Here is a 69282-nt window from a genome sequence, read left to right on the forward strand (position 1 = left end):
GCAAAATATTCCTAGCCCGACGTGTCTGACCGGAGGGTTGAAGCTTTGCCCGCCGGTGCTACGGACTCTTTCACTTGGGTGAAAATCAGTGCACGCCCGAAGCCAGGCCAGAGCTCTTTGCCTTGGAGAGCGTGGGCTGACTGGTCTCCAGAAACCGATAAAAATGCGTCAGCCTGACTGGGGCCTGCTTCGCTTTTCCCCCTACAGCTCCTGAATTAAAGTCTCCTTTTGCCTTTGTTGCAGCTGGTTTATAGAGACCCAGCGGCAGAGGTGGGGCTGGACAGGGTGCCTTGGCCACAGCCTACATCCTCCGCCTTGTTTTATAGACGGGAACAAAGTTATTTAAAACGCTGTACGAGCTCTAGTCCCTAAGGCTGTGTCTCTGGTGGAAATTAGTGCAGCTTTATGGCCTAAAGCAGTGATTCCTTTTGGTATGGAAAGTTAATCTGACATACCTTGGTGGATACGTGCTTGCTTTTAGTGTGGAAAGGCTGAACGAGCCTGGACACCCAACAAGCTTAAGAAAGGCCTTAAGAAAGACTAAATAAATGATGCTCTTCCAGCGGTGGCGAGAGCATGCTTTGGTTGCTACAAGACGACAACATGACACGTTCACGGCCACGATCAAAAACAGGATGTGGGTGACAGGCGGGCTCTGCGGGGCCGCTGCCGCGGCTTCGAGATCAATGGTGCCTCAGCCTTGCGAGGGGAGGAAGGAGCTCACAGGCAAACCAAATAGCTCAGAGAGCAAAACGAGCCAGAAAGCTCTCTTAAAATGGCATTTCTCCGTGCAGAAGGCAATCTGGCAGGATCCCTGCTCTGCCTCCCAGCAGTCGGGGCAGGAGGAGGGTGTTCAGGCAACGCTGCGTGGTGACGCTGTGGTTCACAGGGTTGGGGCCCCGAGCGACGTCTGGGGAAGGTGCTCTGGACCTTCAGCAGAGGAGATGTCCTCACTGATCGCGGGGTCGTTGAAGGGTTTGCTTGATTTCCTGACAGCCAAGGGATTACCTTTTCTCTTCTTATCCCCTGTGGATAAAGGGGGCAATGCGAGTTTACTGCAGAAAGAAACGTGGCTGCTCTGAAGAATGCAATTCCTTTTTAAACTTAAAACTTTAATTAATTTGGTGAATGCTACTGGGCCTGACCTCGTAAGGGTTCTTAACTGCTTAACCGGGTCTTGCCCAGTGCCCAGATCTAGGCAGCCCCTCCCTGAACTCAAGACCCTGCATCAAATACGGGCAAGACACAGTCATGGCACTCAGCCCCCGGGGAATATTTGGTCCTAAAGCTTTTGGCTCGATTTAGCGCAGCACAGCGTGAGCTGAGGCATCGCCAGCACAAGAGCTGGCAAACCCCATTGCTTCGGCAGCGCAGCCTCACGGTGCTGGCTTCGTGGCAGCGAAGGGGCAGGAGCGGCGCGGGGACGCTCGGCCGCTCCCGGGGCGCAGGCTCGGCCCCTCTGCTAAACACGCTGGACCCTGCGGCTCCAGCCCTGGCCACGCGGCACCGCAGCAATGTTTTCCAAGGGCCGAGAAGTGCCTCTTCTGCTGCCCCGAGACCTATTCCCCTCGTTCAGGCTGGGTTGCAGCTCTCTAGCCAGCCTTGCCCTCTTTTTATGAGCCTTGCAATATCTCAGGGGTTTTTTTGCTGGGCTCTCTTGGCCTGTGATTTCTACTGCGGAAGTTTTTTTCCACAAAACCATGAAACAGGTTGTGGCTTCTGCCGGGAACATTTCAAATCCAGTGGAAAATCATTCCGGCTTCAAGGCTGTACTATGCTGCAAAAACTCTCCCCTCGCAGATTAAAGGCCCAGCCCTGGAAGCTGCTGAAATACGTGAGGAGTTCCTGTGTTTCTCTGTCTGACCCGTGTGCCTGCATGTCCTGGGTTTTGCTCCGTTGCCGTTGTGCTCGGAGCAGGCGGCTGTCCCTTCGGCGAGCACCCTTCTGCACGCTTTTCAGGGACGGCTGCGCTTCTGCCTTCCCACGTGCAGTTCTGCTCTGCTGATTTCTGCTTTCGTACCCGACGTTTCCTTTTTCATGCAGCTGTTTTAGAAGTTTTCTTGTGTAGCAGCTGGTTGCACCCCGCTTTCATAGCATTGCAAAGAAGATCACGAAACGTAGTTATCGCGGGTGACTGAGTTTGTCCTGCCTGCGCTGCAAGGCAAAAGGGAAGCCTACCTTATACATATGTAAAGCCAAGAATTTATTGCTTTACAGCACAGACCAGCTGCTTGTTACTGCTGTCTGCATAAAACTGTGGTTGTGCCACACACAGATAAGCCAAAGCAAAGCAAATTGACCACAGGCACCCGGTCAGTCACAGAATCACCGTTGCAGCGAGACCAAGCCAGCGAAGCCCAGACAGAGCCCGTCCAGCCAGCCCCAGCGCTGAGGCCTTGCGGCCTCGGTGCAAAGCCGACGGCCTGTGGCAGAGGACGGCAGTGGCACATTGCTACCACTGGCAATGCAGGGCTGCACGGCCGAGAAACGCGCCCGCGGGCAGGTGGGGACGGGAGCTTCTCCAGCGCAGATGGAGGCGTCCGGGAGAGCAGAGAGCGGGGCTCTTCTGGCCATGCTGTGCTCGGGGAAACAGCCGCAGCCTGAATTGCTTCTGTAAAGTTTGGCTCTTTCAGTACAGGCTGCTTCTTTTTCTTGAAGCTTAAAGAGGCAGAAATCACACCGCCTCAGGTTTGTGCAAACGAAATGTTTTCCTAGCCTTGAGAGGTGGTTTTGCCCAGCTCTGTTTATAAATAGCTGCCTGCGGTGGGAGCAACCCGCAGCTACTTTTTCCTTTTTCCAAGTCCAGCTATGAACTCTGCCTGCTTAAAAATATCGCTGGGGATGCTGCAACGTCCGAGCAGCTTCCAGGCTCTCGGCCACCGCGATGACCCGGGGTGACGGGTGTCCCCGCAGCTCCTGGGGACGGTCTGGGGAGAAAAACCTGTGCAGGCAAATGCCTTCAAACAGGCAGGAGCTGCTCTCCCCTCACCAGCGATCCCTCCGGGCTCCTTGTGCAGTGTTTGTCAGGAAGAAAGCAGCAGCTGCCTACTTCTAACACTGTCAAAACTTGAATCATTCTGCACGTGCCCATGGTCTGTAACTAGCATGCCCTTGCTGCATCACTCGGCATGCATTCCTGTTTGTCAGAGGAAAGACGCTGCTCCTCCCGCAGCTCCCCTCCGCAGCCAAGCGTGGCCAGCGGGAGCATCGGGGCGGCAGCAGCAGCCTGGTCCCGAGGACGTGCGAGGGCTGGCTGGTGCCTGACACAGCTCTGCCAGGGGGAACGCCCGTGTTCCGCCTTTCCTTTCATTCCTCCGCTGGGTGAAAAGTTAAAATTCTGAAATTTGCCATAGAAGAGGAATCCCAAGGTACGTTTTTTTAATAAACGTAAGGTATTGATCTTGCTGACAAAATGGGAATGCTTGATTGCAGTTTGTTGACATGATCCGCAGGAGTTTTTCTCTGGGTGTTCAGGTGGAATGTAATCCCTCCTGGCTGCACGCAGCGGTGGGAATGTCTGTCTCCAGTGCCACCATGCCTGTCATCCTGCCCGGCTTTCGGGTGGCATTGCGTCTCCCGTGGTGGCCCCGGGTTACGCGGCTCCTGCTCTAGAGCTGCTCCGGTGACCGTGCGCGGTGCATGTGCCCCCCCGGGCAGCCAGGAGCATGCACGAGCGGCTCCCGGAAACTGGGGAGCAGAGAGTGAACGACAGAGGAGCCCGCAGAGCTCTGCAAACACCCTGAAACACCCTGAAACACCCTGCCATGACAGCCTCTTCCTGCTCCTGGAATGAACTGGAATTGCTGTGGCTCTAATGATTTACTTCACCGACTTTCAAATCCCTGTTGTGCCTCAATGCCTCTGAAATCCCAGGTGCTATTTCTGAAATTTTAGCAAAGGATAGCTCAAACAGAAACTTCCTGCGTTAAAGGTCACACGGAAAATGATTTATAATAGATTCATGCAAATCGTGCTTCGATCACGAGGCGCTCATTTGGGAAAATGTGAATTGTCGAGAATTGGTTGTGTAACCAATAGATGGCACCAGGAAATATCTAACATTTTTTAAATAACTTTTTGCAATCAAGAAGTCAGGCAGGCGGGTTCCTGGGGAGATGGGGCAGGACCTGTCCCCGTCCCTGTCTCTGTCCCTGTGGGAGCTGATGTGGCTCCTGGGTCAGCCGGGATCCCCGCTTGCCAAGCCTGGTGCCATGTTTTCAGCTTCAGCTTATTTCAAATTTAAAGCCTGGCCGTGAGTTTGCCCCACGCTCGAGCCCCGGTGCAGGATTTGTGCTGGCTGCGCCGAGCGGGGCGCGGTGCCCGTCACGGGGCAGCCATGGCCCCTCGCCCCACGCGATGGCCACGTCCCCGCTCCGCCCTCGCGCCCGCTGCCAGGCCAGCGATGAGCCAGACTGGCCCGTGCGGGGCTGGTGGGGGACATCCCCACGGCTGCCCTGCCCAGGGGCGTGGGTCTGCCCAAAGCGAGGTGTGACGGCGCGGATGGGCAGCGTGGGCGTCTGCTGCGTCTCGGCTGATGCGCCCCGGGTCGGCACTGCCTGTGTCGCCCGCAGCTCATTGGTCTCACGGGTACCTTAACGGCACAGCCCCAAGCTGACGGTGCAGCAGGGATGCTTGGGTAAGTTCCGGCCGTGAAACCTTTTTCAGTGGCGTTTCCACACTGAGGCAAACCCTGGGGACAGGACTTGTCAAATGAGAAATCACCTGCAGGCCCCTTTGGGTTATCGCAGGGATATGGAAATAGCTTGATAAGAATGGAAAGTAACCTTCTCCTCGCCAGCCACCGGCCCGTGCCGGTGCCCAGCCTCTTGCCACCAGCCCGTGCCGGTGCCCAGCCTCTCCTCCTGAGGGCACCTGCTGCTGCGTGTTGTCAACTCACTTTCAAACCTCATCATCCATTTTTCTTGGACAAATTTTTCCAGCATAGGATTGATTTTGTAAATCAATTACACCAAACTCATTTCCATAACAATGATGAAAAGTTGTTGATTTAAAGATGCAAACTCACAGATGAACAAAACCAGTGGGAAGGCTTTGGGCCCATTTCTAATCAAGGTCTGAACCCGACAAGAGGATTTCCAAATCCTAAAGCCCAAAGATGTCAAAAATGTCGTATCGTACGAACACAAAAAGTCATTCACAGCAGGAGATTACACCCTTATGTAAACCTGGCCTTGGGCACCAGGGCTGAGACGAGTTCAGCTACGGTCAGAAAATGCCCGGGCGCTGCTCAGGCAGCCCTCCTGCTTCCCTCTGTAAAGGCTCCCCTCTGGCTCCCGGTAGCTTTAGGTCCGACTGATAATTACTGATGTAAGCGCCAACCTCATCCCTTGCCCCTTCTATGCCCTTTTAAAGAGAGTTTCTGCTGCTGTGGCCAGAAGCCGCTCCTGCGACGGGGGCTGTGCCGGGCTGTGGAAGGGGCCCGGCCGCGCTGACCTGCCCGGGCGCTGGGGCTCCCGCCAGGCTGTCGGCAGGCAGCAAGCACCCCGCTGCCCGGCTGGCTCGGCCTCGGGACCTGCCGCCTCGGTTCACGTCTCGTCACCAAACGGCACTTTGGCTTGCGGCTTTGTTTTTCATCTTCTGGTTCTGTCCCTGAGGGCCGAGCCCTTGAGGTGCGTCTCACTTAGCAGGTAATTGCAGATGCTCGGCGCCCGGCAGGATGCGGCCCTGCCTGTAAAGCACGCGTGGCCGGGCTAAGGCCACGCGGCAGAGGAGCGTGGCGTTGCGCCGTGTGCGGGGCATGTGCCCTTCCAAGCAGCCAGTTTGTTCCCTGACAAGTACAAAATGCGTTCATTGTCCGGCCAGCGGCACGGCGAGGTTTATCGGCACACAAACCCGATGGGGAATGTTAAGCGGGTTAGGTGGCAGCAGCGCTGTGGAAGGTGGTCACCCTCCGGGGATTAGAGGTCAGAACAATCGTAGTCCCTGTGACCAGGCGGAGGCACAAAGAGCCATTGTGCCGAGAGTACAAAATCTCTGTTTATTACCGTGGGGCTGACATGCTGAAAGACCCGCTCTCCACGCCTGCACAAAAGCTTCCTTGCTTCAGATTGTTTGTTTATGTAAATTAAAATGGTGCATTTAATTATGCAACGGGACAAGCCTCAGCAACAAGCGAGGTGCTGATTGGATCGCCCCGTGGCCAGAGCCCGCTGGCAAGCCCTCGGCACATCTGATGGTGCGACCGCGGACCCCGCTCTGCTGCAGCACCCGCAGGAGAGGAGACGCGCGTTGGCCATCTGAGCAGGGGAACAAAATCCCGGGGGAAAAGGGGTGAGGTGTAGCGCTCCTCACCCCAGGGCGCAGGAGCGGGGTGCACAGCCCCGGTCAGCCGGCACGGCACGGCCCTAAGCATGACAGAAGAATTTCCAGCAGCATCCGGCATGCCCGAGTGCAACGGGAGCGTACCCCCAGAGAAGGGCCCACTCCAGGTCATTGGTGTCATCGATGAAATAGCAAAATCTGTCGGGACGGTTCCTTACACGAATGCAGAAATGAGCCCTGATGCTCCACCTGCAAAAGAGAATCAGGAGGAAAACAGAAATTCATTGGCAGACGACACAGGACGTGGGGATTTTGATGGACAGAAGCAATGCGAAGGTAAAGTACAAGGCTGCTTTTCTTTAAGTGTTTGGAAAGAAAAGCTCTATTTTATGTATGGCCTTAGGAATAATGGGATGTACTATGTGTGTTAGTCAAAATTCCTAACCTACGGTGGCTGTAACAATGACTCAGAGTAATTCAGAGTTTGGGGACAAATTTGAGCTAGCAGCTACACAGGATGCAATGAAAAGGATGTGACTAAAGAAACGAGCAATTTTTTCATCTGCTCTGAAAATCTGCTGCCAATCTGCAACCGTTAAAACCTAATTATAGTCACTAACTGCTCCATCGGTCCATTTCTTGTGCTTTGTATTTCCTAAAGAAAAGCGAGAGGAAAGCGATGGGACGCTACAGCAGGGATCAGCTGATATCCAGGACATGGGGACTGACGGCCAGGAATCGGAGGGAGGTAATGGAAAATGCTGTGTGACATGAGGTTTTCCCAAAGCATAGCACTGAGTAGCCTCCAATGACATAGGGGTGGTTATTATTTTTTCTGAATTCGGTCAGACCCTTATATTCTGGAGAGCAGTGACTCTTTTCTCGTCAGTAGAGTTGCCGCACCTTAGAAAACACGGCTGGTGTCTCCTTCCTGAGGTTTGCGCGTATCTCCATTACCATGGGTATCGAAGCACCCTGGGTCTTCAACCAGGAGACCTCCAACAGCCCTGTGAGGCTGGGAGATGCTTTATCTTCTGCTCCATGCAGGGGAGCTCAGAGGATAACCTCGGGAGGCTGTCAGTCAAAAATGTGCGGCCTCAAAACCCAAACTCTTTTCCTGCCTGATTCACCAAGTGTCTAAATCCCTCCAGCGCCCAAGTATCTAGCAGAAAATTGTCTGCTGTCCTGAACATCTGCTCCTGGGTCTCCCTGCTCATTCCTAGGTGAAAATGGTAAAAATCAGTAGGAGCCAAGGCTGGACCTTGCACCTGCCTCCTGCAGTGCAACGGGTGCTCGCTGCCCGTCCCCAGCAACAAATTAAAATGTATTGAATGTATATAATCGTAGTTGAACATATTTAATTATTCTATGCAAAATGCAGCCCCTCCTCCAACAAGGAGGAGTATTTTATTGAGTACTATTGAAGGAGGAAAGCTATGCCTCTCTGTGGGTGGGCTTTCGGCATTGCTGCCCTTCCATGTTTCCCACCCACGGGCTCTTGCCCGGCTGGTCGGTTTTGGCAACCGCGGGACGAGGGACGGCCGGGCCATGGGCTGCTCACGACATCGCCGCACCGACCCTGCCGGTGGTCGGGGCGCAGGGCTGGCGGCTCTGCCCCAGCTCCCTGGCCGTGCTGGATCCCGCTTGCCATTTACCCATCCAGCTGGCCGCAGCAAGCTGGCATTTTCTGTGTGTCCACTGCCACATAAATATGAAACCCCTCCTCAGACAAGAGCAGCTTAACAACCCAGAGTGGCTGTCGCAGTGCTGGCAAAGCCAGCATCGTTGAATGGAGTTCTAAAAGATGTATGGGCCATGCCTTGTGAACAGAAACTTTACTTTGATTATGAAAAGGAAAAAATATGATCATTTCTCATGGGCAAAACAATATTTCATAGCAGCTGCAAAGGTTTTGAGGAGAGGAGGTGAATCATGATGGAGCTGACATCCATATTCCAGCTGTGTTGCTTTATGAGTGCACAATAAACCCCATTAAACGATCTTGCACAGCCCCCCCGCACTCCCCCCCCAGCCACAAGCACTTTATCTCTAAATTGCAGGCAGCTTTTTAGTACCTACCCAATTTAGTCTGATTAATACTCAGGACCCCACAGGCAAAATGCTGAACAGACCATTTGTTGTGACACTGAAGCATCATTTAAGGCAGAGATGTGCCAAACAGGACAAACAGGAGATAGCCATCGCAGTCTGGTCGGCCACCGCTGAAGGAGGGACGCGTCCCAGAAGGGCTGTGCTGGGGTCCCCCTGCGTCGCCGGCACAAGCCGGGCGCTGTGTGCGGAATTGCTCCCTCTCCTCTCCTCTCCTCTCCTCTCCTCTCCTCTCCTCTCCTCTCCTCTCCTCTCCTCTCCTCTCCTCTCCTCTCCTCTCCTCTCCCTCTCCCTCTCCCTCTCCCTCTCCCTCTCCCTCTCCCTCTCCTCTTCTTTCCCCTTCCCTTCCCTTCCCTTCCCTTCCCTTCCCTTCCCTTCCCTTCCCTTCCCTTCCCTTCCCTTCCCTTCCCTTCCCTTCCCTTCCCTTCCCTTCCCTTCCCTTCCTTCCCTTCCCTTCCCCTTCCCTTCCCTTCCTTCCCCTTCCCCTTCCCCTTCCTTCCCGCATGGCGGGCAGAGCCAGCACCGAGCACCAAGCCGCGGGCAGACAGGACCCTCCGGTCTGGCGGGGGTCTGCCCGCGGGGAGGGGGCAGCAGCTCCGGAACGGGAGTTTGGCTACCGGAGTCCAGCCGTGGCGGTGACCAGAGCAGGGAAGGCCGCTCGGAAAGGCACCGCGGCAGGGCCCCGCCGGGGGTGTTTGCCAGCCGGGGATCCGAGGGCAGGAGCAGACCTGGTGCCTGCAGGGAGGCCGTGCCCCTGGTCCGGGGGCGCAGGGGGACGCTGTGCTGCTCTTCCCTCCTCGAGGCTCGACCACCGGCATCCGCATCGCCTCTCCTTTTAAAGGAGGCTACAAAGGGGAGGGCTCCGTGGGAAAGGTGGTGCAAAAGTTACGGCCATTAAAAAATGCAAGGGCGGGTGGCCTCGAGCAGCGAGTCTGAGGCTGCACGAAGCCTTTCTAAGGGACACGCAAGCATCCGTGTGAGGGGGTTCAGCCTGGCGCGGTGGCAGTCTCTGGAGGGGGTGCTTTGGTGGCCGGAGCTGGTAAGTCACCAAGAGCGATGCTGCATCAAGAGCACGTACGAGGGGGCACGAAGGCGGTGCCGAGCCCGTCCTCACCCACGCTCCCGCTGTGTTGCTGCAGGGCCGGGCAGCGAGGGGATGCCTGTGGGCAGCGGGGAGCGAGAGCCCGGGACGGCGGCCGGCCCCGGCGGGGAGGCGGCAGAGACCCTCGCAGCCAGCGCCGACGGGAGAGGGAATGCAGCCGAGGAGGAGGAGGAGGAGGAGGAGGTGGAGGAGGAGGAGGAGGAGGAGGAGGACACTGAAGAGGATGAAGTTCAGGTGATCGAAATCAAGGAGAACAGCGAGGCGTCCCGTCTAAAGCAGGAAGACAGCGGCAAGGAGGCATCTCCCCCGACTAGCCCCGGCTGCAACTCCCAGGTGGAGAAACTGGGGGAGCAGCCCAGCCTGGGGAAAAAAAATGATATCTCCAGACACAGCTATTCCAGATACAACACAATCTCCTACCGGAGGATTAGAAAAGGAAACACCAAACAGCGAATCGATGAATTTGAATCCATGATGCACTTATAAACTGAGGTGGAGAATTGCTTAACGAGCTGAGCGTTCACTCTGGTTTTGTTTTTCTTTTTTGTTTCCCCCAAGACATGTCTCTTCACACAACATGAGGTCACTGCTTTTTTCCTTTTTGTATTTGATTTCATAATTCACTGTGAAAATTTAACATCTTCGCTTTGACAGAGGGCAGAGACATCCATAGCGCAGGAAAATAAATAATCAGTTTGCTAAATATAATACCATTTGATTTAAAGTTTATCCTCTTATTTTCTATCCAACTTTTGTAACCCTATTCAAACAATAGGATGTCTTGACCTGGCTGGGGCTTCTCTAGCTGCCGACACACACGTGATCCATGCCGTCAGCCGTGCTGGTAATGAGTTGGCAGCGCAGCAGCTCCAGTAACGCTGGCCAGGGCAGTGCGAATAATAAAAGAGACGACTGTTTGCGACCGCAGCGCGCTCTGTTTTGCTGTCCGTCCGTGCTGGCGTCTCACGGTGCACTGACAGCCGCCTCCTGGTAGCAACCCTCCATTTCCACCTTGTGCTGGTGGGATGGAGGGATATTTGCATTCGCGGGTGTTTGCATGCTGATGTGCAGGAATCAAAAAAGATGGGAAGGCATCAAGGCCCCTGTTCCCCGCTGCCATCCCTAACACCTCCCCGGGTAGCTGGATTCCTGACGCAGACTGTAGTCAGCACCAGACAGGGTTGGTACCATCCGCTGGCCCCCGCCCGTCACGAGAGGCGGCAGCGTGGACGCCTTTGGACACGATGTCGCCTGCCTGCTGCAGCCGGCACCGCGGGTACGGCCGGGCTCACGCAGCGCTACCTTCCAGCCAAAACCCTGGGTGCAGCCAGCCCAAACCGCTGCCGGCAACAAAGCAGCTCCTCTTCCCCGCCGCCTTCCCTCCCCCAGCCCCAGCTGGAGACCCCCGCCCGGCCCAGGGGCACCCGTCCCACGCGGCTGCAGGCAGCGCCATGGGTGCTGGCCGGCTGCGGCGCCCGACCCCCCCGGCCCGGGGCAGAGGGGCTTTGGGGGAGGTGGTGCCGGTGCCTGGCGCCGTCCAGCGCGGCACAGCGGGCTCCGGGCCAGCCTGGAGGGCAGCGGCTCACACGGCGTGCGTGCTGTTCACCTGGCAAAACCGGCCACTGCCTGTATTTTCCGAATGCCGCCAGTTTAGGCTCTCTCACATCTTCCCGATTTTCACGCTAAGTTTAGATGCAAAATTTTAAAGGTTTTTTTGTCAAAGCCACACAAGTTTTATGCATAATTTGTTTTTGTGTCACCTGAACACAACCTTTCTCCATGTTTAAAAACCTTTGTGTAACTACAGTATTGTTGATGCAGTCTTTTTAAAACTATTTTACAGACAGATTTGTCTTGAGTTGGGACTAAGCTTTGCAAATGTCACCTCAGAAAGCATCTGGGAAAGCCGAGAGCAGCTGACAAAGGGAGAGGAGGCAAGAACGAAGTTAGACTCCGACTTCAGCTGCAGCAGCCTCCTTCAGCCATAAGCGCCTTTTTAAGGATTAGTTTGACATCTCCAGCAGCACCGAGTATCATTTTGACTTCTCTTGCTCTACATAAAGGCAATTATTTATTGGCAACGTGAAAATAATAAATGGCAATTCTGTATTGTACAAACCAGACACAGCCCCCATTGTGCTATTCAGGCTTGTTTATTCGCTCTTTGGTTTGTGGAAGTTCAGAGGTTTGCTTGTATGAATTTATACTGCGGGTTTGTTTGCCCGCTGGCAGCTGCCCCCCATCGCTCCTCTCGCAGGGGTTCCCATAAGCGCAGCCCATTTCTCTTAAAGATGTGACCATTGCCTGGGCTTCCAGTGGCCTCCCGAGGTTGTGGGTGGCAAAGCGCTGCTCCAAGCTGACCAGCCTCAGCTTCAAGTACCTGCACGCCCGCCGAGGTGGGGCTGGTGACCACCACCTCCCCACCACGCCGTCCAGCCCGATTTGCACTTCAGAACGCCAATAACAAATTCGCCTTACTGCAATTAAAAAATGCAATAGAGAAGAAAACAACAAAAACCCAAAACGAAATAAAAATCAGAGCTAAAGTGCGCAACTTTGCGCATTGCCGAGAAGCTGGAGTTTTTAAGGCATTACATTGCGGTGAGGCCGGGGCTGACAGGCAGTATCTGCCCACCGGGGCCACCAGGACATGCGGGTGCTCACGCCCGGCTCTGGAAAAGCCGCTGAGGCTGGACAGGCGGGAAGCGAACGCCCGGCTCGTGCTGATGACGCGGCCAGCTTTCAGCAGCGCGAGACGCCAGGAAAAGCCATCCGCACCACGGCAAAAGGCACGGGCTGCTGCCGCAGGCAGTCCTTGAAGAGGGTGGAGGGAGCAGCACTGCGGCTGAGCGAGGGGAAGTCCAGAACAGCGCAGACACCCGACGGGATGGAAAGCCAGAGTTCAAACACTTCCCCGTGCTCTCCCGGGACGAGGAGAGCGGTAGCAGGAGCGGCAGCAGCGTTTCGTGTCCCGGCCGTTCGCCGTCACGATTCCCCTCTCCTCTGGGAATCGTCTGGCTGAGCCCTCAGCACCCGGGCGTGCGGACCAACCCTTTTGCTGGCCAGCCGGACGCCCTCCTGCTCTCTCACATGGCTGCACGGGCTGGCCGGGCCCTGTGCTCGCTGTAGCAAAAGGCAGATTTTTTTCCTCCTTTTATCATACGTCTGTCTGTAAGAGTTTTTACCATTTGGCTTATATCCTAGGTGACAGTTGAAATACAGTTTCCAGACTCTTTGGGCAAGTGCGGGGATGAGATGCTTGGTGTACTGACCGTGGGCTTGGGTTCCAGCTAAGTGTGGAGTCTTGCCGAGACTTGCGCTCTCCCACGGCGTGCCCGTCCTCTGCAGCTGCAGGCAGCTGGCAGGCAGCACCGCTGCCTGCTCCGGGCACTGCCCGGGCTGCGGAGCCACGGCCAGACATGGCGGGAGGACAGGGCAGGGTCTGCATCTGGCCAAAACCGTGGTCAGTGGGTCGGACGGGACACGCGGAGGAGCCGGGCAGAGAGCTGTCTGCTCGGTGCACAGCGGAAAGGACACCCAAAGACCTGAAAATTTGCCCCTTGGAGCAGAGGCATTTTCAGGCAGAAAAGTGGGTGGGGATGCTGATTAGGATGCACAGCTCTAGGACGTGGTAACTACAGACCCGGCCTCAGCCTGAAAATAATTTCTCTCCGTTTCCACGGTGCCAGATGAGGGCTGACGGCAGGTAAGTAAGAGGTGGAGCCTTTTGGAGGGTCGTGACGCCTTTCTGCCCTCTCCAGACAGTGCCGCATGGTGCCGGCTCACCTTTGGGAGCTGCTTCTAGCAGCGCTGTACGCTGAACTTGAATGTGAATTAAACCACTTTGGCGGAAACTTGCCAGTTGCCACAACATCTGCAGCAGCTGCGGGGCACAGCAGCCAGCTCCGCTATCGCCACTGCCTGCACTAATAGCGCACTAAATGAGAATCCAAAGCCCAGCCATAAATCAGGGGAAATTGGTGGTTTAAAGGTTCTTCCCGGGGTGATGTTTTGTGGTTCAGCCTGGCAGTAACCTGGGCAGGAGAGGCCCTAGAAAGGGTCCAAGTCAGTCAGAAACAGAGTTAACACACAGGGCTCAGAGGAAGAAGCGTCATCTATTATCATTTATCCCTTTTTTTAAAACTTTTTTTCTTTTAAACAAACCAAATGGGGACTCCAACCACGGCCACTTCAATTCAGGGTACTTACTGACGAAGCGCAGCACGACGCGCCCCGTCCCTCGCCGCCACAGCGCAGGAGGCATTTGTCCTCGTTCGGAAAAGCTGCGCCTGTTTCCCATTGCCGACACAGGGGACGACAGTGGCTCCCGTCCCCGGCCCAGGACACCCAGGGGACACCCCGTCCCCAGCCCAGCCCCAGGAGCGGCGGTCCTTCCCACCCCTGGTGCCGTCCTCCCTTTCCTTAACGCTCACAAAGCCCCAAAACCTCCTAGGGCCTGAGGTGCGATGCACGCCCAGGTGCCATCAGTGGAGATGGCAAAAGGAGCGGGCAGCTCGCCGGGGAGGAGCGAGACGCCTATCGCCACGTCTGCCGAGCGTGCCGGAAAAAGTGCTCTTGTTTCTGGCAGACTGGGCTGACTGGTACAATCTGAATGCTTCTCAATATTGTGCAACAGCAGGGCCACAGCTCACTGCCAGCAGCCCCGAAGGCACGCTCCAGTCTTAAAGCAAAAGATACCAGCGTGGAAGTGAGCATTTACACAAATAGGGAATGAGAGTGCAAGTGACAAGCCTGGCAATGGGATGTGACCGTGACATATGACCATTTGGTGCCTACTCGGTGACAAGTGATTGAATGTCAGCAAACAGAATTTGATGAAATTCACGCTCCTGATAAAAGATGACTGCACAAACAACATCTGTGTCATTTTTCTGATAGTGACTGCAGGCTAGCTGCACTAAAGGAGAGAGAACATTGGGAAGACAGTTGGAATAGGAGCCAACTGGGAAAATCTGTCGGGCCAGTCAATATTTTGGCAGACTCAGCCTGTCAGGCGCTGTCAGCATTGATCCGCCACGTGAGAGGTAAGGTTATGCCAGGGCCTTCTGAAAAATCAAAGGAGAGGTACGAGGCAGTTTGTGAACGCGGGACGGAGGAAGCTCGGCTGTGGTCAACAGCGGTGTGAGAACCAAGTGCGGTGCTCAGCCCCGCTATGCCCAACGGCTGGAGCGGGAGAAGCCCCGAGCCCCGGGCAGGGCAGCGGGGCAGGAGGAAGCGCTACCTTCCCCCAGCGACACCGCAGCTGTAGGGGGAGCAGCCTCCCGCAGCGGGAACTTCCCAACAGAAACGGGGCAAGAAATCCTGCCTGGGATGCACTGGTGTTACATATCTCGCATCTCACTCTCCTGTCACAGCTCTGTTTAGTCTCCTATCAAGTCCATCTCTTCAAAAGCTGGTGACGGCTTCTGGAGACAAAACATTTCACAGTAAGAAAGCAATGTGCCCGTGACAGTAAGTTCAGAGGGACTTCTGGTGTGCGGAGCCTGGCCATCCCGTGCAGCCCGGGCTGTGCGGCGGCTGATGCCGGGTGAGGTCTCTTCACGCTGCAGTCAGCTCTGCAGCAGTCCCTGTGAAACGTGCACACACGTGCGCACGCACACACACTTGTGCCTGTAGCCCTTTTTCAGGAAAAGCCCTTGCTGACTTCAACGGGTGATTTCATCCACCCTGACCGCCGGTGGGTAGAAGTTCTGGGTTGCGAGACGTCCTGCCGGAGGTCTCTGCCCTCCCTCTGCCCACGGCGGGGGGACGCCACGACGGGGAGAGCTGCCTGGCCCGCGCTGCCGGCAGGTAAAGCTTCCCTTGGGAAGCCACCCTGCTCGGGGCTGCACCGAGCAGCACCAGGCTCTGGCACAGGCACCAGCGCGACCCAATGCCCTGCCAGCCAGGGGCCGAGGAAAGCGGCAGTGGTCCCAGGGGAGCCCCAAAAAAGCCACGGGGATTCGGGGACACGGCTGGGGCCCTGGCAGCCCCGAGGCGGGGACAGCCCAGCCGCCCTGGGACGAGGTGCTCCCCAGCTGGCCTCTGGCGCGTGCCGCCAGCAGGAAGCGGGACAAACCCCCGGTTTGCCTCCCCGGAGGCTCCACTCACCTCCAAGCAAAGCAAGGCACGCGTGTCCTCGCTGTCCGCAGGGCGCGGGCAAGGCGTGCTCGTTGCTTCTTTCGCAGGCCCTGGTTTACCTCGTCTGCTGGGCAGCATATCAACCCGCGTTTGCTTCCCATTATTAAAGGAAGGCTTTTTCGATAAGCAGTCGATTCCTAACGGAACCCTGATACTCATATGTCAGATCCCGCAGGGCAGGATCCTGCAGCCAGACCCAGCACGGGCATGTCAGATGGATTTTTTAATGCATTGGTCCATAAACTTCCATTTTCTCAGGCTGTGGAAGAATAAGCATCCCAATTTGCTGTTTACAGACTACAGAGCCCTGGAAGTATTTCTGTAGCTTATCCTGTTGTCTCGGGGGAACTGATGAAGGTTTGCTTATGGTAGGATGGGGGACTCCAGAAAATATTTCCATTTAATAATACAGAAAACTACTTGAGTTTTTGACAAAGTCTCCCACAGAGAGGGAAAAACACGCTTATCTGTTTCAGACATTGTTAAACCAGACGTGCTGCTCTTGGTATTCTGATCTCTCAATATGCTGGTTTAAATTACGGATTTCAATTATCATCTGGAAACGAACTTCCAGTTTTGTAATTGCTGTCCTAAGTCGCACAGATGTCCTTGCTGAATTCACAATATGAAAACACAGCGTTTCTGGTTCAACTCTGTTCCCTTCAGTCTGCATAGTAATTGCCAAACTGCCACTTTTGATAAGGATTTGCGGAGTCACAGGCATTTACCCGCAGGGCTTTGTGAGAGGGATCCACTTCCAAGCACGCCAGCTGCTGGAGGTGCTCCGAGATGATGTGGTCCGTCTGCAGGGGAGAGAGAGGGGCTTTAGGTAGCGGGACTCAGGCAGCGGCTGCTGTAAGGTGCTCTCTGTTTCCACAGAGGAAGTGTGATTCTTTACGGTGTGCCCTTTTTCTGCATTTCCCTAATAGGTGAGATCTCTTTGATGACTTACAGGGACTTTTGGGTGGGATCCAAAGCCTGCACCTGGTGCTGAGCCAGGATCAGACCATACCTTCTGTGCTTCGTGGCTTTTTGTTCACTGGAAATGGAAAGATTAATTCTCTCGCTGTCCGAGTGGCAATTACCATGCAAAGTAAATCACTCCAGATGGTATTTGCAATATATGGGAACGGAGGGCAGGAGACTGATTTTTGTATTTTTGAGTTTCTCGGCTGATGAACTCAAAGCACATTCACTGCGCTGAAAAGGATGTTAGGTAATTCAGCACTGAAGTTCAAATGCTGGGGCAGTAAACTGGATTACGGAAGAATGAAGCGTCTGATCTCCATCCTTTTGCTTTTCCCATCTACTTGGCTTTATCTACTTAACCCATGTGGCCAGCAAGGCGATGCTGCAAGTGCTGCCAAAGGTAAGGGACGTTTCCGTGTCACCGCCTAGCATTGCTGCGTTTCTTATGATCGTTTGGTTAATACCTAAATGAAATACTCCCAAAATGACATGTAAAGTGTTGCCTGGGCAAAAGTTGGATCTTTGTGCATATAGTAAATGCACTTCACGTGATTAATACGACACAATGACTATGACATCAGAAGACGGTAAAGGATTGTAATTCCTTCAGTCAGCGTTCACCAGCCACTGAGCTGCTCTTCAGACTTCCTCTTGCTGGCACCAGTAAAGGCTGATGCCACCATACTGAGCGAGGCCGCCAGTCCCCCGGGAGCCTGTCGGTGCCCGTGCCTTCGGGCGGCCAGACCCCGTCCCCTGCCGCGGCTGGGAGCGGCTGCCCATGCCCAGCCCCCTGTTCCGGTGGGGACCACCAAATACATCTAACTCACGGCTCGAGGGGAGCTCAGGCTGGAACAGGTGACAAAAATTGCCCGTGCACTGATAACGCTGTCTGAACTCGTGTATTTTTCACAAAATACCCTGGCCTTTGCGAGCCCTGGCACTGCGGTGTTCTGGCTTTGCAAGTTTTATTTTTTCAGACTAAAGAGGAACGGGATATGATGAGTATATAACTTAGCTACATTTTTTCTTTCTTAAATTAAGAGTATTTCTTTCTTATATGTAAAGTATGCCATTTCATAGCATTTTGGACAACTACTTACACCAGGCTGACAGAGAGACAGTTGGGACTCTTGCTTTTTGCAGTACCATAATAAATGGAAGCATCCATTCTTTTCCTTTTCATAAATGCTTTCTGCTAAAAAACCACTGTGAGCTGAATGCCAATCAATATCAAGTAATCTCCATGTAAGTGCTATCGACAGTTTCTATGTAAAACCGGGACATTTTGTTACTGCCGTGCAGGCAGCGGGAGAGCCCTGCCGGAGCGAATGCCTCGGCCTGACCAGCGTCTCCCCAGCCCCCGGGCACGGGGTGTCGGGCTGCTCATCACTTGCGTGGATGCAGCCTAACGGCAGGGCACGCATCGCTACGCCCAGGAGGAAAGGCAGTGGTGCCAGGGGACCAACACTTCATTTCAGGTGAAAAGGCGGCTTTGGCAAAGCTGGGACCAGAGGGCTGGGGTACACCCTGCGCCTTGCAGCGGGCTGCAGCAGCTCGTCAGTTTGCACGCCGGCATGCTAACCCAAACCAGGGATCACGGGCTGCGGCGGGGGCTGCCCTCGCCAGCACCTCACTTACCAGCTCCGGCTGGAAGGCGGCCAGCGACCTGTGCAGCCACGTCAGGCTGCGGCTCCTGCCCTCGCAGCGGTGCAGGCCCAGCGCTCCCGCAGCGCCGGCCGGGGCAACGCAGAGCTCTCCGTGCTGGATCAGCCTCAGCCAGGTGTAGTTGAACTTCTGGTTCTGTGGGGAGAGACCGGGGAGAGCTGTGGCCCCGCTCGCCTTCCCCCGGCGGGGCTGGCAAGCAGCTGGCAGAGGCTCTCCTCGCCTGCCTCCTGCCCTCACCTGGGACCGGGGGGATGAGGAAAGCCATGACCCATGGATTTGCAGAGCTAAAAAGCTCCGGAGAGCCCTGGCGCAGGCTCTGGGAGCGACTCCTGCCACAGCAGTCCCGACCCCAAACGTGACTGCTGCACGCTCCTCTGCCCTGCCACCTCCCCCGGCTGCAGCCTGGCGCTGGGGTGCAAATGGAGCGACCCCCGTACACGACAGGGCCCTGGTCCGCACGCTGGCCTGTGCCGATGGTGGGCAACTACTGGGGAACTGCCTAAGAAACGCTGCCGGTCAAGGGAGGGGTTGTCCACAGCAGCTGCTTACCACCTAGCGACAGAGTGCGGCTGGATCTTTTGCACAAAACACAGGTTTGTATTTAAATGTTTCTCCCCATTTTCATGTGGAGGCTCATGGCTTTATTGAACTTTCTTATTCCAGCTGAATTTGCTGGTTCTGGGGTTGATGCTCGGCTACAGGCTTTGCAAACAGAGGCAACCCCTGCCCCTCGCTGCTCCCGGCATCGTTTGGCCGTGTCCCCCGGTGGGAAGGACTGCATGAGCTCCCGGGGAGAGGGCAGGTCACCACGGGGAGGTACAGGAGCTCTGTGCCACGCACCAAAAACAGTATTACATACTCAGTATGCAGGATATCCTTACCTTGTTGTTAACATCGCACGCCTCAAAAGCTAGAGTAGTGTTTTCCACAGTGATGCATCTTGCCATGGCTACGTTAACAAGCTAGAAAATAGCACCAAAATGCAAATTTAGACATAAATTCCCAAGAAAGAGGAGAGACTGTTACACTGCAGTTAAGCTGCTGGATTCACACGACACTGATTATTACTGTCCACTTAACTGAGCGAAGCAGAGATGATGTGTCATAGTCCTTGGAGGGGTGTGTAAATGCACTCGTGGTCCACTACAAATGTTTTTCTACTGAGAAAAGCTTGAAAATAGCCCTTTCCAGAAATGTCCAAGGCTGGATGAGACATGTTCTTTTTTGGTTTTTTTTGGACATAGCTCATGTTCCTGTTCTGCAAATCCCCAAAACAACAGCTCCCAACAATAACAACTGCAGAATCCCTTCCCGTTACTACACCGTGAAGGAGGCGAGCAGCCACCGTGCGCAGCTGACGCAAGCGCCTGGTGGTCCCATCCCGCCTCCGGCCGGTTCCCTCCCAGCTGGGGCACGGGGCCCTGGGCTCCGGCAGCCCGCCACGAACCCCGCAGCTGGCCCCAGGGAACGACTCCATCACTGTATGTGATGCGCTCGGTGCCTCACCCCGAGGTAACTCTTCCTGTTTTCCACCCAGGCTGGTTGTTCTGGTACCTGTCATCAATGGGGAAATGCAGACGTGGTCCCCCAAAGCAGGGAACCCTGGCAGGGACATCATCATTAAGCTGTTTTTAACTGAAATGCCATTACCTCGCATTGGTGGGGAGAAAGAGAGGACGAGTGAGCACTGCACCCTGGGCAGTGCAGACCAGATGTTCCTCTGAGCGTGTGTAGCCAGCCCCCAGCTTGCTGCGAGGGAGCTTCAGGCTCTGCTCCTTCGCTCCGCTTCCCTTTGCTCCTTCTCCCCGCAGCCGTCCCCCACCGGTGAGCCGGCACCCACTGCCTGGCCAGCGCCAGCGTCCACACACAGCGCGCTCTGCAAGGGACGTTTCCTTAACGCTGTTCACATGGCGTGTTCAGGGGCCGCTCAGGAGTATGGGAGATTATATGGGAAAGCTGAAAACACAGGACTGAGCTCTGCCAGCCCCCGCCGGTGCCTGGGCTGAAGCCCAGCGCGCTGCAGGGACTCACGGCCGCTGAGGGCTTGGTCGGCCACAGTCTGCAGGCACCAGCACCGGCTGCTCAGACAGCCCCAGCGGTGCTTCAGTCATGGGTGCTCACATCTCCCATTCCTGGCAAATGCCATTCCTTCTCCTTTCAAAATTTCTGAAGAACTTATGAATTAATCCCGGTGAATAAACAGGCTATTCAGAAAACAGTTCTCAAGTAACTTTGGATAGCGTTCAGCACAGCTGAAATTTGCAGAGCTAGCTGAAAAACAGATTTTCTGCTCTATTAAATTTTGAGAATGAAGATAAAAGAGCGATTTAGGTGGCCTGAATCAGGACAAAGCAAGGCAACATCTTGAAAATTTTCACAAACACCTCTGAAAAGCTGAGGTTTTGGTTCAGTTGAAACAGAGGTCTCTCCATATGGTCTAACTGCTTTGCACTGAATTTGACATTAACTTTTATTGCTCTGATTGAAACAAAAGAGCTGAAGAAGCGAATGTTTCTCAAGGAATTTTCATTTTTTGATGTTCTCAAGGCTATTACTGCTAATCCTTTTTAAAAAATGTCACTTAAGCCCATGTTTCACTGAAGCCTTCAGTCTAATCCAAACGGTGCTTTCTAGAAGGCAGTGCAGGGACACGGGCTTTCAGCCATACACCACTTGCGGAGCGACTGCCCCAGCAGACAGCCCTCAGTTCGTGTGCTTGCAGCTGCTCTGAGCAGCGAACGGCTGCTGCTGCCACGCCGAGACCAACAGACGCGTCCGAACGGATGCACAGCTCTTAATCCACTGAAGTGCCCGAACCCAGCGGTTTCCTACAGCTTTCCCACGAGTGCCGAGAGGCCACCCAGAGGACGTCCCTCCCTGTGCTCCCTGCAGAGCCACCCTTCCACACCTTCATGGCTCGATCATAAAAGTGACGCACCGGCTGCGGCTGGCAGAGAGCCTGCCTCGATCCCTAGGGATCCCTGTGACGGGGAACCGTCACGTTACGCGCTTGGCCCACAGACAAGCCTGAAACACGGCCAAATGGTTGCTGTGCTTTTTCCTGGCTCCCAGAAGGGCCAGTGCAGTAACTGGAGGCCATGTGCCTTGGCAGGGACGGAGGGGACAGGCAGTTCTTGTTCTTGTTCCCCCGGCCATGCCAGCCCTGTGGCCACCGGCTACTGGCCACCTCCTCTCGGCAAGTGCTGTTCCTGCCGCAGCACTGGGAGATGGGGATGGGTGGGGAAGGCAGCAAACCCTTTAGTTTTCATTCCTGGCATCGCTGTAATTTTTGTGACAAACCAGATATTTTACTTTTGTTATTGCAATTCTAACTAGATTGCAATCAATGTTGTATCTTTTCTGGGCGGAATATTTGAGGTTTCTGAACATTCAAAGCAGCAGCCGATATTCTGCTGAGGCTCAGGGCTGGGCCAAATTCAGAACCCACGTTTTATCACAGAATTGTATAGGTTGGAAAAGACCTTTAAGATCATCAGGTCCAACCATAAACCTAACACTACCAAGATGACCACTACACCATGTCCCTAAGCACCTCGTCCAAACGTCTTTTAGATACCTCCAGGGATGGGGACTCAACCACTTCCCTGGGCAGCCTGTTCCAATGCTGGACAACCCTTTCAGTGAAGTAAAATTTCCTAATATCCAGTCTAAACCTCCCCTGGCACAACTTGAGGCCATCTCCTCTCGTCCTATCCCTTGTTACCTGGGAGAAGAGACCGACCCCACCTCTCTACCCCCTCCTGTCAGGCAGTTGTAGAGAGCGATGAGGTCTCCCTTCAGCCTCCGCTTCTCCAGGCTGAACAACCCCAGGTCCCTCAGCCGCTCCCCATCAGCCTTGTGCTCCAGACCCTTCCCCAGCTTCGTTGCCCTTCTCTGGACACGCTCCAGCCCCTCAATGTCTCTCATGGAGTGAGGGGCCCAACACTGAACACAGCATTCGAGGTGCGGCCTCACCAGTGCCCAGTACAGGGGATGATCACTGCCCTACTCCTGCTGGCCACGCTATTCCTGATACAAGCCAGGAAGCTATTGGCCTTCTTGGCCACCTGGGCACACTGCCGGCTCATGTTCAGCCGGCTGTCGACCAACACCCCCAGGTCCTTTTCCGCCAAGCAGCTTTCCGGACGCTCTTCCCCAAGCCTGTAGCATCGCATGGGGTTGCTGTGACCCAAGTGCAGGACCCGGCACTGAGCCTTGTTGAACCTCATTCAACTGGCCCCAGCCCATCGATCCAGCCTGCCCAGGTCCCTCTGCAGAGCCCTCCTACCCTCCAGCAGACCAGCGCTCCCTGTTCAATTCACCTTTTAACGTCGGTGAAGCGGCCCCAAACACCCGCGGAGCAGCTGCCCACGGAGGGCCCGGTGCCAGAGAGCACCAGGAGCTCCCGGCGCGGGGCCGAGGGACGGCGGAGGAGAAGCGCGGCCCGGCCCGCTCACGCTCCCCGGCCGCCTCAGCGAGGGGCCTGCGGGGCAGGCGGGAGGCCGCCGTCCCGGCCGCCCGTTAGGGTGTCCCCCGCCCCGCCCCGCCCCGCCCCGCCCCGCCCGGCCGGCGGAGACGCGCTGCGGCCCGCTGCTGCGCTCTGCCGGCCGCCGGGCACCGGCACACGGCGCGGCCCGCCCCGCCGGGCCGGGCGGGCATCCCCGCCCGAGAGAGCGCACGGGTGTTCGGCCCTGGCCCTGGGACGGGCAATCGCCCCCTGGAGCTGCGGCCGCTGCCTTTAGAAAAGCGCCGGGGAATCCAGGCCACCGGGACACAGGCAGCGCTCAGAAGCGCCGCCAAGCGCCAGGGAGGCAACTCGGAGGCGAGCGCAGGGGGATGGTACCAAGCCCCCAGCCGGCTCCTGCAAACACGTTTAAATGAAGGACAGCAAGTCATCTGGGTACGTACCAGCCCGCTGGCTTTAACCAGGGGAGCTTCCAGGTCCGGGTAGACGTTCTCCAGGTACCACCTGAAGCTTTTGCACCCAAGCTTCTTTCGCAGCTGGATTTGTTGAGTCAGGTCGCCGACGTCCAGGTTTTTCAAGACTAAGTGGTAAGCGTGGCCGTAGAATAACTCCTTGTACTCGTCCAGCCAGACCTCCGCAACGCGGGCCAAGTTCCTTTCCACCGTTCTCACCCGATCTTTCGGGAAGGAATAAGGATTGTCGTTCCTGAAAATGTGCCCAACTCTGGAGCACGGAACAATCTCAATCTCTCCCCCGCACATCCAGACCTGAGAAACAGAGGTCGCTTTGATAGAAACACGAGCAAGTGTCGGGTGCTGGCTTTGTGCAAGCCAGAACAGAAGCAGAGAGGTAAACTGCCAGGAGGGACGGGGTCACCAGCACGGGGCTGCCCCGGGGGGACGCTGGCTGAGCCCCAAGCACCCGAGCCAGGCTGGCGGGGATGCAGGCGTGGGAGAGCAACATACCTTGAATGAAATCTCCATATTTTCACCTCCCCAAACATCCAGTCCTGGGTCATACATTCCCAGCTCAAAGAAATACTTCTTATCGATGGAAAACAGGCCACCCGCCATGACCGGGCACCTGGGAACAGAGAAGCCACACGGCGTGTCAGCTGGCCGGGAAGCGCCCGTCCCTTTCCCCTTGCTTTGACGAGGGAATCATGGAGAAGCTGCAGGCTACCAAATGCTCGGGGACGGTGCCTGAGCCTGCACTTACAGAGACAGCGAGGACCACCCGATTTGTCACTTCACTGCAGGCTGACAGATGCAACGTTAAAATAGACGGTATTTGGGTGGCTTCACCCAGTCTGAAAGCCGTAACGGGGCACGGAAGGGAAAAATGCAACGGTATGTTCCCCCGGCCCTGGCAGCACCAGCGAAATGCCGGCAGTGCTGCAAGAGGCGAGAAAGGCTTGCTGGGCTTTGCCCACGTCTGCTGACGTGACTGCCCGCGGTGTACCATTGCCTCTATTGTCCTTACAAGCAAAGGAACAACATTTGGCCTCGAAGGAGCCTTTGTTGCTAAATTATTAACAAAGGAACAGGTTGGTTCACAAAGCTCTCACATTTGCTGTTTTTTACCTTATTATGTCAGTTTCCTTGATTTTATTTTTCTCGATGACCTCTGGTGGAATCTGCCTCCATCCAAAATTCATCGGCCAAGTAAAAATCCCACGCTGAAAGTTGTCCACGGTCATGTAACTAAATGGAGAAAAGATCGGGATGACTAATTCTGAGTCACATTCCTGATTGAAATGTCACCCTTAATGAGTGAAGATGAATATCTGTACATAATTAAAACAGGATTTTAACAAATTTCATCAGGAATCCTCTTCATGTACTAAAAGTCATGAAAAAGGGAAAAAGTGTGTGCGATAAATGAAGGGGCCACGTCCCCTGCCAATGTTAATTTCTGGTGTACAGCAACGTTACGTGTCCCTTGTGAAACGCTGCTAAAGGCCGGTTGGGAGGTCTGGACCTGCGTCTTCCCGTAATTAGTACGTAGGTGGTCCCAGTAAGAGGTTCTGCCCAAGCCACTGGCATGGACTGTGGGTTTCCCAGGCCTTACCTCATGTCCTTGTCGCTGATGACCTCGATGACGGGGCAGGCGACCTTGGCCCGGCTCAGGTGGACCCTCTCCAGCAGCGGCTCCAGCCACCCCACGTTGCACTCCACGTGCGAGTCCAGGAACGTCAGGACGGTGCCTGCGGCAGAGGCCAGGGCAGCATCAGGCCTCAGGCCCCGGCCCCGTCCTGTGCCGGCCGGCCTCCCCAGGTGCCCCGTGGGCTCAGGGTGCTGCTGACGGTGCCGTGACGCTCCACGGCTCCCAAAACCCTGCCAGCCATAGCCCAGAGCATGTTTTCACCGCTCAGCCATCGTGGCCGGCAGAGCCAAGCGGGGCGGCTCCCAGCAGAAACGGCCATTTCGGTGCCGACAGAGCCCGGCCCGTGCAAGCCGAGAAGCCGGGCCGGCACGGCTGGAGATCCCGACTGCCACTTGCTAGGGCCGTGCTGAGGTGCCGGACGAGCAGCAGCTCGTCCCCTCGTCAGACCCTTGTGCTTTGCGGACGGAAGAGATGCCAGTAGTTTATTAAGAGGGGCCTAAAACTCAGTGCTGGAGACAGCTTATCGGCACCTCTGGGGGGTCCAGACAGGGCTGTAAATGGCTTTCGTCCTACCTTTGGCGATCTCCGCTCCCGCCAGTCTGGCCCGTATTAGACCATGCCTCTCCTTGAGATGGAGGATCTTCACTTTTGGGAACCGTGACATGTATTTGTCCAGCTTCTCCTTGAGGTACTCTGCAGGGAAGGAGAAGGAGAGGGTGAGGCTGACTTACCCATTTCGCACCCACTTCCAGGGTGAAAAGCAGCGGGCAGATTTTCCCTGGAAGCATCTCCAGACACACCGGGGTCCTCGGGTCTGGGGCGCAAACATCTGGGCACAGCTGCAGGGCTCCTGGTGCACAGCATCGTGGTCTGAGCCTGCTCTCCGGTGAAACTCCCAGCCGCGTCGGTGCCAGCAGGTTTAGGCTGAAGTTGACGAGTTTAAAAACCTCTGTTGGAGACGCGTCTCCCGGTACTCTGTGACGGGTGTGCTGCCTGGTCCTGGGGGCTCACCGCGGGCTGCCCAGCTGCCTTGCATCTGCCCTGCCAAAGGACAGGGCTGCGGGTGGTGGTATCGTCTCCTGCTCCCTGCATGGAGCGCGGCCGCTCTGCATCGGCGCAAACCCAGCGGACGCAGCAAAGGTGGACCCGTATGGCATGCTGGGCGAGCGCAGTGACTCGCTGCATGCAGGAGACGTGGGAAGTGGAGAGCAGCAAGCGCAGGGCTTTTGGTGACAGGCATGAGCAAAATCCCAGTGGTCTCACTTGGGTAGTTCACGATCCAAACCAGGTATTGAACAGTTGTTCAAAGATTCCAAAATGAGGTTTTTTTCTTCATTGTACTACAATTGCAATTAAAATCTGGTTGTAATTTTTTTTCCTTTGCCTGAAAAAATACTTTTTTGGGCTCTACAAATTTCTTGATATTAAGCACCACATTGAAAGGCTCAGCCCGGGTTTAAACTGCACGAGGGTTTGCTGTGGCACATCTCCACCTTTCGGGTTGCTTTTGTCATGGTTTCCCGTGGCTGTGGAGGCAGCTGGCAGTAAACTCTCAGGAAAAAGAGGTGTGAGAAAGGTGGTTTGGGGGCCTCGAGCGCCGGGCAGTCCTGTTTGCGGGCGGCTTCCCTCTGGCAGAGGAGCCCGGGAGCCTCTGCTGCGGTGCTGCGGCTGCTGCTGCTCCAAGCGCTTCGTTTGGAGCCAGCCACCCACTTACCTCGTTTGGTCTGCAGGGAGGACCCCCGACCTCCCTCACCGATGGGCTTCATCGGTGCTCTTTGGTTTTCTTCAGAATATATCTGTTTGCATTTCAAAAGCCAGTTAAAAGCTTTGAAAGGCTCCAAAGGTGAGACACTTGCGGACAGGTTTGCTGTAGGTTATTGCTGCTGCTACTGGGATTGCAGCAATGCAGAGCACAGCTCTCTGTAATTCACCCGCACTCGCGAGGTTTCGGTTGCAGATGTTCACTGGCTAACATGCGGATACAAAGGGAAGTCACGGGGAGAAAGTGAAGAGGAAACTTGAAAAGATGCTTCTGAGGGGAAATGGTATGAACATGTTTTAATCATTATTTTAAAAATGAGCAAACAGAGTCTTTTCCCTCTTTTTTGCCCCTATTGTCTTGTTGCATTGTAGGCGCTTTGTATGCGTGGCATGAGCTCTGAAGTTCGCCTGAGACAGCACTTTCCCTGAAGAACCAGCAGTTGGAAAATTACATCATTCCTAAATTTTTAAGGGCTGAAGTCAGCAGAGAGCCAAAGCATTACAAAGCAGAGGTTCTCTATGATCCGAAATGCCTGTGAGCAGGCATGCAAAGCCACTGTGCACGTGCAGATGCCCGGCTCACCACTGCTTTTACTGCAGCTACCCCGTTCTCTGAGCAACCGGAGAAGTGTACGCTGTTCCTCCCCTGCCGCCAGCACCGAAAGCATGGGGGCACTCATCTGGGAACTGCACAGAGAAGGGGGACAGTGTCTGTTTTATAAATGCACAAGCCCTTGAGCCAGGACACCCCGAAGATGAGTGGATCGGGTGGGACCGAGCTCCCCGGTGCTCCTGGACCGCAGCACCTCCTCCAGCCTCCAGCACCCGTGCAAAGCAGCGCACGAGTGTACACTTAGCGATGCACAGCCGTAAACGCAGCAGCTGTACAAGTGAGTGAACTGGGATGGGAGAGATGTGAATGATAACGTCTGGCAGGGTGCTGGGCAAGAGCCGCAGCTCAATCTGCCCCAGCCACCCCCCAGTGCCCATCTGGCCTCTGATCTCCCTCATCTGGAAGATAACAGCGCAGGCTGGGGATGCACGTCAATACATCAAAAGGAGAAAATGCGATTTCTTTCTACTATTCAGAATTGAATTACAGAGAACAAATTGTATTTTGGCCTCAAGTTATATTAGTTTCATAAAGGTAGAAGAAGCTTCACCTACCTTTAGTGCTGAAGTCGTCCACCAAAATGACTTCTTCAATCAGGTGCGGAGGAGATCTGCTGAGGACGCTGTGAACGGAGCGGAGGAGGGTGGACCACACTTCATCCACGAAGCACATGATGATGGTGGTGGTCGGGAGGTCATCGTGAACCCGCTGCTCGGAGCACCTGCAACGGCAACACAGGCTCACAGGCGACGGCTGGTCGCACTCCTGAAAATCTCCAGGCTTAGGGTTTGTTGGGAAAATGCGCAGGGAGTGGGGAACTGCCAAATGTGAAATATAGAGACAAACCCCTGCAATGGGATTTTGTCAGGAGAGGGAGCAGAGGGGTGACCGGAGGAACTGCCCTCTCGTGGGCAGCCCCGTGGGATAGGATGCACTCACTCCTTTCCAACAGGGACCTTTTTTCCTCCCTACCCCCGGGTGACAATATCTCCTTTCCATGACCAAACAGTGCAAAGGCCCCAGGAGCAAGGCCTGCACCACTGGCCTCAGGGACTCCTGCGGGGAAAGGATCCCCGTGCGCTGGGTGCCCGTGATGCTCCGAGCACCTGCAGGGCTTGGGATCCCAGGCTGCGGGGGATAGCCTCGCTGGAAAAAAAGAATCAGTATTACGTTCAAAACACAGGGAAATGGCCATTTCCATGAAGGGTTACTCGGCACAGCAACTTGTCAAACACACAGACAGCGAGAAAGAGTCGCCCAGTCCAACTTCTGCACCTAACTCAGGGGACCACGGAGGGTCGGAAAACATTCAAGCATACAAATTTCATGTACAACAGTACTGGCGGGTCCGCTCCCTGAGCACCCCGTATCTCACACCCTGAGCACCCATGCCTCCCCAGGGACGCCCCGGCCTGGCCAGCTGTGCCCCAAGCCCACGTGCAGGGGCTCCGAGCGGCGCCCGCTTCCCTTGCAAACAGCCAGCGATATGCATCGGCGGATCCGAGGGAGTGATACGATTTCTCCCATGTCTATGAGTTTGTCATTTTATTCTGTGACAGCCAAAAATGCAGCGGCTGGGTCAAGCCTGTGTCTTCAGTGTTTGAACAAAAAAGGTCGATGAGCAGCTTTTCTCATCTTCCATTTGCAATCCAAGCACCGCTTTGCTGCGTGCCGTGGGGAGCAGGGCTCCCTCAGCAATCCTATCTCCGAGTGGATCTCCAGGCCTGCAGAACGCCTGGCAGAGCGCTCCTCTCCCCCAGACCAGCCGGTTTATCCCAGAATACCCACGAATTGCTGGGACGTGCTTTCTCTCTCTTGTCAATAAGCTGAAGTCTGATAGCAGGTTTTTCTCTCTTGTCCTTCCAGAGCAGACCTCCTGCAGGCAGGACAGGCACCAGCCTACCTGTGGGTGCAGAAAATGAATTTCTCGGTGATGAAAACACTGTTCACTCTGCTGTCAACAACAGAAAGAAAACAGGGACAGGCATGTGGGAGCGTACGGAAAACTGACTTCTTGTTCTTCCGTCTCAACGAATGGGCCCTCGGGTTCGGCTGCTGCCGGCTCAGATGCTGACGTCAGGGCACTGCGCAGCTCAGAGAAGAAAATTCAGAGGTATCTCAGGGCTTCGCAGCTCATCAGAAGTGCTCTGGGTAAGTGAAAATAACCCCAGAATTACTCTCTGTCACAATCCTTGGGACGCGTCTTTCCTTCTCCTTCTGTAGCCTGGTTGCCCTCGGGCAGAGGCCAGGGCTGGCTCAGCCAGGAGGTGACGTGCTGTTTGATATGGTTTGGTTGGAAACCGTAACGGTGTTGGCTCGTGGAGACGGGACCTCTCTGCAGCGCAGGGGGGTGGTTTGGGCATACCGGCAGGACTCCCAGGGTAGTCGGAGAGAAGGCAGGGGCTGAACTGCCAGGGAGGTCGCTTGCGAGAAGGAGACAGAGCAAGGGACAGCAAAACTAGGAGAAAAAAGATGAATTTGTAGTTGCTCCCACAGTGAACCCAAGGAGGCAGCTCATGGAGGGAGGAGGGACAGAGGCCAGGGATAAAGCAGGAGACAGCTGCCGAGCACAACAGCTTTCATTGCACGCAGAGAGGGATGTGAGAGCAGCTGAGAAAACGCAGGCAGACCCAAGCCGTGAAGGCTGCGTGCAGCCAGGCAGTACCTGCTAAGAGGACTTTTCTCCTTAGCCCCTTCATTAGCAGCAAATGGGCTCTTGGCCAAAGCCCGCACGTACCCCGGGCAGCTGGAAAGTGTCTGCGGGAGGGCGACGGGAAACCTCAAACCGAGGAACATCTTTTTCTCACTTCTTACCTAAAAAAGTAGGATTTCTAGGCAGAGAGCAATGGGTTTGTTATTGTTGACCCCCAGCTAAAGATATTTCACAATGTCCTGTGTGAGTCTGGGCTCCATTTCTTTGCTAATGTGCTGGTTTTGGCTGGGATAGTTTTAACTTCCTTCATAGTCGCTAGTACGGGGCTGTGGTTTGGATTTGTGACCAAAGCAGTGTTGATAACCCAGGGATGGTTTCGTCCCTGCTGAGCAGTGCTCACACAGCCTCAAGGCCTGTTCTGCTCCTCACCCCACCCCACCAGCGAGCAGGCTGGGGGGCACAAGGAGCTGGGAGGGGACACGGCTGCGACAGCTGACCCCAACCGACCAAAGGGCTATTCCAGACCATATAGCATTGTGCTCAGCATATAAAGCTGGTCGAAAGGAGGAGGAAGGGGGGACGTTTGGAGTGATGGCGTTCGTCTTCTCAAGCCACCGTTCCGCGTGACGGAGCCCTGCTTTCCTGGAGATGGCTGAACAGCTGCCTGCCCATGGGAAGGAGTGAAGGAATTCCTTCTTTTGCTTTGCTTTGCTTGTGTGCGTGGCTTTTGCTTTCCCTATTAAACTGTCTTTATCTCAAGTCACGAGTTTTCTCACTTTTACTCTTCCAATTCTCTCCCCCAGATGGAGAGAAGTGAAAAAACTGGGGGGGAGTGAGCGAGTGGCTGTGGGGGGCTGAGCTGTCAGCTGGGGTTAAACCACAGCTAACTATAAACGTATATGTACATACACATATTTTTCATATATATACACATATATAATAATATATATAACTAATGTTAAGTAGAAGTCAAATCCTTTTGAAATTCCACCCCTAAACAGGCTTTTAAACAAAACCAGCCCACAGCCTTTATGTTCTGCCGACATCACCCTGAAAGTCAGCAAAATGTAGGCTCTAAAGTTGCTAAAGTTGCCTTGGGAAAACGTCACCTTAGATCTGCAGCCCCTGAGTGTGGAAGCAGCCTGGCACTGAAGACCTGAGCCGCAGGGGTGCCCAGCCCCGTCCTCTCCCAGCTGGCAGGCGCCGCTGGGGTCCCTCCCCACTGCTGCCGACACGGGTGCTAACTTACCCAGACCGTACCGTGCCATGCAGCATGCGACTTTTTTTTTGCCAGGCCAGGAAATCTGGGTCCCTGTCTAAAACCAGGTGACTTGATTGTCCCAGAGGAGCTACGACGGTAGCCTGGGGAGAGGTCAGAGGCACGCAGGGACCTTCGCTGCCGGCGCTGCAATGTTGGGCTGAAACGGGGTCCAGCGCTCCCTGCAAGCCTCCTGGCCACCCCCGGCCCTCAGCTGTGTGGCTTGTGCATCTCGCTCCTCCTTGGTGGAGCTCTTCCTGCACGCGTTTCTGCAGAGGCACGGTGCTCGGCAAGCACCAGCACGGTGAGTAAAGCTCAGAAAGCTGCAAGCATTGCATCTGGACAGACAGACTGAAGGCTGCAACAGGACAAGTTTCCTGTTGGCCCAGTTTCAGTGGTCTAGGCCAGCGCTCCAGCAAGCGTCAATAGAGGAACTGTGGTCTAAGCTGGGAGAGACTGGAAGGATCCAGCAAAAAAGTAACGCGCCATTTGATCACCAAGAGCTGCCAACAGCCCTTGCCATGAGCTGGCCCTTACAACTTGATTTCTGCCGTGCCAACAGGCTGCGAGCAGAGCCTGCACAGGCTCCTGCCAGTGCCGGGGCGCCCAGGGGAGCTCCCCGCGGCCCCGTGCCCCGGCGCAGCAGCACACATGCCCAGGCAGTGCCTCGGGGATGCGCCCCTGTTTGGCCAAGGCGTTCCCCGTGACGCCCAGACAGCAATGCTGCCTCCTCCCAGGCAGGTTTCTGATTCACCGGAGGCAGCGGGGCTGCACTTATGGGCGCTCCTGGGAAGTGGGTTTCTGCTCCACAGCTCCAGGGCTTTGCTGTCAAAGACCAAAACACAGTGTTGGCTTTGAGCCGCCATGCCTCTTTTTTCTGTGCTGGCATCTTCTGCCTGCCGGCAAGCAGTCCTAGTTGTCTCCCTCCTTCCCTGCCCCATTCCTTCCCAAGCAGGACCTCACGTCAGCTCACAGGCGAGCACCGACAGCGCCACGGGAACGTCTGTGTATTGTCCTGTGGGACGGGAGACGACTCGCAGCACAACTCCCATCCCACCGTACCCGTGGTCTGTGAGCGTGGGAAGAGGGCCGCGGGAGGGTCTCTGCACGAGGCAGGTCTCTCACCTGCCAAGGGGCTGAGAGACGTTTGCAGCAGGAAAAGCCGAGTATAAGACGAACGTGCCATTCACCTGAACTGGCACCTTCCCTGGACCCTCCCTGCCGCTGCCCAGGCACAGCAGCTCAGGAGAGGGAGCCCGCCAGCCCCTTACCCCTTCCTTCGGCAAGGCGCTGCCCACGCCTTACCCTTTACTTTTCTATGGGGACTACGGGGGCGGGGGGGAGCGTCTTTTTTGAAGTGCAATACTGAGATTTGCAGAATCAGCTGCACATTTTGTGGGACAGCCGTAACTGAACCACAGTTTTCCAGATCAGAACTCTGTGTCCCTCCCGACGTGTGCCCACAGATCCGAGTCCCCCGAGCCGCCTCCGCAGCATGGGTACTGACAGCAGTGCTCTGCAGCACAAGGGCAGCAGTGCCACTGGCCTGCAGAAAGAGGCGCTCCCGGTAGCATCCCCCGGGCCACCTCGACTGCAGGCTGGCACGTGCTGTTTAATCACATCAGCGCTCAGGGCACGGCTTTGTCTCCTGCGGAGGCTGTCGGAGCCCCAGCAGGCCCTTCGGGCAGGGGAGGCAGCTGTGGTGCCTCTGCCCTGAGGGAAGGGCAGCGGCAACTTGCAGGTGTGAGAGCACCTCTGGGGCAGGGAGGGCTTCTGCTGCCGAGACAAATCGACGGGGTGCAGGAATGGTCTAGGAGCCAAATGCATGAATATCGAAACCAAACAGTGCTCATTTCACCTGATAAACCAGGTAAAATGAGCCCCATTGCCTGCCTCGTGCGCCCCAGCCTCTTTGGACAGCAGAGCTTAGCGGGTTAAGATGATCTGCAAATTTCACCCAGCTTTATGTTTAATAACAAGCTGCTCTTACCTGGAAAGGCAAAAGCTGTCTCACGGCTAGCATGCACGAAGCGAAGGCCTCCGTGCGCCCAGCAGCCCTCCCCAGGAGCCACCGAGCAGGTTCCCAGGGGCACGGCGCAGGTATTTGTGCAGGGGAAGCAGATCTTACCCGGCAGGCCTGGTGTCCGCTATGGCTCGGTCTACGGGGATCAAATCGCTGAGGTAGACATTAAAGTTTCCTTCTTTCCATCTACTTTTTGCTTCCTCTTGTTTATCGTCAGGGACTGCGACAGGGTGCCCAAACTGGCCGGGAGCTTGGGGGTCTCTCGGGGCAAGCGTTGCGTCCACAGACAAGACCCTGTGCGTCCCCGGGCTGCTCCCGCCTGCCTCCGCCTGCCCGTCCTTGCCGGCGACAGGTGCCCCGGGAGCTGCTGCTTGCGTCGCACCCAGCGTCCGGCTCCGGCCATCCAGCGCCGCAGCCCCGGTGACGGCGTTCGCAGCATGGGCACCGTCGCCTTTTTCGTTGGCGAGCCGCCGCTCTTTGTGCTTTTCTTGGCCCTTTGTGAAGTTCCCCGCAGAGTCGGATCCAGGATGCGGGACTGCTGGGCTGCTGGGTTGTATCCCCTCTTTGCTAATAAGGACGAAGTGGCTTTCGGAGGAGGACTCTTTCTTTCCCACTTCTGTTTCCTCCTGCGCGGGCGGGGCCCCCAGCCCCGCTGCCCGGGCAGCCAGGCCGGCAGGTTGCTGCCAGCTCCCGTTGGCGGCGTGTCCGGGTCCCTCCGCCACCGCCACCCCAACCCCCGCCCGCTGCGCGGCCTCGCCGCGCCCCGGAGCCAGCGGGGCCGGGGAAGGGGGCTTGTCGGGAGCGCGCAGGGCGTCCGCCCGGGACGGCGGTGCCTCCCGCGGCCCGGCTCTCTGTCCCGCGGGGTCCGTCGCAAACTCCGCCGCCGCCTTCGCCAGGGCTTCGCTCGCTGCCGGTGCCGCTACAGCGCCGGCGCTGCCTCTCAAGCCGACAACCGCCCTCGGCGGGGCCGGCCGAGCCCCCCGGGGAGCCGCAGGGTGCTCCTCGGCGCGCCCTCCCCGCTGCCCCCGGCCCCCGCGGGCGGAGGGCGGCGGGCTGGGCGGCCGGGGGGGCTCCCGGCGGGCTGACCGGGCGGCCGGCGTCCCTCCGCCCCCGCGCCGCCCGCGGCGGAGCCCGGCGGGGTCGGGCCGGGGGCTGCCCGCCGGCGCCTCGGGGCCGCGCCACGGCCGCGCCCGCGCCCGCTCCTGCCCGCCGCCCTGCCCGCGCCCCGCCGCCTCCTTCAGCAGCCGCCCGCCGGCGTCGCCGAGGGAGAGGCGGAGCGCGGCCATGTCGAGGAGCAGCCAGACGACGGAGGCGGCGAAGACGAACGCCAGCGCTCGCCCGCTGCCGCGGAAGAGCCGCCGCAGCCCGCTCATCCCCGGAGGCCGCCGCGGGCGGGCGGAGAGCGCAGCCGGGCCGCCGCACGCCGTGCCCGCAGGGAGCGGAGAGGCGGGCGGGGGCCGCGCCGGGCCGGGCCGGGGCTCCTCTCGCCCCACCCCGCGCCGGGAGCCCGCGCTGTAACCCAACACCGGAGGAAGCGCGCCCGGCCCGGCCCGGCCCAGCGAGCCGCGGCCGGCTCTCACCTCCGCCCGGGCCTTAACCCTTCGCGCCGCGCCGCGCTCCGCGCCCGCGGCGACGCGCCCGGCCTGCCCCGGCCGTCCCTGCAGCGCCGGCGGTGCCGAGCGCGCGGCCGCACGCTGGGCTAGCCCGCGGGCGAGCACAGAAAGGCTCGAATGGGCTGTTCCCGGGTGAACGGGGTGCAGAGTGCCTATGGGCGGAGGTGCGGCAGGTCCCGGGGCGGCTGGCGGGGCAGCCGGGGCAGCGCGGGTGGGAATGCGGATGCAAACGGGGCTCTGCTTAGCAGGGACATCGCGCAGCTTTGGAGCAGTGCGCGTCTATGTGTCCTACGTGGCAGTTGTCGGAAGTCTGTCGCTTAAGCCTCTGCCGCGTACGTGGCTGCCGTTCACGTACCCGCTTCAGCTGCAGGGCACGCGAGCCGCGGGTGAGCGGCGCGGGCCGAGGGAGCGGGAGGCTGAGGCAAAGCTGCGTTAAAGAAAGAGCCGGGAGCCGCCCCTCCCGCTCGGCCCTGGCTCGCCGGCGGAGACGTGGCGGGCTGCGCCGGTGCGCTGGGTGCACTGGCTGCGCTGGCGCGCTGGTGCACTGGCTGCGCTGTCTGCGCTGGCTACGCTGGGTGCACTGGGTGCACTGGCTGCGCTGGCTGCTCTGGTGCTCTGGCTGCGCTGGGTGCACCGGCTGCGCTGGCGCGCTGGTGCACTGGCTGCGCTGTCTGTGCTGGTTGCACTGGCTACGCTGGGTGCACTGGCTGCGCTGGCTGCTCTGGCTGCGCTGGTGGGCTGGCTGCACTGGTGCACTGGCTGCGCTGGGTGCACTGGCTGCGCTGGGTGCACTGGCTGCTCTGGCTGCGCTGGCTGCACTGGTGCGCTGGCTGCTCTGGCTGCGCTGGTGCACTGGTGGGCTGGCTGCGTTGGCTGCGCTGGCTGCACTGGCTGCGCTGGCTGCGCTGAGTGCACTGGCTGCTCTGGCTGCACTGGTGCTCTGGCTGCACTGGCTGCGCTGGTGCACCGGCTGCGCTGGGTGCACTGGCTATGCTGGCTGCACTGGGTGCACGGGCTGCGCTGGCTGCGCTGGTGGGCTGGCTGCACTGGTGCACTGGCTGTGCTGGCTGCACTGGTGCGCTGGCTGCTCTGGCTGCACTGGCTGTGCTGGTGCACTGGTGGGCTGGCTGCGCTGGCTGCACTGGCTGCACTGGTGCTCTGGCTGCACTGGCTGCGCTGGTGCGCTGGCTGCGCTGGGTGCACTGGCTGCGCTGGCTGCACTGGGTGCACGGGCTGCGCTGGCTGCGCTGGTGGGCTGGCTGCACTGGTGGTCTGGCTGCACTGGTGCACTGGCTGTGCTGGCTGCGCTGGTGCGCTGGCTGCTCTGTCTGCGCTGGTGCACTGGTGGGCTGGCTGCGCTGGCTGCGTTGGCTGCACTGGCTGCACTGGTGCTCTGGCTGCACTGGCTGCGCTGGCTGCGCTGAGCGCACTGGCTACGCTGGTGGGCTGGCTGCACTGGTGCACTGGGTGCACGGGCTGCGCTGGCTGCTCTGGCTGCGCTGGTGGGCTGGCTGTGCTGGCTGCACTGGCTGCACTGGTGCTCTGGCTGCACTGGCTGCACTGGGTGCACTGGCTGCGCTGGCTGCTCTGGCTGCGCTGGTGGGCTGGCTGCACTCGTGCACTGGGTGCACTGGCTGCGCTGGCTGTGCTGGTGGGCTGGCTGCACTGGTGCATTGGTGCGCTGGCTGCACTGGCTGTGCTGGCAGGCGAGGGCTGGGTCTGCCTGCAGGGACCAGGCAACTGCTGCTCCAGCCCGGGGAGTGCTCAGGTGGGCTCTGCAGGGAGCCCTAGAAACACCCCCAGGGCAGCCCCACTGCGCCTGGTCAGGCCTGTATGGCTATGGTTGTGGGTTAACACCTGGGTGCAGTGCCCCACAGCATCCCGCAGTGTCCCCCCCGTGTCCCCTGGTGTCGGGGTGGCAGGCTGTGCAAGGGTAAAACCCGGTGAATCATCCGTAGAAGCTGTTCCTGCAGACGTGGTTGTGTAGGGCGGCCTGTGCGGGGTTTGGATATTCAGGAGAAGTTCTGCGCTGGGTGAAGGTGTGTCAGTCACGGTGATCTCCGCATGCTGGGGCAGTCACACATGACCCCCACAACTGGATTGCACCAACTGAGCAAAACCGCAGCTTGGGGAGTCTCTGCCATCCCACCGCTGCCAGGAGCCTTGCAGCGGAGACCCCGTCAGCAGCAGGCACTGGCCCACTGCCCTGCCCGGGAGACTGGATTCCCTGTGCCAGGGTCCCCGTCAAGCAGCTTCCCTCCGTTAATGAACACTGTGCAGCCCACGAGTGGGGACAGCGTTGCACAGTCAGTGTGGCATCCTTGCGCCTGAAGACACGGTCAGGTTAAAGAGCTGTAAGGTCAGTTGTGATGTGTGGGCATCAGTTGTGAAAACTCAGGATACAGGCACTGAAGTGAAAGAGGAAAAAGCCTGAGCGGGTCAGTATTTTGCAGCTCTCAGACTCTGGTATTAATAAATTTAAAAGCAACACACGGTATCCCAAATCACAAAGCAGGAGGTTTTTTTTAAATAAAGGGCTCCAACCCACTGCAGTGCATATGAATACTGAAGGGAAAATAAATGAGTGGAAAAAATTACGTTCATATTCATACTTTAAAAACATAGTAATTTCAAAGTCCAGCCTATGATTATATTGTGAGATCAAAACCAAAAGAAATGGCAATTCTGTTGTTTTTCCAGGGCTTTTCTTTGTAAAGTAAACTTCCCTCAGACGTGGCAGGCAGTTCTGATTTCAGCAGGATTTGCGTGTGTGGATGGTGCATGCTTAAGGACTTTCAGTAAGAGGGAGTGAAGGGTAAGATTGCAAAAGGACTGTTAAAAGGGGAAAAAATGAGTAGCTGTTTGAGAGTAAGGAAGCTTGGAGTCAAGATTAAACTTAAATGAAGTAATACCTTCAGTTTAGAAATAAAAGTTTAAGATAAACCACGGACTGTGGGTTCATTCACCATGCTGGCACTGGTTTTTCACTTTTATTTTGGTTTCTTCCCTTGCCGTTCCTGCCCGTCTCGCCCAGCAGTGGGAGCGCTCAGGATCCCGCTCCAGCATGCTGTCCCACTGTGGCCGGGGTCCCCACTGCTGGGACTCGGCCACCGCGCCCGAGGGCTGCGCTTTGGGCGCTTGGGCCGTGCGAACTCCCCCGGGAGCCAGCGCAGGAGCGCAGCGCGGCTCAGCCCCGGCTGCGCAGGAGGACCTGGCGGTGTGTGCCGGTGAGCTCTGGGTCCCCAGGAGCTGCGGGGAAGCGCGTTCCTCTGCAGACGGGAAAGGCCAGCCAGCCTTTTTCCTCATAGCTGGCCGCATCACCGGCAAGGTCCAGCCCTGCGCGGGGCCGGGAGAGAGACCCGAGACGTTCCTCTAAGCTTCGGCTTCGTGCTTGCGAGTTATGACACAGTCATTGCTGTTTTGGTATGGTCAGGCATTCCCTCTGCTAACTCTGAGCTTTGGCTCGCATCCTTGGCAAGTATAAATGTTCCAGATAGTTGAACAGATTCCTTGACACAAGACAGCTGCTTTTGTGGGGAGGAATTAATTTAATGAAGGCTACTCCATCATTAAAATAATCGGAAGTGTCAGATGGAAAAGCATAGAAGCAAGCTAACTTGAAGATGAAAACTCAACATTTTTTCCAGCCAGAAGTGTCCCAGAAGATGAGGTAACATTATAATAAGTCACTCTGGGTCTCTGTATAATATTTTATTAATGTAAAAAAAGTACTGTCCAAAGAGAAATAGGGAAGGAATGATCTCTTGCTAAAGCCTGGCTGGCTTGATAAATTGTATTTCTTCTCTGAAGCATGAGAGACCATGCGGAGTCGAAGACAACACAGTGGTCCGCAAAGGGCGAGATTAGACACGTGTGGTTGATCCTACCATGCAGAATACAAGGGCCCTTTTGGCTGAAAATAGCAGAAAATAGTGCAAATGGGTAGCGCAAAAAGCCATCAAGCTCTTCTTCTTGCCACAAGGCAGGATCTGCTACATCTTAATTACTTGATTACTTAATTACTTCTCCATCATAGAGCACCACAGTCTACTCTTCATGGGCAACTGATACGGATACGGACACAGGCACTGCATTAAGCAAATCATGTTGAAAAAGACGTTTGTTTAAAGACACCTGCTCTGTGCATAGAAGGGGACAGCAGCAAAGTAGACATATTTAAGCATGAATGCAAACAGAAGAAGGAAAGACCTAACAACTGAGGATCTTACGCAGAAATTGGTATATGACCTTGCCATCTACTCCCAATATACTATGTACGGACAACTGTATCAAGTTGCTACTCAACAATGTATGTGTATAAAATTTAATAGCAAAGGTAACACTAGAACAGATATATATTTGACTTGTAGTAACCTGCCAAAAGACCAGGACACCTTTCTTTGCTGTCATTGCAGCCATACACATGGCCATGTTTTGCTGGGGGATGGCCACATGCACTGGTTAGGTGTGACTGCTCTGTTTTGTGACCGTGGAGGGGTGACGTTCCGGTGGTGCCAGGTCCGAGAGCCGAGCCGTGTCCCTGTGGCCTGTCCAGGACGGGGGCAGCTTTCGGCAGCGCGACACTTGCTTTCCCGATGGGCTGTGGTAGCTCGGGCTGCTCCATCATGGAGTGCTTGAGGGCTGCCCACTGTAACAGAAGCTGTTTTAAATTAAATACATCTCAATAGTTTAGATCTTCCTTATATGACTTTTCGCTAACTTTAATGCTTCCCTCCTGAGCACAAAAGAACCAAGCTTTCTGCAGCCTGGCACGATGTTCAGGCGAAGTCTGGCAAATGATCCTTAATGAAAGCAAAAGATACAAACTGGGAAATCCTGATGGAAAAACAAGTGAGGAGGGGAGAAGAGACTTGCACAGGGAACATCTGCACGGGCTCTTGCAGGTTAGCAGTCCAGGATGCCTCCATGCACTGCAGGCATCGAGGTGTCCGTCGTATCGAGGTGGTTAAAATGTCATCGGGCCTGTTGCCCTCCAGCTGGGACAGTTTGTGGCTGTGGCAGAAGTTAGGAGAGGACTTCTGCCTGCAAAACACTGGTCTCAGCTGCGACTTCCCTGGCGAGGTGCTTGACTCCTCGTGGGCAGGGCTGTGCCCAGTTGGCACTGCCAGAGCTGTGAGAGGTTCTCAGCAGGTCCCCGAGACAGGTCCTTCCCTTCTCCCTCCCGGGACCCCGGACATCTCAAACATTATGGCTGTCTGAGCGTGCTGGCTCTTTCCGTCTAGTTCACATCATATCTTCGTACATGTTCCCAGTTATGAAATCATGTTTTCGGTCCTGAAATACATTCATACCTACCAAATGTTAATAAACTACTGGAATAGTAGTGAATTATTTGTGAATGATTTGTTCATGAAGATATTAAGTTCCAGAAGATATTAATTATATTAAGTAAGAGCGATAGGATAAATATCTCTCTCTGTCTCTCTGTGACTGTGTGTCCTCTCCGAGGTCCTGCTGGCTTTTGAATCTGCTGACTAACTTTAATTGAATTTGACAGAAAGATACATGTCAAACGCTAGCCCTGCAGTGAGGGGCAGAGTCGATTATTTGTGTGTCAGCAAATGTTTGTGTTGCAGAAACAACCAGCTGCCATCCACACAGCGGAGAGCCTGCTCCTCAATACAATTCACAATTTTCCATTAAATCACTTTCCAGATATAAGTTGTTCATGTAGCGAAGTGGTAGGTATGTGCACTATAGAAACAGAGATGTGTCCTACAGTACGCTGGCAAATCACAGATAAACCTCAAAACTGGAATGAAGACTCGGTTCTCATGTAACTGTCCGAGAGAGGGGTTTCCCCTTCACCGTGCATTTTGTTGACAGTCCAGTCCGTAAGTTACTAACTGCAACCTCTGCAGTGGGATAGCTCCTTTCTCTTACTATGGAAATCCAGTCAGTAAAAAATGAGGAAACAGTGAACTTAGAGTACCCTGGTAGTTCATCTGTACTGCCGGGGTATTTGGTGATTTTCTTGAAGTCTCCACAGACAGCAATTATACAGTCAGACGAGAATGGAAACTTCGGCTTTGAAAGAAAAGTTTATGGTCACGTTCCACAGGAAAACCGCAAAGCTGTAGATGTAGAAAACTGGGAAGTATCAGGCAATTGTGTGTTGGATGCTTAAAAATCTGAAGATTCAGAAGCTAAAGTTTACATTTCTATTTTTAAAGGTTTCCAGATTTTTAGGCTGACCTCATTATTCTGGGGGCGGGGTGATTTTCGGTGTACGATGGCGACAAAGCTCTATTTTTAGATGGCTGTTTGCACAAAGTATGATTGAGAGCAGCTTTCCCCAAAATGGAGCCGGTTACATAATAAAAGATTAGAATAGCCATTTATGTTTATTTTTTGTTATAAATAGTGACCTAGATTCACTGTGGCTCTCATGAAATATGCCACTGCTAGGTGACATACGCGGCCATTACGTGTGCTGTGACACGAGGGGCGTGCGGATGCCGGCGAGGGCGGCCGGGGTATGCACGTGCGAGGGGGAGTGCGCCGGACAGCATTCACCGGGATTGGGAATGGAAACAGCAGCAGGGCTCGGTAATTTGCATAGAGGTCATATTTTGCTAATATGTGTCTTGTACAAGCAGACAGCATGTAAAAGAGGATGGTTAAAACCTGACCCAGCAATGTTTTTAAATTTCAAATTATGCATAAAGTATGCATTAAATTAATTAGGGAATTCATTAAGAAGAGAAGAGTAAAGAAACTAGTTAGCAGTGTGCAACATTTAGTAATGTAAGCCATTTTCTATAATTGTTATATATAATTTGTCTCATAACATTATCCTTTGATAAATTATTGCAGCATAATATGATATATGTAGCTTATTAACAGTTTCATTAATTACTATTAGAGCAAAGACACTCTGAAATCTGGTACACATAAGAACAAATGTTGAAGCAGATGGTTGAAATTAGTGAAACGCAATCAGTTGCTGAACCCTTTTACCTAATTACATTATTACATCAAAATAGTTAAACTAAATTTGTCAAGTTGTCGGCAAAGCGCTGGGATGTCTGGAGCCGCTGCCACGGTGCGGCCATCACCTCCGGGCCCCAACTCCCCGCGGGGCGCAGGGACCCTCTGGACATCCTCCACTGGCTCCGATGCCCCTGCGCCCTCCCCGGACCTCGGACCTCCCCGGCAGACCTCGGACCTCGCCACCCTCGCTCCTCACCCGCATCCCAGGTCGGCCTCCTCCTCCTCCTCGTGGCCCCGAAGAGCATCGTTTCCCGCGCCTTTCCTGGGCAGCCTTGCCATGCCCGGGCGCGTGTCCCCGGGACTGCGCTGGGACAGGTCCGGGGTCGGCAGCTCTCGTGGGGTTTGGTTCACCGGGTCAGGGACGGTGAAAAGGCTGTGGGCAGCCGGGGATGGCTACGGGGACACCCAGCTCAGCGGTGCGGGAAGAGACGGACACACCTGCTAGAGAGGTGGTGCTACCCATGACGGGCAGCGATGGCAGAGGTCCTTTGTGTTCTTTGTGCCTCTCTCCAAAGAAAACCAGCCTCGATTGACAGCACTCCGCAAGTATAAGCTGCTTTGACAGCAGCAGCCCTGGCGGGGTGGTTTGCCGATTCCGAGTTTCAGAAAGAACAACTCCAACTTTCCAACTGGCTCCCCTGCGGCGAGGAGAGATCCGTTCAGAGGGAAGCGGAAACACTGCGGTGAAGTGAAAGCGGCTTGTGCAATGCCTGGCGGTACCAGCACAAAATGGGTTTGTAGCCTCTTTGTCCAGGCCATAGCACACTGCTGGGTTTCCTCCTTTTCTTGACATGACTCTGAGATTTCGTTTTTTTGGACCAGTAGCCATGAAAGCAAGTTTGGAAGATAAAAACAAAACCAAGTGCTAGACAAACAGCGCCTAGGTCTGCTGGGGTACTTGAAGTGAAAGCCTTGAGCCATGAACTCAGGCAGGACAGGTACCTGCATTAGCGTTTGCTGTGAGCTAGAAAGCTTCACTGACCGCCTGTCATGCAGAAATTTGTTTAAATAGGCTATATGTACTGCTGCGAGAGTAAGAAGTGGGGAATCCCAAGTGTGGCGTTAATGCACTGAATATACTTTGTTCCTGTAGGTCCCAGACACCAAATACACTTACACAGTACATTTCTGCTGGTGCAAACAGATTTACAGCAGCGTTTTGTTTAAGCTTCCTGAATTCTTTCCTTTTATACCTGACTACATCCAAAGAAATAGGAAGCACATAACTTCCCCGTGTCCTTGCATTCCAGCTATCTTTCTTGGGGTAACGCCCCTAGGAGGGTACCCTTCCTCTTCCCCCAGCTAAAGACCCGTTATCCAGGGTCTAACTGTCCGTGTTTCTACTGTGTAAGGGCCTGACCAGCAGAGCTTCCTAGAGAGGGAAAGCTACCTTCCGCGGAGGATTTTGACACTTCAGCAACTTTGAGCTCAAATTATTATCAAAAGTGTCCAAATTTGCAAGAAAATAAAATTAAAAAAAAAATCACTTAGAATCACTTCAAAATAGGCTATTTCGTACAACAGAGTATAAGAAATTACTGTCAGAATTATTAAAGGAGGAAACTTAGAAAACAAACAACGCTGCAACAACAAGGACACAAGCATGTGAATTTTGGTAGGACCATTTTTTTCTTTTTTCTCTACACTAAATTCTAGCAAATGTGCACAGCTTTCAGAGGATGGGGTGGACCCTGCTCCCCACCTCTCCATCCCACCCACTGCAACACTTTCCTGGGTATTCCCACCTCGGCCCACCGGTTAGGGAAAGCCAGTCTTGCCCCAACCCCTCCGGCAGCCGTCTGTCAGACTCCTCGGGGGGGAACCTTCCCCTTTGCCCAGGCCCCCCAGCACGTCCCTAGGCCACCAGCTGCCCTCTGCCCCCTGCACATCCCGCTCTGCGACTCTCCTTCCCGACACTCCATCCGCAGGGTGTACCCCAAAGCAGCGTTTGCAGTCCTGCCTGTGGGGTGGCTGCAGAGTGGGGGTACCCCAGCCCTGCCGGCGGGGCACGCGGGGCAGACCCCGGCTGTTTGCTCGAGGCGGCTGCTCCTTCTGCATGCTGAGGATGGCAGCCCGGCCATGAATGCATTAGCAGGAGAGTTCAACCTTTCATTCTCAGCCTGATTAATGCATGGACAGATCCAGATTTTTGTAAATATATACTTCTGCATGTGCTCAGCTCACGGAGCAGGGGGCCTGAAGCCTGTTCAAAATAATTATTTAATATTTGAGGTACTTGACAGCTCACCTCAGCTATACATTATTTTCTTCATCTCCTGCCTGAAAGGCTAAAACCGTTAATAAAGATATCATGAGTGCTGGTTCTATAGGATGAGTTATAGGCGTGCAATCGTGGACACCTTTGTTTGCCGGTGACAGTGGACATTAGCACCAAAGGCAACTTTCCTCTAATATTTGCACGAGCAGGACCGGGCACACATGTGTTAGTGAACAGCAAATACGAGGGGACCGGGACATGGCTGACCTATATTGCCAGCGGGAATTGAGATAGATGTCTCCAAACACTGCTCCGGGGATGTCTGGCTGGCTGCAGGCACACTCCACCCTGTCGAGGCACTCCTGCAGCTCCTTCCCTGTGCAGCACCTGAGGCGATGCAGAGAGCCTCGCAGGGGCTCTGCTGCCCGCTCCCCCCTCCCAGCGAGCCGGGGACCTGGAGTTCTGGTGTGCAGAGACTCTTCTCCCACCCTTTGATTTTTTCCCTGACATCCAAGCGATGTTGGACTTGCAAGCTGAAGCTTGCAAAAGTGTGTGAGTAAGGCAGGATGTAAAGTCTGGGGGCAGTTGCTGCAGGTGGGGAAGAAAGGCCTGGTTGTTCCCCGAGTACGGGTAGCCCATCGCCACAAGTCTGGTAAAATAAGCTTGTAGCGTTGCTCGTCTTTATCAGTGTAAAATCAAAGATAAGAGTCTCCCTTCTGAGTCTCCACTTGCTCCTTCATCTCTCTTTGAGGGATAATGTTTTACTGTTTGGGGACTAAAGCTGCTGGGTAAATATATTTAAATGAATCACTTCGTGTATTAGTTTCTGTACACAATCTTTTAAGAAAAGAGGGACATTTTCTTCACTATACGGGTACGTGTTTGGTCCTAACTCCTGTGTCATAGCGTGGCGGGAGCAGCTCCCCATTCGTGTGTGAAGCAGGTAGGTGCGTACATCTGGTTTCTCTTGCTGTCTGCACAGCATCGCTTTTCTAGCACAAAGGGAATATTTAGGAGTTTGTAATTTTTTTTACCATACATATTTCTGGGAAATGCTCTTGAAATGTTTTGGTCATTGATCTTGCTAATCCCTTCAACTAGGACGTTGGCAGAAATTAAAACTAGCAGGGAGTTCAAAAGGGTTAGTTAACAAAACTGAAATGATTTGTTTTGGATGCTTTTTCCTCAGTACTTCCCCCTCTCTGGTGGTGAGCAAAGGTTTGAAACCCCTCTATGATATACTAGAGCCCCGCACAGTCCCTTGGAGCAGCCCGCGCTGCGAGCATCCCCCCGGGAGGAGATGCTGTCCTGAGCGCTGCGGGCAGGGCAGGGCAGGGCAGGGCAGGACGCCTCTGCACAGGTACAGAAAGTGCTGCTCCGCCTGAACGCGGCCCCAGCTCCACCGACATTGAATTAACTCTTCCCTTTGAGTTACCTCTTTCATCTCCTCTGGAAGACACTAGGCAGTGCTTCCTCTGTATCCTCAATTTCTCATGCGATATGTTAATATTTAAAAAGCACTGTAATTGGTAAAGCAACTGATAGCAGCAAATGTATATTCCTTATATAGTAGTTTAACATGAGTGGTCACAGAAATGGATTGATCTAAAAAAACCTCCCATGAAATCCGGGGTAACCAGGCGGTCATCGTGCTCGACAGTTCTGTCCTGAGAATGAGTGACGATGTTTTGGTAGTTTGATGGCCATGAAACGATATGTCATGTAAAGACAGCAAGCATGATTGCCATAAGGCAGTCTGTCATTGTCTTGCTGAGCAATTCACATGCACGATGCATAAGAAAGTAAAAATAATCAGTAATCTATTGCAAGCCAAGGAAAGTAATCAGTAATACGTAATGCACTCTCTGTGGACTTGCCAGTCAAAATGGTTTCCTAAGCCATTTCAAAAGCCCATAGGTTATTTAAAAACTAATTCCTGGTCTTGTTCCTGGCGCGTCCAAAATCAAGTCCCAGGTGTCCCCATCACACACCAGTGCCCGTAGGAACGAACAGGCACATGAGGCTGCTGCTGCCGACCCTGCTGCTTAGAAAGGAAGAAGCAAATAACCAGGAACTGATATTTTGAAGTTGTTCTTCGTCACAGCAGTGATAATAAACTGAGAAACTGATCCCTCCCACGCAGGTTGGTCAGGACTAGGTCTGGCATTGTAGGCCACGGACATAGCGCAGGAGGATTTATTTGGATGGTACGGGGAGGCAGCGGGGCGCGAGGGCAGGCTGCCTCCCTCCCTTTCACGGAGGAAAAAACAACTGCGGATTCGGGAGACTGAAGCAAAACCAGGGCCACAAGTTTCCCTTCGCGGCCAGCCCAGGCGGCCGGCTGAGGCGGCGTGCCTCGCTGAGGCGCTGCCTCGGGAGCCCGCCAGCTTCGCGCCCTCTCCTCGGGCGTCGGCTGGGGTGGGCTGATGACACAGCCCTGGTGCAAGGCCTTGGGCGGACAATACCGCTTCTCTTGCAGTAGCGCGATGCAGCTGCCTGGCTTCCCTCGCAGGGCCGGGGGGGATTTCGCGGGAGGCTCTCAGGGTTTGGAGGACTCGGGGGTCGCTCCGCACAGCTTTGGGGCCGTGCCGGTGCACCCCGCTTTTGAAGGGGAAAACGAGGAGCGCTTCAGCAAGCGGCGGCCGGGCGAAGCGTGCCGGTGCCGGTGCCGGTGCGGTGCCGGTGCCGGTGCGGTGCCGGTGCCGCCGGGCGCCGGCCGAGAGCCGCCTTTCCCCGCCGCCGCAGGGTGGCGCTTTTTCCCGCCGGATCGCCTCAGAGGCGCGGGCAGCGCGGAGCTGCCGGCCGCGGCCTTCAGCGCGGAGGAGCGGAGGGCTCCGGGCGCTCCCTCCACGCCGCCGCCAGACCCGCTCCCCCCCCGCGCCCCGCGGTAACCGATGCGGATGCGGGGGTGAGAGTGAAATGCTTCCCCCTCCCCGGGACTCCGGTGTTGTCCCCTCCCGCGGGGCAGGACCCGCTGGCAGGACCCGCTGCGAAGCGCGGGCCCCGAGGCAGGGCTGTGCTCCCGCAGGGCTCCCGGCGGGTGGGACACTGCCCGCTCCCAGCCTGCCCACGCGCGGGGCGCTCGTGTGCGCAGCCCGCAGCGCAGCGTCGCGTCCTCGCAGCCTGCTCCTCGTGGGAAGGTCTGCCGGCGCGTCCGAGTGAGTCAGCCAAGGTGAGCCGCGCTCGGCAAGTACGGAAATGAAATACCGTTCCGTATGTTTTATTAGCGGTGTCAGAAAGTTTTGTAGCAGAGGTGTAATTGCCTACCTGCTTTCTGCAGGACGCTTTTAAATATCTACGTCGGTGCTGTCCTTCCCCATGCCGCTCTACGTGAGCTCTTTCAGGCGTGTTTTACCCACCGAGGCATAAGCACAGCGATCCCGTGCCTCGTCCCTTTGCAGAGGCGTGCCGTGCCGTGCTGGAGCCGGAGCTGCTTCTGTTCCTTTTCAGCCTCGGTCAGGCAGCGGACACAAGGACTCACCCAGCCTGGGAGTGCAAGGACTCGTCACACGCCCCGCGAGGGGTTGGCCCCTCCAAAATCCCCGCGGGAGCGTCCCCTCCCTGCTGCCACCCCGAGCACCGAGCCGACCCCACGCGCGCCCCGCTGGGGTTCACTGAGGGTGATGCTAGAGCAGAGACTGCGGCACCCGGCCGTGGGCTGGGCGGGCTTCCACATTTTGCCTTGCTCTGTCCAAAAATGTTAAACAGTGGAAATGATACTACTTTCCTCTTCTCACTTGTCCCAAGTTTAGCAATCTTTAAATTTTTCTAAGGGTTTAATACAATTTCATTTGCATTTTACGAAGGCTCTGGCTCTGCCAGGAGGCAGATTTGTGGGCTCTCCCAGGTGATGGCTGGTGCCACTTTCCAGTGGTTGGGTTAAAGTGGATCAGGCCATTTTTGCAAAAGTTACTTTCAAGAGAGATCTGAGTGCTAAAGCCGGGTGCGACTCTGTGTGTAGAGCTGCAGTGGCTTATTTCCACGCACAAACAATTGTCGACTCCACATGTCTCCAGCTAATACACCACCAGTGCTTAATGCCCTGGCTCCTTGTCCCCCCATTATTTTCCTGAATTGCACATCCTGCAGATGGAACCAGTGGCATTGGAAATGATGTTCAGTCATCTGTCCAGGATGCTGAGGATTTCTGCCGTTTGTTTAAATCTTCCTGATGTGCACATCTAATGAATTATTCCCATCCTCCAGAGGCTGGCCAAGGTGGAAGAAGTTGATGACCCTGAGGACAGATTTTTTTAAAATGCTTGAAAAGATCTTGAAGCACAAGACCTGTCGCAAGGCATATTGCAAGGAGTATAAGCAGGTACCACAATGGAATTTCAGGAGTCAGAAGAGTTTGTGGCTCTAAGCCGTACGGCCCTTGGCAAGCCCCGTCCTACCTGAACAGGTTTCTCAAAGACCTGAAAGTGATTTGATCTGCAAGTGACTTGAAAATTCATTTGCACAGGCGTTACTAGTGCTGTCACAGTCCTTGGTGCTCAGGGCCAGTGAGCATGGTGAGGGCGGGCAGGAGATGTGCGAGGTGCCGGCTGCGTGGGAGACACACAGCTGCCAGCTCCGCAGCTGCCCGTATCACACGTGCCCACCATATGAAGTCTGCTGCCACGTTCAAATGCCTCTGTCCTCTCCCCAGGCTTCCAGAAAGTTCAGAAATTTGCATCTGTTGGTAAGGAGCCGGGCAGAGTGGCTGCCTGGGGGGAAATCAAGCATTTCAGCTGGCTGGGACTGGAGCTTTTTCAGAGTACACCTGCGTTTTAGCTCAGTTTTTAAACTAAAAGGAAAGGAGAGTCAGGCTAAGAACATAAGGCTTAACGATGTATTTGGAGATGGTCGTTTGCTCTATTTTCCACCTGAATAAATTTAAAGGCACAGCTGAAATTAACATGTCAAATCTTCATTTGAAATGTAATCTACTGTCATGTGGATGCTATCGAATCTGTTAATAATTAGAACCTGGCACCTCAGCTTAAGCGCAGCCACTAATTCAAAGTCATGATGTTTAGCTTACTTCACAGCAGTGCTGGAAATAAGGGCACTGAATTGTCGACAGCAGATCTTTTATATACATTTAAACAGATTTGTTTACCTCTTCCTTAATTAAAGTGAATGTGATTTAGGCACCTAGCTCCCTTTTATGCCTTTGGAAATGTTTTCCTTTAAACATAGTGTTAGCTCCATAATAGAGACTGCTATATGCTAATTGATTTAGTATAATTTAAATTAAACTGAAGTATTTAAGAGCATTTCTCTCTTTTTCTCTTCCTCTGGGTTCCTGACTATTAGCACACCCGCTCTCGCAGAGGAGTCACTAAAAGCTGAGGGAGCGGCTGGTCTGCGTGCCAGCCGGAGGATCCATGCGTCACGCCGCTGTATGTGATTTGCTCGGGTTTTCCAGGAGAACCAAGAGAAGGCTCCTAGTGAATAGCTCCACCAGCCAACAATTCAGCACCAGACAGCACAAACCTGAGGGATTTGTGAACTACTTCCACCACGCAGATGGGAGAAGGGCTGAAAAATGAATGCACAATTATTCCACAGAAGTCCATCAGAATCATAATGAGCATAATTCAGAATAAATTCCAGCTCTGCTCTGAACCCTGAACCCAGTAATTAAATGATCTCTCAATTTTTTAAAGAAGCCTATACCCATTGGGTACTTTTAAATAATACCATAAGTAATGTAAAATAATTATCTTAAAAATGCAGCTGTGCTGCCATGAGTGTTCTCTCCAGAAGGGTTTCAGGTTAGCCAGGATGGCTGAAGGCATTTCCACTAGGGTTGCAAACCCACCGCTATGCTGGAGGTGGCCTCAGATGGGCAGAAGGAGACAGAAAATGTGAAGCCGTAAGTGCAAAGCATGAAAAAACCGTAAGTGCTTAATTTCTCCCTGAGCATCAGAAGGCGTGTGGGAGGAGAGTGGGAGTGTGTGGACTGAGTCACTGAACATAATTTCATGTGTTTGGGTTTTATTTTAATTATCCACACCGGCAGTTTTCAGGAAATCTCCCACCTTTGTGCTCCTCCCAGCGCTCCCCTCTGGGTACCAGCACTGACGCCAGCGTCAATGGGAGGCCTGGGTTAGCATCGCCGCTTTTGCCAGCCTGCTTTCACAGCACATAGCCAGCAACCCGCCTCCTCTCCTGGCCCGAGACACGGGCTGAGCACAACCGCGGCGGCAAGGCTGGGAAGAGACTTATCCTTCAGGTAGTCTGGCCCTGTGCCATTCCAGAGATTTACTTGGAAGGTGAAATTACGGAACGAATGGCTGATTTATTAATCACAAGCACCTCTTCATAAAAAGGCTGCTGTGTTTAATATTAGTCTGCCTTTACAGGTGGTCTTATGCTGCAACTGTGCATGCAGGACATGCAGTGAAGACTTCCATGTCCAAGAGAGAAAAGGATGGATAAGGGTACTGTTCTGTTCCTGAAAGCAAGCACTGCATGTTTGTGTCACCCCAGCCACAGACAGCAACATCCCAGCGACGTCTTTGGTTACAGGTACCACAGAATTACTGAGAAACCCTTTCAGCGAAAGTGCTTTACAAACAGCAAACACATTTCTTCATTCAGGGTGCTGAAAATTATTATGGCCAGCTCTTCCCTTTGCTTTCCCTAACACACCATCCTCTCCTTAGTCGTGCAAGGACCAGATCTCAGGCTGAGATCCAAGTCCTGATACCCCTCATCAGTCAGGGAGGCGGGTGCACCAGCAGCCTCCTGACAGCCCTTCTCGTTGTGGGGCTCCTTGCTGGATGCTTCTTTTCTGTACATTCTCCGCCGGTTCATGAGCCAAAACTTAGCCTGTAAATTCTGGAAATCCCTTTTCAACTTCAGCACAAAAGGTGCAGACCAGTGTCCCAACTGCTGCAGGACCATTCGCGCTGCTCCGGCAGGGACCCGTCTGCCCCGGGAGGGCCGGCAGGGGCAATGCTGCCTGCACGCAGAGCTGCCCTGCAACTCCAGTGGAGAAGGGGCTGCCCATTCCTGCAGCACCATCTGATGCTGCCCCTTCTCGGCTTGTATCAAGAAATCTGGCAAGATGTACCTTTCCTTTGCCTAGCTTTCCTGTTAACCCTTTCGCTGAGGGGAGAGAACCAGTGGGAGCCGTGGAGGAAACCAACAGCTTCCACAGTGGCAACTTCTGACTTTAGAGGGGCTGAGCTGCAGAGGATAAATGATGCTTTTGTTAAAAAAGCATCATTAAAAAAGCCAGAAGATTAGTTATTTTCGGTTGCAAAGTCAAACACTTTAAATTTCAGAAATACCAGAGTTACTTTGCCTCTTGGTGGGGGACTACCAAGACATATGTAACTCATTGCAGGGCTGGGGGAAGGGGAAATACCATTAATTAGGATCTGGAAGTCTGGGGAGAGACTAGGAAATTTGTACAAATAGGCAGCATGGAGGATTATTAGCTCCAAATTCATCTCGTTCAGGGCACTCAGGAGGTCTGGCGACAAATTCAGACTTGGTGAGATATGCAAATGATCTAAAAATGCAGATGAAAAATCAATATCGTAGTATCATCTTTAAAATAAAAGTGCTTGATCTCTGAGATAAACTCATGAGTTGGGGGCAGTGGCTGACCTCAACGTTTGGTGCTTACACTGAATTTATTGCTTGTGTCCCCAGAGGTCCCAGCTGGTCAGGTGGAATTGTCACGCAAAAGCCAGCCAAAGCTCCGTTCTGTGGCAGCTCTAGCTGAGGGACTGGCTTTTGCTACTGATTCCTTGGGTTGAGCTTAATTTTAACATTTGCTTAAGCTCATCTTTGCTCTGTTGACCTGGTTTCTTCTGGAAAGCGCATGGTCCCTGACGCAAACGGGCTGAGAAGACCTTCCCTGCCCCCCGCCACCGGCCGGGCTCTCTGCGGGCCCCCAGCTCCCTGGTGTGGAGGACGTGCAGGCAGACCCCGCAGCAGCCCAGCACCAAGCACAGCGATGCTCATGTCGCTTCTCTGTCTCCCTGAGTTTGGCACATCGCACCCAGAGCCACGGGAGCTGAGTGGCGTTTCGGCTGTCCTCCGCCAGCTCTGCACCGCCTCCGTCCCCAGACGGCCGGGCTCGCTGGGCAGAGCCGAGCGGGGTGCGACAGCAGCGTGCCCCCCCGCCAGAAGGATGGGGGGAACCGGTGGCATGAAGACTGTGCTGGCTGCCCATCGGAGCCGCTGCCAGCAGCGTCCCCGTGTGAAATGAACGTACCATATGGTGAGTAGGTATGACAGCATCTAAGCGGGGTGGTGGGCAGCGAAGCGGGACCATATATGATCATCCCATGAGCTTGCGAGAGGAAGGATTCCAGGCCCAGAATATCAGTGCAATGCTGTCCTGAGCTTGTGCACATATGGCAGAGAAGATAGACTATTATGAGTCATTGAGAAATGTAATAAAAATAGGTTCTGCTACTGTGTAAAGAAAATAACAGGTACTAATTAATCTGGGTGCTCTCTGTGGCACAGGGGAGCAGCGAGGAGGGGCACGGCAGGCAGAGGACTGCCCTCAGCACGCTGCCGAGGCGCAAGGGAGCAAAGCAAGGTGCTCCCAGCACGGGCGTGTCGAGAGAGTTGGCAGAAAGGCTGGGAAACCCTGTGTGATTTCAGCTGAAAAGACTCTTCAGGTATTTTCTAATGCTATTTGTAATGCATATGGAACTGAGCAGGCACTTTTTTAAATTTCTGTTCCACAGGAATTAAATTAATTTTAGAAATGGCACTGTAACTATTTTCCTGCCTCAGGGACCATTTGTTTTAAAATCATTAAAGATTTTTATATGACACTGCACTGACATTTGATGTGAATAAATTAAGGGAATTAGTATAAAACTGTGTTCTTTCTTCGTAGACTTCCCAGCGCATATCTGCACGCACATACCTTTGGTAAGGGTGGCCTGTGTAAAGGCAACCGTGTCTGTGTGTCCACAAAGGAATGAAGATGCAGCCCTAGGGCAGCTCCGCTGCTGAAAGCACCGTGCAGGACAATGTCTCCTCAGCTGTTCTCAGTATCTGTGCGCATCCTTAGCGGGAGCAAAACCCCTTGGTAAGAACCCTGCTGTCCTGTGGGAATGTGGCAGTGTAAAGCAGCCATCGCAGGGGGACGGCCCAAAACCGAGACCCCGTCACTACATCCCACCTCCTCCCTCTGGCTCCACAGCTTCTGACCCAACTCTGGAGCCAAAGCGTCCCCGCTGGGATTTCGCGCACCACCATGCAGCTGGCTTGGTCCCGAGAAAGCAGCCCTAACGCTCGCAGTGGGTGCCAGCAGGATTGCTGCCGGGTGCGGAGCGTAGGGCCTGCCTGCAAACCCTGTGCTCGGCGTGCTGCCAACGCGCCCGTCAGGTGCTCAGAGACCCCGGAGGGGCCGGAGCAGTGGCTGGCCGCACAGGTTTCATTTGGACCCCTTGTACCAGGTTGGCGTGCCGTGTAAAGTGTGCTGTGCTGCCGGGCTCCTGCCTGCTCCCCGCACCGCACGGGCAGCCTCAGGTAATGACTCCGTTTGCTTTCTCCTCCCGGCCTGCTCTGTGTGCCCTGGGCCCTACTGACTGCCCGCACTACGAGCACTCTCACATCAGAGTAGGACTGGGCGTTTCCCCTGGCACTCTGCCATGGGACTCGGCAGCGCCAGCTCCGGCACACTTAGCTGACCTGCCACAATTGCTCCTCAGCACGTTCAGCGCTGCCTGGGGACTCAAACCAGATATTTATTTTGATTTAGGAAGGGGTCCAGTGGCTGATGGAAGCCTTCTGGGTGCCATCAGTCACTAGAAGAAGTTGTGCTTCATGCATGCAAGCGAGAAAATAATTTGTAGAGAAACAAGTATACCATTTGAACTTGCAAGAAACAGTGGATGCTGCGATCTGAATGTAAGCTGGATTCAGACTTCAAGTGAGAAGTATTAAAACTTTATTTGTTTTACTCTTTTAGAGGAACACTTGGTGCCTGTCCCGTTTAACTCTTGGGATGAGTACTTCTGGATACTGCCTGTGGGGATGTTACTGCATCTGTAACTGCCTCGCTAGTCTCTAACTCCAGTTTTGCTTGGGTCTTCTGAAAAGGCATACTGCTTTATTTCCTACAACCCCATAATTTCTGACCGCAGTGTAATTACTGAAACCAGTAGGGGAAATTAAAAGCATCAGAAGGTATGTTAAAAGATGACATACTTTTTTGTGTTCTAACCCCACCATGCGATATTAAGCAAGTCGCATTATTCCATTATTATTTTCGTCTATGGACACGTGTGGTCAGGAAGGTTGCGGCGCTGCACAAACCCCTCTCTTGCTCCAGTGCAGAGCTCGGCTGCGGGAGCTCTGGGGGTCCCAGCCATGGGGATGGACGCGGTGGAGAGCTGCGGCTGCGGCTGCAGAGCAAACCCAGGGGAGAGGATGGACGGACAGAGGCTGCAGCTGAGCAGCACGTGGCTTCCCTGTGCCCCCACAACAGCCCAGGCCACCTCTCAGCCCTTAACCCTGCGCCGTCCTCTGCTCATCGCCCCCGCCCCCTTGAAAATCCCCCCGCACCCTCACATCCCCTCCGGCGCCGAGCTCGCTGCTGCGCCCAGCTCTGGAAATGCTGGGAAATGTGGAAAGAGAGAGCCTGTGCCTTAATTTTCACTTTCAACAGCTGCTGGAAAATAGACTGCGTTTCACACGGAGAGGACCAGACAGTTCCCACTGAAATCAATGGCAAGCTTCTCAGACCCGTCAACGCCGGTGAGAGCACACAGATAAAGGGAGGGCACTTAATGAAATGCCTGCTATGCAATGCCATTAAGGACAGATTAATGCAATAGGCTCAACATGGGGCTATACCTTGAAACCATTCAGGAAATGAAGTCAGCGCAGGGAGCAACTGCTTTTCTACTAGGAGCAGCACCATGCAGGGAGAACAGCAGACCCGTGCGCTGATTCTGGTGTCTGCAGGTGGGTTCCCCAGCAGGATCTGCGCTGCAGCCTTTACCTGGACAGCACGATGGCTTTGCCTTCCCGTGAGTTTCCCACATTCCCACCCCTCTCCCAGTGTCTCAAACAGGCCCTGGCTCTGCCTGCACGCTGGGGCAAGGCGAGAGGTCTGATCTGTGAAGGAATCACCTTCTGCTGATGTTAACGCACCAGGCTGCAAAGCACGTGTGAAGCGTCCTTTGTGCTGGTGCCCTGCTATGGACGTGGTGGCCCCTCCGGGCGATGGGGACATGAGTGGGTGGCAAATGCTCGACCCGCCGTAGCTCGACCGGGGCACGCCAGAGCCTGGCCGGTGTGCTGTGCAAGGGCAGGGGCGGTGGCAAGAGGTACGGTTAGTGGTTATGGCTGCAGCATTCCCCTCTTCCCTTTGCAACCCAGCTAGCTCAGGAAGAGGCAGCCGGAGCTCGCCTTCACCACCCCGAAAGCACAAAGCACCCCCATGCCGCCAGCCAGTGCAGCTGCAGGACCCCCCGACCACCCCTCCGGGTGCTGCTCCCCAAACCTAGCCCCCAGCTCCACAGCAGCTTCGGTTCGTGATTTATCTCAAACATCACGTGGAAACTCTTCACGGGGACTCAGACCTGGCTCCGCTCCGGCCCGGAGGTCCCAGCCCCACTGTCCGCAGCTCGGCACAGCCCCGGGTTGTCCTCGGTGCCGTACGGACATCCCGAGCTCCCCCCCGTGACTGACTGCGCTGGGAGTCCCAGGGGATGGGGAGGGAAGAAAAGGGGAAGGAAAAAATAAATAGCTCAGCAAGTTTAAGGAAGTCTGAGCCCTTGGATGAACTATGGATGTTTGCTGCCAGGATTATTCTGGGGTTTCTTATTTCCTAGTTGGTTGTCCACAGCAAGCAATGCCTTTGTCTTTGTGGCCGTTGCTCTGTTGGCTGTGGGAAGCCTCCAGCAATTGGGTGTCTGAAAATGAAGGCCAGTTTTCTGGACATTAGGAACGAAAGCGGGGCTTCGTGATTATTTGCTGAGTCCAGTTTTCAGGTTACAACCCTGATCTCATTGAGGACTGGCAGTACCTGACCTGGGCGGGGAGTCCAGACGTCCCGCAGCCCCTGAAGGACAGGCTTGAAGGGACTCCGAGGCCACCTGCTCCCTGGGTGGCCCTGTCTCCTCAGCAGACGTGCCTCTAACCTGCTCTTCAAGGCCCCACGTAAGGCAGCTCCCTCCTCCTCCCCTCCGTGCCGCTTCCACTACCAGACTTCCCACCGTCCAAAAGTGTTTTCCGCGCCCATCCTGACCCCCTCGCCACGGTGACAGCCCATTGCCAGCATCTTCTGCCACGCGCGCCATGGCTGCGGCTGCGGCGCAGGCTGCGGTCTGCCCCCGGCCCCGCCGTTGCCCCTGGCGCTGCGGCCGCTGGAGCCATTCCCCTCTGCAGGCGCTGCCGTGCACCGCAGCGCTTCCCACCGCTGCGCTCCCCTTTCTGCCTGCCCCGGTCTTGTCCGAAATGCCCTGGCCCAATCCGGTCACCCCAGCCCGGTCGTGGCCTTTCCGACGGCGAAGAGCAGGAGCACCATCCTTGCTCCTGCAGGCCGGCTGCCTGCCCGCGCGCTGGAGCAGTGCGACGTTCCACCGGCGCGCTCCGCAGAGGCAACGCATGCCAGATGCGCAGCTGCGCTGCCGCCCTCGGGGCTGAGTGGAGCACGGCCCGTGGCCGGCATCGCCTGCGGGAGCCCTGCTGGGGCCGTGGAGCTGTTTCTCCTCTCTGTCAGGCTCGGGGAACCCGTCCAGGCAGCGCCCGTCTCACCTGCAGTGTCACGCAGGTCCCTGGTTGGGTTCAGCAGTCCCAAACCGCTCTCGCAGGGGGTGGATACGGCCCCTCAACGGGGCTGCTCTGGAAAGCCACTGAGCCCGAGTCCCTCGGCTCATACGCTGTAAGGACTTCAGCAAAAGCGCTCCTGAGACAGCGGAAAGCGGCAGAGCTCTCTCGAGTCCACGGGCGCAGATCAGGCTCCCTCACAAGCACCGCCACTCGCAGCCGCTCGGCTCCCTTCTCCCGACGCCCTGGGCAGCTCCACCAGCTGCCGCCCGGCTCAGCCGGGCTCGGCACAGGCGGGTCTGGGTCGCCGGCTGCTGCCCTGGGCTGCCAGCTCCGCGGGCTGGCTCTGCTCGCCGCCGGCCGCGGCCTCCCCGTGCAGCCTGGGCGCAAATCCTGGTCCTCGTTTCGGGGGGGCAGGACCTGGGACGCTCCAGCGAAGGCAGGAGCGAGGTTTCAGAACTGCTCTACCAGCTTCCCAGAGTGGTGGTGGGTGTCACGCTGTTTTGTCAAAACAGTCCCCGACCAACGAGGGCTAGCTAAAGTGGATTAGTTTAAATCGAGCGCTTATCCTTTCTAAATGTCAAGAAAAGGCAGTTTCGGCTTTCTCAGGCAATGCGTGACCTGTGCCGTGTCGGTGGGGTCCCTGCTCACCTCTGCTTGCCTTACCGCTCCTGCCAGCACCCCCGAGGCCGAGGAGGGACCCCTCTGTTCGGAGCCAGGCTGCACGGCAGTATGCAGCCCCCTCAATATAAAATCAGTATTTGGCAGGCAGGTGTGTTGTCAAACTCAACCGATAAATATTTTAAAGCAGCAGGACCTTCAAATGTAGGAACGTATTTGGTGCTAAGGGTTTCCGCAGCATGCAAATTGTTATTTCACTGCTAATGGTAAGAGATGTGGCCTGTCTCAGACTGCGGAAAGCGGGACCGTGACACAGCACAAGGGCGCAGGGGAGCTGCTTGAGGGAAAGAACAAGCAGGACACAGACTGTAATGTCAGACGGACACTTTCCACCTTTCTGCAGCGCAGCCAGCTCGAGGGCTGGGGTACGGGGTGCAGGGGGCAGGATGCAGGGTGCAGGGTGCAGGAGTGTAGGATGCAGGGGTGCAGGGTGCAGGATGCGGGGTGCAGGATGCAGGGTGCAGGGGTGCAGGGTGCAGGGTGCAGGGTGCAGGATGCAGAAGTGTAGGATGCAGGGGTGCAGGATGCGGGGTGCAGGACGCAGGGTGCAGGGTAGAGGCAGCCCCACCAGACGGTGACTGGAGCCAACGAAGCTGGGGGGCTGGCAGGGGGCGGCTGCTGGCCTCCCGCGCAGGGCTGCCGAGCGAGCCGGGGCTGCCGGCCTGGCGCATCCCGCCTGTCCCCGCAGCCCGGCCGGCGGGGACGTTGCAGCGGAGCAGAGCGGAGCGGTGGCGGTGGCAATGGCGGTGGTGGTGGCAATGGCGGTGGTGGTGGTGGCGGCGGTGGTGGTGGCGGTGGCAATGGCGGTGGAGGTGGCAGTGGCCGCATCCCTTTCCCGCCCCGCGCTTTCGGCCCGCGAGGCCGCGGCCAGTGGGAGGTGACCTCGGCAGACCTGGGGACCCCGACGGGAGGAGAAAGAGGAGAGCTGGTCGGCTTCGCCTCTGTCATCTCATACTTGTAGAGCAAAGGACTGCTAATGATAATTTGAATGCTTTGGTTGTCAGTCACTGCTCTTTCTTTGTAAATGTTACTCATTTCATAAATAAATCAAAACCTGCAGACCCTGGGTTTTCAGAAACTTGAATGCTTTTGTTAAAATTGTATGAAGCAAATTCACAAACACATGATTTATATTATCTCGGCACAGCACAGGAGATGATAGAATATACTATTTAAATTAACTTCTCTCCCAACAAATGAAATCAATTCTGTTCTTGGGTTACTTTTCATCTGCCTTTTGTCTTGTTGCTGAATCTTTTCTATTTCTTTCACTCATTCATCTATTGTGCCCTTTCCTTGATCTGATAGCATTAAACATATAATTAAGTCATAAAGGAGGGAACTGATGAGTATAGCAGATGGTAATTGCTTCCTACATTTGAATGAAATGATATGCATTGCTACAATTTACAGCTCTCGCCTCATATTTTATTCAGGAACCTTTTATCTCTTTTCCTGCAGAATTATTCTGCAATAAATTTAGACATCTTATCAATAGCTTGTGTGATAGTAGCAGAAACGGGGAAAAACTGAACTTTGTGCATCTTAATGTTTAAAATAATTTTCTACAATAATTGAATTATCTACCAGCAAATATCGTATATAGAACCTGGCTGACTTGGCTGTTTTCCTTTTAAAAGCTCACCCCATGATTAAAGAGAAAAATCGGCTTGTATAATTACAACTTATTGAACTAGGAGATGCTGGGAACCTAATAAAGCCACCTCTCCTTTGGGTGAGTTTTATTTTTCAATGCTCCGCGGCTTTCGCTGGGTCCGAGGTGCCAGGGGAAGGGCAGGCAGGAGCAGGCGGAAGGTCGGCGTGTCCCACGCCGTTAGTGCGTGCTGTACGCTCCGGAGGACCAAACCGGCAGCGCTAGGGGAGTTAGCGGTGCACTCCATATTTCTCCACACTTAGAATTAAAAAAAATGTTTCAACTTATTTCCTCTGCAAACTAAGAGCACCAGGTTGCTAAAATTTCGGGGCCTGAAGGGCTCTGCGAGTGCTTTGCCATCAGCCTGCCGGTGCCAGCCGCGCCGCCAGCCCTTCGTCCCCGGCCGGCTGGGGCCGAGCGCAGGCAGGAGGATGCAGGAGCATCTGCAGCTGCTGAAGCTGCGTGGCCCTTCCTGAAAGCCTCGCGTAAAGTGGATTTCTTTTTCGGTCTGGTTCTTCAGAGTAAGAGAATTTATTCCTCGCACGGAAAATGGAATAGGCACATGGCCAAAAAAATGCAAATAAAGGAGGAAAGGGATGGTTGGGGGAAGAACATCCACATTTTGATACAATTTGTTAAAGAGCCAAGGGGTCATGGGAGAACAGGCACCGGGGCATAATTAAATCAGCTGGTTTTATCTAGATGGGCAAACTGGAAGAAAAAAGAGGCATATTAAAAGTTAACTTTTTGTTTTTAACTCTATGTTCAGGACTAAGAGTCCGTAGTTCTATTCTATTTCTTAGTTTTTGTTCTATTTCTTAGTTTTTATTCTATCATATTTTTATTTTTATTTTTATTTTTATTCTTAGTCTTATTTTTATTCTTATTCTTATTCTTATTCTTATTCTTATTCTTATTCTTATTCTTATTCTTCTCTTCTATTCTATTAGTTGATGCCACCTTGGCTTTGGTAATTAAGAACACAGCCAATTGCCATCCCGCTGGGAGGGTGGGACCCGAGGCAGGCTGAGACCCGCTGCAACTCATGTCACTGCGGTGTGACGCCGCGCGCCCAGAGGCAGGTCGGGGCTCAGGAGCCTCGTGTGACCGAGGTCACCATCGCCTTCCTCCTTCCAGCGCAGCCCAAAGGGCAAAGGCAGGTCTCACACCAAGGGCGCTTTGTGCCGCTTTATTCTTTGAGTTTTGTTTTCCTTTTAATTTTGGCTGTAGAAGCTCAGGACACCCCTAGGACTTGGAGGACTTTGTTACAAGGTGCTCCCCAAAGCTACCTGGAACCAAACCCTGCCGTGGGGTCCCGTCCCAAATATCGATGCCCATCCCAGACCACAGAGTGCTCTCCTTTGCCCTCTGGAGACCTGTGGAAGAGCAGCAGAAACCACCCCCTGCCAATCCTGTATCATTGTGCACTTAAAAACTGAACATTTTCAGTCACTACTAATTTCGAACCTCAAAATTCAGATTGCTTCGCAAAAAAAGTAACTTTTTGGATACCAAATGAGTGCAGAGGGATTGCCTGGGTTACTGCCTTCTGAGCAGCCGGTGCAGGCGGCGGGAGCCCTCCTGCCATCGGCTCCTCCGCCCCGCGGGACCCCTCCTGCCGTCGGCTCCTCCGCCCCGCAGGACCCTGGCTCTCCCCACCCTGCCTGTGGGGCAGGCACCCGGGCGTGGGTCCCAGCCTGGGAAGCCCCTGCACTCGCCCCGCTCTCACCTCTCCCCTTCGGGTCTGGTACTGGCACTCACCCCGGCCCAGGAACTTAAACACAGAGAGTGAAAAAGCGAAATTCTAACGCAAAACTACGATAGTATTGTGGGGCCGACACTACTAATGCATCGCGATTGAACTGGCAGGTCGCTTACGCGTGCAGGCACATCCCAGTGCAATGCAGGGAGGGCGTCCCATCCCTCGTCTCCGTTTTCCTCCTCCCTCCTGTAAATACACCACTGGAGAATCTCCCAGTCAGTCCCAGCACAAACCAGCTGGCGTGGAGCAGGGCCCTCTGGAAGGGCTGCCGTGGCCATGCGACGGCAGGGACGCTCTCCTGCCTTTCGAAGGGAGCAGACCAAGGCACGCAAAAAATGAAAAATCAGGAGAAGCCCATGCAGTTTTGTAAGCGGGGTGCCTGGCAGTATGCGGTGCAGACAAAGTGCTTTTCGCGCGGGGTGCCAGCGGCCCTGCCTAGCCTTCAGACACGGCTGCGCGTGACCGAGTCGAACCGGGAGATCTGTGGCTGGGGTGAAGAGTCGGCCGTCGGGCGTCTGCCTGCCCCTCAGGCCTCGGCACCTGCGAGAGCTTCCCACAACCGTGCTTGGTGATTGTCTTTAAGGAAGGCTCGGTGCCACCCGCACCACGGTGGGCGTGCAGGGGCGTCTCGGGGCGCGGGAGGCTCTGCCAGCGTGACGGCAGCGCTGGGAGGGAGCCTCGTGGGGGCCACGGCCGGTGGCACCGCTTCTCGGTGATGCCCGCACCGCGCCTTAGCCAAGGCCGGTTTCTGACCTCCTCTTCTGCTGTTCTGACAACACCGTCAATATTTCAAAATTTTCCAGAAAAAATGGCTCTGTCTCTCCCTTTTCATGGGTGATGAAGTAGAAATCACATCGCAGTCTTTGTGATAGTCCAGCTGTGAAACAGCACAGGAGGAAAATCCCACGATGGGGGAAATCAGGAGGAGCTCTGCAGACGAGCGAGGCGAAGCCCCCGCCAGAAAGGAGAAGGATTGCTCCCTGTGGCGGGACAAATCCCGGGGGGTAACAGGGCAGCGTTTCTGCCCACATTGCTCAAGACGGAAATGGATGTGGCCACACATGCTCATGTTCTTTTTTTCACAGAAGATTGTTATAATAGTATGAAATGCAACAATATCGGCAAGAAACTGGTCTTTATGTCATTTCCCCCGTCATCTTTTTTATTAGGTTAAAAGTGTGATTGATAAAAGTAACTTCGTTGAGATCACATTCTCAGCCGAAGCACGGGCAGAGGTCATCGCTGTTATTAGACCTGCTGGTGTGGTTGCAAGACGGACAAGGCTGCGGGCGCACGGGCTGTTCTTGACGTCTGAAACAGAAGCAGCAAACTTTGGGCTAAATATGGCCCAAAATGAGCGCCCAGCGTGGCAGTTCCCGCCTGGGGAGCAGGGGCTCAGGGAGGGGGCGAGGACCTGGCCAGCCCGGTGGGATGGGGCAGGGGGCAACGCCACCCTGGGGCTTGGGAGGGGAAAGACGTCACACACGCCCGTAAATGCTGTGGGCGAAGCGATGGAAAATATGAAATAATGAGGGGAACGAGTCTGCGGGCGGTGATGTGCCGCAGGCTCCGAGCGCGCCCGTGCCTGTGCAGCCAGAGCCCGTCTGCCCACGCAGCGTGGCACCAAAGGGGCTGCCCAGCAGACGGCCAAGCCCGGGTTCCCTGCCGCCCTGCCAAAGCCGAGGCGGGGAAAAACTATTGGGTGTCTAGAAGGGAGGGAGAAACGGCCGGGAAAGGTGAAGTGAGCCCCGCAAGACCAGCGGGAGCGTCATGGGAATGCTGCATCCAGGTCTGGTGTCTGCTCCTTGGGAAGGAGATTTAGAAGTCAGAGAGCGTCCAGAAAACAGCCGTGAGACGCAGCAGACCAGCCTCCAGGCACGACGCCTAGAAAGTCGGCCTCATTTATCCAGGCGAACCTGCTGTGCTCCGCGGGCTGCCCGGCAGAGGAGGCAGGCGGCACGAAGAACAGCGGTGGGAAGCGGAAGCTGGGTTAATTCAGGCTGAAATATGGTCCAGATTTGTGCAGGCCATGCATCAGAACAACCCTAGGGAAAGGGGTGGTTCTGCGCTATGCCCAGATAAGGATTTTTTTGAGAGAGATACGTGGGACCAGGAGATACAATCTTGGTACGGATGGGTGAAGTCTTTGGTCTGTTTGCAAAAAAGCTCTGGCTATGTTATATCACGGTCCCTTAAAACCCAGGGGCCTGCAGACCGCTCGGGGTTGCAGAAGATGGAAGCTCTCCCCTGCGGTGCAGAGGGACAGACTGGGAGGGGTTTGCCCCAGCGGAGCCGGGCAGAGGGGTCGGCTTTATTTTGCCGTGCTTTGCCCTTGTCTTGTACCTGGGAAGAAGATGGACTCTGCGGAGCCTCGGGGTGCCATGCCTGCGAGCGAGGCCAGTGCTTGGCTCTTCCTTCTTCACAGGAGCAGTGCTGTCTTCCACTGCTTTTTATTGGCATTTGAATTTTCAGTACCTAAGCAGGCACTAAAAAGCCCCCAAAATGTTTCACAGTTAGTTATTTCCTTAAAATGTAATTTCTGCCATATTTAGCCAAAATTAGGCATTTGTAACAACTGACACTTGAAGCTTTTATTACTCCAGGTGAAGCTGCAGGACTGTTGCATTTGCAACGTAAGCCACCGTTGCAAGACATTGCGTTATAAAGCCTGTATGTCCTGAGTGTATGTGGCAGCAAAACCACGAGCTGACACCACGCAAGGCGTCTTAACTTCTCATTGCTTTCCTTCTGTGGAGTGAGGCAAGACAGAGTTGTCAGTAATAATTTCCTGAGTGATTTTTAAAAACCCGTGACTCCCTCCCTTATTAGTTTTAATAAAGAGTCACTGCTCCCTAAGCTTGCTTGGAAAATTATTACCTATCAGCAAGACAGAAGACAAACATATGAGCTATTGACAGCAGCAGAGAGTAACCCCTCATGATGGCTATTAAGAGACAAGCGTTACCTTTTTCTCCACAGCCTACCTGAAATTAAGTTCTTTTTGAAGCTCGGTGCTCTGCTGAGCCCTGGGAGTTCACGTCAGACAACCTCGGCGCATCCGTGAGGCCGGCGGGTTGGCAAGGGCGTGATCAGGCGGCATCCCTGGGCCGGTGTAAACCCCACCGGATCCCAGTCCTGCTCCCACACCCACGGGAAGCGCTGGCTTGCCCACGGCACCTGCGTACACCGTCCTCTCCCTGGGGCATCTTAGAATCATAGAATCGTAGAGCGGTTTGGGTTGGAAGGGACCTTCAAAGATCATCCAGTTCCAACCCCCCTGCCACGGGCAGGGACACCTTCCACCAGACCAGGTTGCTCAAAGCCCCATCCAGCCTGGCCTTGAACACTTCCAGGGATGGGGCATCCACAACTTCTCTGGGCAACCTGGGCCAGTGCCTCACCACCCTCAGAGTGAAGAATCCGTCATCTTCCCTTGCCGAGAGCACCGCGAGCGCAGCCTGGCCCTGGTGAAGGTTTTGTGATTGGCGATCTACTGAGCTTTCTCCTTAGCCAGGTTCATGCGACGTGGCATTTCCACATCCCTATATAAAAAGCCCGATGGTCAGAAAAGGACGCGTAAGCCTTCCCCCCTTCCCTAGTTCTTGCTAGTTTGTGAAGATGAGGAACACCACAAACAGGACCGAGCATGACGACCCATCAAAGCCCCGTGCACACTCTGTGCTCTCTGTGCTTTCAGCCAGGACACATGGGGTTTGCCCCTGGCACTCTCTGCAGACGCGTCTCGCTAAGAGGAGGGGGAGGAATGGCCAGATCCTGCTCGGGCCTGAGCGGGGGCCAGGGCTGTGCCGAGGTGGGCAGCCCACGGGAAGGCAGGATAACCCCACACCGGGAACGTGGGGCCAGCGGGGCACGGGGCCAGCAGTGCCGGCGAGCAGAGGGTGCCCGCGCAGAGGGACGCCTCGCTCAGGCTCGTGGCTTGGCGTCATCGGGCCAGCTCCGGAGCGGGGAATATGCAAGACCGCTTATACGCCAGGAGTATTCACAATAAATATCGGGTTTGTCAACAATGAAATACGAGGAAATACTAAAATCCACCGGTTTGCTCCAGCGGAGGAGGCCAGCTGGGAAGCCACGGGCTGGCGTGCAGGCACGTCCCCAGGACCCCACCGGAGAGCCCAGGCAGGTGCCGGTGACTCCCCCGCGCTGTCACACGGCCGTTACCACGCAGATGGAGTTTAACACGACACAAATGATTCCCAGCATTTTATGAAATTTAACTTTTTCTAACCTTCAGCTCAGGAAAAATATAGTCATAATGCAGAGGTCCCTCTGTTTGCAGAGAAAGGAGGGGGCCTGGAATAATTCAGATTTTGGGAGCTGATAGGCTAAATTTACAGTTGTGTGTGGTCAAGCTGCTATTGATGCTTGAGAGTTTCCAATTGCTGGTAATAGACTGGGGAAAAAAGATAATGTGTTTGATCGATCAGCATGGACAAATTTCATTTAGGGGATCAATAACAGTTTATACTTGACAGAGCGGAGGGACCACATTTATTTTTCCCTTTGATTGAATAAATGTTTTCAATGAGACTGCAAATGTAAAGCAATCCTAACCATTTCTTAACTTGAGGCACAGCTTCCTGCTCCAGTGTTATTGCAAGCAATGTGTATTTAAAACTAATATGCAGCGCAATGGATAGCCAGAGGCTGGAGCTGCTGAATGAAACTAATGTGCAGTTTATTAAAACAGAAGACATGGAAAGTGCACGGGCTAGTTTTCCTGACTCCCAGCAATGTGAAATACCAGAAAGAGACATCACTTGGGCATATTTTTCAAGGGTGGGTAGAAAAGGGAAGATTTTTTCTGAGATTTTTTCTTTTTTCTGTATCAAGCATAACTCCTTCGAGCCTCCGGGAAGATACGTGGGAGGGTAAACACGCAAGAGAAAACAGCTACGACTCCACTAACACACGTCGCCTCCTCTCCCAAGCAGCCACCGCGTCTCCACGCTCTCCTGCGGCAGCGTGAGGGACCGAGGGTCCGGGCCGGCGGCTGCCGGGGCGGGCTTGGCTGCCAGCACCGCAATGCCCCGGCACTGCCGCGGGGCCCAGGCGCCTCCAGCTTCTCCCCTTGGTACGGTCCTTATCACCCAAGAGAACTTGTAGGTGTGCGCTGCTGGCCGGGAACACACAGCAAACCCCTCCAGAACTGCAGTTTGGGGGTTCCACAGGCACCCACAGACCTCGCTCAGGCTTCTCCCATCAACACAGGTCACTCTGGGCGATGTGGTGACATCCCACCTCGTCCGACTTACCCGTCACTAGGTGGACGCCATCTCAAAACCATCTGCCTTTTCTGCCCGGTCGCCAGTGAGTGCTCCAGGATCTTAAAAATCTTCAAAAATTCCCGCTTGGAGCAGACCCGCTCTCCGGCGGAGTGGGCAGAGACGGCGTGTGGCTGTTCCCGTCCCCTTGGCTGGACCCAAGGGGGGACATCCATCCCTGCCCACCGCGCCAGCCCTCCCTGGCCAGATGTCAGATGGATGTCACCAGAGGACTGCCGGCTCACCACGGACCCAGGGGTTCACCGTTACCCAGAGACGGCCGTGGGTCTCTGGGGGTTTGACTTCTGCAAGAGCAGCTTTTAATTACCTGGAAGGAGCGTGACAGCCACAGCAACAGATGAGCAGGAACCTCTCTGTCTGTACGTCCGCAGACGCTCAAGGTGAGAGCATATGCTCCAGCAAAGCCTGCCCATGGCTATACATCAGAAATTGTTCCTGCTAGGCCCGTTTCAGTCTGCAACATATGGTGGTCTTGCAAAAGTGTTCCTAAGCAGGGGCTCGTTAAATAACGTACTTCGTGATCGCAATAGTTAACGTTGACTTTGGCTTTCGTACTCAAGGGAGTTCTCGCCTCCCTCCTTGTAGGTTTGGGTTTGCTCGATCAGACTGAAGGAAGACTTGCAGTAATTGGCTTTTTTGGACCGTTTTAAGACCTGGAGCGGGGCATCGGCTCGGCAGAGACCCCGCTGACCGAGCACCAAAGCTTCGCATGGCTTCCAGGTGCAGCTGCTTTTGCAGCGGAACTCAGTTTTGCTTGGGTTTCTTTTTTAATGCAGAATTTCCCCCCCTTTCTGTTGTTGTGTTTTATGAACTCTCTCTAAGAGAGGCTTAAAATCAAATTTGGCTGGTGGCAGATAGTAATTAAGTTCCAGATGACGCAGATGATAACTTTCCCTTGCAATATGGAGCAAATGCCAATAATAAATGCAGCTAGTTTCTAGCTCCAGATGCATCAGATTGTTTCGTTAGCTGACTTGCTCATCAAGGCGAGAGAGCTGAAATAGCGAGAAGCCTGTTTCAGAAAGGGATCTGTGGCCCGATGACTATTTTAGGCACGCAGTTTGGAATTGTTTAAAATGCATATTGTCTGTGTACATTTCAATAAGGCAAATGCCAAGTACGAGCGCCGTAGGGCTCCTTGTATGTCAGATGATTAAGTCGTCAAGACTCGCAGCCACAGGGTCATTATCGATGGTACTTCCAGGTCATTGTGTGCACAGCAAAGTTAGAGGCAATGGTTGACCTTTTGACAGCACTGCAGGGTAACTGAGCTTCGTAGGACATAAATAACCATTTCTAATTTGTTTTTGTGAGGGGTATTTATTTAAAAATGCAAATATATTATAACATATGTGACTTAAGGATATTCAGATGGGAAAGCAGAGCGCATTTCCTCCCATTCTTTTTCCGCAGTGAATTTCCAAATGAAATGCTTAATGGGGGAAAAGGGAAGAGACGGAATAAATAATAATAATAACGATGAAGATCACTTACCTTGTTCTCTTTACCATTGTCTAGTACCTTTTTGTCAATGACGTGCTCTATGCAAAGAGTCTTCTCGCGGCTGAATTAAGTTTGTGATGTGAACAAAAAACATACAGTAAACTGCTTGTCAGCTTTGTTTCATTTCATGTCTAATGTCTAGCATAAAGATAATGTGTATATGACCTTATTTTAAACATAACGTACTGTAGCGCACAAAACGGGAAGCTTTCAAGAGTCTTCTTTCTTTCGTCTTCAATAAATTGTAGAACCAGACCTTTTAAAATCCTGCCTATTGCACTTTGTGGTGACCTGACTTAAATGCAGAAGCCACTGGTTGACTTTATTTTTATCCTTGCAGGAAGAATAGTTGTTTATAAAACTCTACAAGCATAAAACAATATGCTTCAGGATTATAAATAGCATTTGAAAAGGTTTTGAGATTACACACTATTGCCTGAAATACTACAGGGCAAAATTCTTCATCTTTATTCAGGTAAATGAGGAGTTTTGATCAAGGAAGGACAGTCAGAGCTTCAGGATGTGGCCAATAATAACTCAATAATTCAGCAATGATATGATCCGATGGTGTTCAGCTTCCTTTCAACACATAATCAGTAAGCACTTAATTGTTAGAAGGTGTATAATTAACAGCACTGCCACGCAGGGGCTGCGCATTCTGTAATACCATCATTTCCTGTACTTGCCGTGGCGGGGGCTTTCATCAGAAGCAAGCTATCAAACTGCAGCTCATCAAACTAGCTGTGATGTTAATGCATATTTCGTAGGTGTCTGACAAGTCATTTAAAGCAATGTCTAGAGTCCTTGATGCACTAAGCAGACAAAATAGGAAGTAGAGCTATTTGTGCATCCATTTATATAGATATTTAGAAAACTGATCCTGAAGTTGTGAGAACTAAATGCGCATGCAAGCATGAAGGGATCAGATTAATTAATGTCGCAAAATAACGGGGTGATCACAGGCAAAACAACCCCGTCAGCACAGCAGCTGCCTGTAGCCATCAATGTGCAGCTTTACATACCGCCCTCAAAGGCAGCTGCAGAATTTGCATCCTCGTAGCCACATAAACGGGGGTTTTGCGGCCATTTGGACCGGGCCAGGGTTGCACCTCCACTAAGTCAGTAGTTTGTGTGCTGGTGCCGCGGTGGGCTGACAGCGTGGCCACTGTCGGATGAGCAACAGGGCTCAACCAAAAGAAGAAAACACGTATGGCAGGACCCTCTGCTGGGTCTGCTGCTCTTGCAGAGGATGTGGCTTCCCTCCAGGTCTGTAAAGAATAGACTGCTGAAGAAGTTTGGGAAGGGGAGATCTCTCTCCATACACCACGTACCAAGGGGTTGGCTGTGGCTGTGTAAGATTTTTTTATGCAGCAGATGGTGTGCTATTTCAGAATACGTATTCTTATTTCTGGTCCATTTTTCTCTGTGGCTCTTGGTGATATTTTTACATATTCATCAGAGCAGTCAGAGCTCGCTGTTTCTGACACTTGTCTTACGTTGTGAGCACGTATCACTGTTGTGTTGTATTCATAGGCGCTGATGATGAGCAGGAGAGAAGGGAGGTGTTCTACTGCAACATCTTTTCAGTCGCATGAGGTCATGTCCAAGAAAGCGTGCTGCCAGGAGGAGCAGGCTCT

General features: G+C 54.6%; 2 protein-coding genes and 1 long non-coding RNA gene across 3 annotated transcripts; 2 read left to right on the top strand and 1 right to left on the bottom strand.

The window, feature by feature from the left end:
• The first annotated feature begins 6371 nt into the window (after nt 1–6371).
• ERMN (ermin) lies at nt 6372–9979 on the top strand. Its single transcript, XM_072875169.1, has 3 exons — nt 6372–6618; nt 6944–7030; nt 9531–9979. The coding sequence occupies exons 1-3, from the start codon at nt 6372–6374 to the stop codon at nt 9977–9979; spliced, it is 783 nt and encodes a 260-aa protein (XP_072731270.1).
• A 6037-nt stretch (nt 9980–16016) lies between these two features.
• Nucleotides 16017–34767, bottom strand: GALNT5 (polypeptide N-acetylgalactosaminyltransferase 5). Its single transcript, XM_072874072.1, has 10 exons — nt 33253–34767; nt 27768–27934; nt 25413–25532; nt 24804–24939; nt 24317–24436; nt 23699–23816; nt 23177–23500; nt 19150–19230; nt 18242–18403; nt 16017–16437 (listed from the first exon to the last, which is right to left on the bottom strand). The coding sequence occupies exons 1-10, from the start codon at nt 34518–34520 to the stop codon at nt 16297–16299; spliced, it is 2637 nt and encodes an 878-aa protein (XP_072730173.1). The 5' UTR covers nt 34521–34767; the 3' UTR covers nt 16017–16296.
• A 12016-nt stretch (nt 34768–46783) lies between these two features.
• Nucleotides 46784–49549, top strand: LOC140657777 (uncharacterized). The gene is made up of 3 exons (XR_012044484.1): nt 46784–47164; nt 48199–48313; nt 49294–49549. It is a non-coding gene; the product is annotated as an uncharacterized lncRNA (long non-coding RNA).
• The last annotated feature ends 19733 nt before the right edge of the window (nt 49550–69282 follow it).

Source organism: Ciconia boyciana, chromosome 10, assembly GCF_034638445.1.
Source record: "Ciconia boyciana chromosome 10, ASM3463844v1, whole genome shotgun sequence".
In the NCBI taxonomy this organism is placed as follows: Eukaryota; Metazoa; Chordata; class Aves; order Ciconiiformes; family Ciconiidae; genus Ciconia; species Ciconia boyciana.

Coding starts and splice junctions, on each gene's coding strand:
- ERMN (XM_072875169.1), top strand. CDS start 6,372: ATGACAGAAGAATTTCCAGCAGCATCCGGCATGCCCGAGTGCAACGGG. Junction 6,619..6,943: donor TGGACAGAAGCAATGCGAAG/GTAAAGTACAAG, acceptor TATTTCCTAAAG/AAAAGCGAGAGGAAAGCGAT. Junction 7,031..9,530: donor CGGCCAGGAATCGGAGGGAG/GTAATGGAAAAT, acceptor GTGTTGCTGCAG/GGCCGGGCAGCGAGGGGATG.
- GALNT5 (XM_072874072.1), bottom strand. CDS start 34,520: ATGAGCGGGCTGCGGCGGCTCTTCCGCGGCAGCGGGCGAGCGCTGGCG. Junction 19,231..23,176: donor TGGTTAAAGCCAGCGGGCTG/GTACGTACCCAG, acceptor GCTATTTTCTAG/CTTGTTAACGTAGCCATGGC. Junction 18,404..19,149: donor CGTGCGATGTTAACAACAAG/GTAAGGATATCC, acceptor CTCTCCCCACAG/AACCAGAAGTTCAACTACAC.